Below are 72,089 nucleotides of genomic sequence, written 5' to 3' on the forward strand. Positions count from 1 at the left end.
TAATTGGTAGAATTACAAAATGTGATAAAATAAATTAAATAAAAAATTATTAATTTAATAATATTTTATTATTATATAGAGAATAAATGGCTAATCCAATGTTAAGATTAAATTTAGATAGAATAGCCAAATATAAAAAAGTGTTAATATTAACCAAATTTAAAGGTAAATTTAACCGAAACAATACCAATACTCTTACTTTTGAGCCGCTAATTTCTAAGCCCATGCATGATTATCGTGTTTCCGGGAATAATTTAGAGCGGATTTTTTTTTTTTTTTGTGGGCCGAATTTGGGTTAATGACTAATGAAAGTGATCATGTAGGTGGTGGTCCAGGTTCTTATTGGAATTGGGTAGGTGGCCACTAGATCAATAGTTTAATGTGCCCAATTCTTGGTGGAGAATCTTATAATAAAAAATGTTAGTACGTTTGTTTGAGTTTATTTCTTTAATTATTTTGGTAGTTTATGTATTTATTTTTTTATTTAATGATTAAGAAAATAACTTTTAGTTTATTGGGTATCTTTTATTTATTTTTTAAATATTTAAATATATTTAAAAAATATGAAAAGAAAATAAAGAAAAAAATAAAAACTCAACTTTGTGCTAGGCACTTTCCGCGGTCATTGGCCTAGCACTACTCATGTTATAATTAGAGCAACAGCACTAGTACTCTAAAAGTACACAATTAATTATCAGTACCACATAATTTGTTTTATTTTATTAACAAAATGGTAGTACAGAATCTCCCCCAACCTCGAACCCTTAAGTACTAGAACAGCAATCATAATTCACAGAAGTTCTGTCATGCAGAACTCCAGTTAATCAAAGATATATATTCACCAACTAGCTTGCGTACATTTAGTTTTGAGAAATATATATACATAATATATATATATATATATAATATTTCACAATAATTTACACAATAAATATTGTAAAATAAGAGTATTTTTGTAAAATAATATTAATTTTATAAGTTAGTTTACAAAAATATCCTTCCTTTTAAACATTGTTGCATAAAATATTATAAAATGTGACGTGTGTTTATCATTTTTCTTTAATTTTTGCGATAATTCCAATCGTGAAGTAAGATATATTGGATCTACTTTTAATTACTTGTGCTATATTTACGGTTGCATGGGAGTTTGAAATACCATCATCGATGGCGTTCACGACATGAGTGCATGGCGATCATCAGGAATAATGGCTTTAATTTGCCTCAAAGAACTCAAGCCATTACACATGAGAGAGAGAGAGAGAGAGAGAGAGAGAGAGAGAGAGAGAGAGAGAGAGAGAGCAGCCATTCGATTTAACTAGTTTAATATTGTACGTCGTCATTATTCTACGTTCGCACCTACTGCCAATACATTATGACAGCACACTTTCAACTCATGTATTCCACTCTCTGAAAATAATTATGAAATCCAGATGTTGATCAAGGAATGTTGGCATCCATCTATAAAAGCCCCTCGGTCTTGACTTTCTGAGAACTCAAACGTTCTATAAACCACGCCCTAACGTTTTCGATCTTTCGTTAGACTGAAACACCAGCAATATTAATGGAAGTTGGCAAGGCAATTATGTTCTTCAGTAAGTTGTGCAGAATTACGTTGTTTATGTTGTTAATTGTCACCGCGAGACCTGTTTATGCTCTAAGGCACTTAAAAGGAGATCAGAATGCAGAAGGGCTCACTCTGAATATTAATGCTACTAAAGTTCTGCTCGGAAAAGGTCCGGTGCCACCCTCTGCTCCTAATGCTTGCCCTTATATTCCAGTGAAAGGTGTGTGCGGGAAGGGGAAGTAACTTATAAATTATGCTCTAGCAGCTCCTAATAAAGTAATGCTGCTTATGCTTAATTTCGATCAAGTCTCACGAATGCGCACAGCATTATCTTTAGATAATGTATGTGTAAATTAGCTACCGAATAACGTGAGGTCATGTGTGTTGAGTGTGGAGCCTGGTTCTATCCTCGAGCAGAGACAATCCGAGAGTTCCCTTGTTGTTCGCTCGATCTATCGCTGGAGTGAAACTCAGGAGTGTTATTGTTTTTCTCTATTTTTCTTTACTATTAATCTCGCATTCTCATTTCCCAACAATGTACTGCATGTACGTGCATGCATGTGTGTGATCTTTTTCCTTCGATCTTTTCGTTGGATTCGGATCGAAAACCCAAATCAATTATCGCTTGCTGCTTGTGTTAAAATAAAAGTAGTCTGGACTTATTCGGTTAATATGTTTGATTATAATTGCTAGTGTTACTCGTTTCACAATTTATTTATCTCCCAATCAAAAACTGTCATGCACGTCAATTTTTTCATCGCAAGTAAAATATATATTCGGGCCACGTCTGATCCTCGTATTTCAACCAAATCCGGCTGCAGAGTTAATAGTGATCTTAAAAATAGTTAAGAGTCAAAAGATATTTAAGGTAAATATTTGGAAAGGGATATTATATTTCTAATGAGAAGATGTTCAACCAAAATTACATCGAGTTACTTCAAAGGATGATGATCATGATCATCTCCAGTAATGCGCTGGTGGCCTAACACTGTTTATCGTCCTCGGCCGTGATCAGCTCGAAGAAGTCATTGGCCGGCCACGTCCTCCGGTCCATGAAATCATGCAATATTTGTTTCTCCCAAAACCCTTGATCAATCAAGTAATGTTTTTTCGCCTCCATGGGACCTCGATATTAAGTGCGTATAACATGATACATAAAATCTGAAATAATAAACTATTGTAACAACTAATTAATAACTATTGATCATTGCCAATATTGATATATAGTTTGCGCATTTAATTTGTTTTGTTTTTTTAATGATCGAGGTTGTCATGCATGCTGTCCTACGTACAGAGATTCGATTCCTTAACACTCATCTTCAAAGAATGGGCAAATATTAATGTTGACCTTTGCATGCTACCTCTTTCTACTGTACATGTCAAGCGATCAACTTACATGAGCAGGCACCACAAGTTAACAACAAAAACTTCCACAATTCACACTGCATCTTTTATAATTGGTAAAGGATACATATATATATATATATATATATATATATATTTACACGCTAAATCTATAGTACATGAAATTATATATTTACTTTTTAAAGGCATCAAGAAGCCCAAAATAAAAATATTAAAACCCTATGATGATGTGATAAGCCCAGATAATCTCCAAGCTAAGCGTGCGGCCTGCTAAAGCTTAGCAAAATCAAGGGGCCAGTTTTGTGTACGTACGTCAATCTGCAATTAATTTAGTATAGGTTCGACCCACATATTTTGTGAGTAATCCGGCCCATTGATGAATGTGGCTGGCAAGTGCGTTCAGGAAGAGCATTAAGATTGGAACAATATTTGAATAAAAATAAATGAGGAAAATCTGATAATATATGTTCCGTGATAGATTGTACGTACTCGGGTAGAAATACAAATACAAATTTATTTTATATGCAGGATATATATATATATATATATATATAATTTTAAATTTAAATGAGGTACACAACTCAAAAGGATTAAAATTTTTATGAGTTAACAATGGTTGGAGGAGTAATAAGGAAAAAATAGTAAAGCAAATAAAGAAAAATAATTACACACGACATAAGATTTATATGGTTCTTTTCCTCTCTATATATGAAGTAATCGGTCCATAGCAGCCTCTAGCATAATTCTCTCATTTAAAACATAAATATATACATATATATACATGTATGTGCAATGAAAACCTTAAGGTAGCAATTCGCTCAATCAAAGTGTCGAGCGCGTTTCAAACAAACTTTTTGTCCAATGTTCACTCGAACAATCTGTCAAGCAAAACTCGAGCAAACTCTTTGCTTGAGCATCACTCGAGCGACCTATCACGCGAACGTCAAGTGAACTTTCTGTCTGACGTTTTTTGAGTTCACAAACCCAACAACCTGCCACTTGGATCTTGGTTCAACCACGTGTCAACCACCATCTCCACCACATGCCTTTCACCATTATAGCTCATAGCTCCTATATTCAAGGTAGAAGATCAACTCGCATGTAGTTCCCTCAGTTAATGCATATGCAGGACTACTCACAACTCTCATTGTACTGGGAATACCTAGCCTCATACCAACCCTAGCACAAATAAAACAAAATCAATAGCTGAGACCCCTTTCTCTAATTTAGGTGACTGATCATTCCTCCTGTTGCCATCCTATTCAGTTTTTAGTCGACATGCCCACCTTTTATGCAGTGCTTGCTTCCTTCATAGAAGTCCAATCAGCTTTTTCACAGCTGACTCTCATTTGCTCAATTTTCCATCTCGCATGATTTTACTATAGCTCTGTGGTTCACCACCTTCTATTAGCAAAACATAGTTCAAGATAGGTGAATACTACTAGAAAGGTCTAGTCGTTCGTCGTCCTGGTAGTTCTGCAAGCAGCAACTGTAGGTGTAGATGATCTTAGATTATCAGTCGTACTCTCATCGTCTCTCCTACCTCTGCTCTGCATTATGGTCTCAGGAGATTTCCCTAGGCTTACAGATTTTGATTTTATAAGGAACTACAAAACAAACTCCCTTTTACTTTCTCAACCTTACATTCAAAAGTGCTTTCATCTTCTGATTCATGTGACCAAGACCGCTTTGCTGCAATTCTATATTTTTCTGTACATTACTAAATATGAATGTCAAATACAAAGTGTCTATTCTCTAACTACGAGCCAAGACCATCGCACCCTTATTGACCTTCCACGCACCTCCCAAAAAGACTATTGAATAATTGTTGTGTCTGACTTTCTACAAAGTCCACACATTCATATTTGGGAGTATGATGCACACATCTCTCGCTCCCACTACATTCAGCTGGGCACCACAATGGTATAAGGGTATTTATACCTAAAATTCCATTTCTACTAGAAACAACAGAAAGTAACGGCTTTCCATTTAAAAGAACACAATTTCCTAGTAGACCAAGTATTGCAATGACAATAAATAAATCGCAAGGACAAACATTAAATTACGTCGGAATATATTTACCAAAACCTATCTTTTTCCATGGACAATTATTTGTTGCACTATCAAGAACTAAAACTGCTAATTCAATGAAAGTGCTTATAAGACCAACAAGTACCATTTATGAAACAAGTTCTACAAAAAACATTGTATATAGGAATTTTTTAAGATTAATAGATTCATTATAATATCATGTCGGTGTTCGAATTCTTTCAATGTTATTATTATTCATATATTGTGTAATTTTATTTACTAATGCTATAAATTTTTTGTTATATATTAACATTTGTTTATCTTCTCATTTCTAATTGCAGTAAATATGTAGACCATGTATACACCTATTAAGGACATCACTCCAAGCACGAGAAATTGAAAAATTAAAATGATTGTGGTGGAGAAGTCACCAAAACGTATAGTGCAAAATTCACCAACAAAATACCAAAATTTAATACTGTTAGATGCTAAGGTATTAAAATATTATTCTTCATTACTTATCATTATTTTGTTTATTATTTAAAATTAAACAAATAAATTTTATCCTTGTCTTTTTATAAGGAAATCAAGTGCAGGCAGTGATCTTTGGGAGATATATCGATTTACATGATGATACACTGCATATCTACCAATCTTACTACATCGGTAATGCCTTTGTAAAGCCATTAGATCTAAGACATCAAAGAGAAGCTTATGAGTTCCAATGGACAATAAACTCCAAAACCATTGTTGAAAATATCAAAGATGATGAGCCAGCACTCAGACCTCCAGAATATAGCATCATTCATTTGAATGAACTTGGCGTATACAAAGGCACAAATGCTGAAATAGGTAACTACTATATAAATACGTTGATATCTTTATATGGTTCTCTCTCGCTACAAAGTAACGAAAAATATTTCATAAATTAGATATTTTGGCACTTGCAATTCATTTAAACCCGTCAAGTGAAGTGAATATGAGCCAGAGAAAAGCATTGGTCCAAGAGATATACTTGATTGATCCAAGGTATGAACATATATCATCTCGCATTGATAAAATTTCTAAGTTAATATCTTATAGTACTTTTATTATCATAAATTTAACATCATTTACAATTTTATTAGTCTAAAACTCCGACGTTTAATAATGTGGAATCAACTTGTTTACGATGAGTGTCACGAAATTTATAACCTTATTCTGGCAAAGCCCATCATTCTTGGAATGCAAATCAGAGTTTCTTCTTATAATGATACTTCCTGTTAATATAAACATTCTTGTTAATTATCCATCCCGTATTTGTATATTTATTTGTACATGTCTATAGTATAGGCTTATCCTTGTCATCAAGACCAACAAGTGTTTTTACTATCGAGCCTCTTCTTCCATTTGTTGTTGCGTTGCCTACATGGTAAACAGCTTAGTGAAAAAAATTTGATTCCATTTCTTATTTAAATGCACTATAAATTTTATATTGCCTTTTTTACTATAAATGTATTCTCACTTGTTATGAGGTTTTAATTTGATTACTAATTCAAATTCTTAGGGGAACACAAACGATGCCTTATTGGAAGAAATAATTGGAAACAATTTTGGATGAGCTTCAATAAGTTTTGTTGATCCTATAATAAAGATATCTAAAATTGCAGAAAACCTCATATCTGCACCAATAATGATGGTATAATTTTATTTTTTAAAACCAAATATCTTATTTTAAAAAAAAAATTACTTTTTTACACTCTTTTGAATGATTTTGTTTTTTATATCTTTTTGAGATATGGAGAATATTGGAGGTTGGTTGGTATGAAATAAAGATGGAGGATGAGAATTTGTGAACTATGTTGTGAATTTTGAACTGTGCATACGCTTAAATTTGAAACGTTGATTATTTGTTGGGTTTACTTAATGTAATAATCTTGAATTATTATTGATGCATTTATGCACAAGTTCAGTGAAAGGAAACGAAAATGTTGTTGGTGTTAATACGGTTGGGGGGAGGAGAAAATCATTCCGTATCGTGGTGGGGTAGGCATGACACGGAGAGAAGAAGTGAAGAAATGGAGAGATCTGGAAGGATGAGAAGAAGGCTCTGGAATGTGGTTCGAGGGAGAGAGAGTGGGCTGAGCCGTGCACGGGTGAGAAAATAGGGGTTGAGTTGGGTTTATAAAAAGAGTTTTGGACTTTTCAGTCCGATCGATCCTTGTTCAACGTCTGCATAATCTTTTTATTCACAAGAATCTTTTTACACGTCTGCATAATCTTATTACACGTCTGTATTAATAATTTTTTTTTTAAATAACTGTACGAAATTTACATATTTTAGGACTATACATGATATTATTTTTCTAAAACTTTAGTTAAATGGATTAGAAATAGAAAAGACAGATATGATTATTATACAAAGATAAAAATACAGTGATGTATTTGCGTCTTTCTTCATGCCATCTCGGCACGATAAAACGTTTCTCACCTGCAGTAGCCCATCGGTTAAAAGACCCAGATTCAAAAGAATTTTTCAAATTTTTATTTTTTAAATATTATTGAAAATCAAAATAAATATCTTTATATCTGAAACATATGCCATTTAAATGTTTTATTTAATCATTATCTAAACATAAAATCAACACAAAAATTATTATAAAAATAAATATATTCAAATAAAATTTCAAATTTATTATTTACTTTTAGAAATTTTAATATAGAACTGGTTTAAAAAAATTATTCTATTTTTTCTCTCATTCGCTAAACTTGCCACGTTGCAATCTCTTATTGGTCAATGTGATTTCTGTTGACACCAATGGATGGAGAAATTTACGAGGGTCCTATCTCCAAAAAATGCATACGACAAAAATAGCAGTCCAAAACTAAATGAATAAATAAATAAAAAAATATATAACAAAATAAATCATAATCATCCAAAACCCTCAAAATCTCACCTGAGGTGAAGATTTACAAAACCCCACTGCCAAAGACGAAAATTGAACATTACCCAGATCTTACAATTAGTTATCAGATCAAAATCTAAGAATCGAATAAAAGAGAAGACCAAGAATCTGATAGAAGAGACAAAGAATTTAGGATTTCTATGGAAGACCCAACAAATCTTTAAAAAATCAAAACTCTAGGTATTCAAGAAAATCTAAAACTGGTTCGGAAAAACATTAGACAAAGATAGAAAGCGAATGGCTGTGTCGCGTCCGGCTTTGGGGCTGCGAAGAGGTGAGTTACAAGGGGCTGTCTCTGGACGGGGCTTTGTCGCCCAGAGTTTTGTCACTTAGTAAGGGATATTTTTCCATGTAAATGTTGGTTCACATTAAGTGTGATGGAAAACTTAAGTGACAGTATATTATTTGCAGGCTCTTAAATGAAGATACTTGGACGAACCGGCTTGTAGGATTTCTGAAGGTGTTTAGTCAATGGCCGAACTAGGAATTTTATTTTGGGGGCATATCGATGTATGCAATGACCTATTCATAGTGATGGAACCACCTTTAGTTTAAGTGCGCCACAACCACTCATCCAAAATCTGAAATATATATCGCCAGGGCATGAAGGCGCAACAGATGGATTTCTTGATTGATGCATATATTATTTGAAAATGTATCAAATGTGCACATTAAAATAAATAAGTTTTTTTTTATTAATTTACTTTTTAAATATTCTTAATCATTTAAAAAAATAAAAAGAAATAAAAATTTACTAATAATCACTTCTTTAATTATTGATTATTAGTAATCCTCTTGCACACACATGCGCAACATGTACGGATTTATTGGATGTAATTCAAAGTTTATAATATATATAATCTAAATTAAAGTTCGGCCAATAGGTTTGAACTATAATCTAAATATATAATGAACCAATTATCGCTTGCAAGTTAAAACTATAATCTAAATTAAAGCTATCTTGGAAACGATCTGATCTTAATGTTTCCCTCTCTAAAAATCATGGCATGGTACGTACTTCATATTCATCAACTCCAAACTAATTATAATAAAATTAATAATAAATTGAGATAAAATAGGTTAAGATGAAAGTTGAATAAAATATGATTGTTTAATATTAATTATAATTTTTTAAATTTAAAAAGTCATAAACAGCCCACGATAAAATTACGACATCATCAATAGTAAGGAATTTAGAATAAAGTCATTATACTAAATTTCCTTGACCAAAATAAACTCCACAACAACTCGCAACTATATATATATCATGCCTCCCACTTTCGATCCTTCGGACTTGCACCGCCTTCTTCTTCATCTTCTTCTTCTTCTTCTTCTTCTTTATTGGTGTAACCTTGCCCAATGTCTCGTTTATTGTTAACAATGGTGCTCCTCCTTACGACGCTGGATTCGTATGTCCCTCCAGTAATGGCTGCAAATCAAGTCGTCCATATATCCGGTTCAACAATCATCGGCCGAAAGCTGATCTTCGCAGCTGGTTCTCAGAATGCTGCCCCGCTTCTGCTGGGCTCACTGGAAAAAGGCTATGTCCCTCCGTCGGCCCCTGGCAGACTCATACCCTTCAGCCCCAGAACTATGGGTAACGAACAAGCCATATTACTGGGTGACACTTCTGTCAACTCACTCAAAACTGCTCCCAACGGCGGCCCTCCCACAAGTCCCACCCTCACTCCGACTTCAACAAACAACCAGATGATCAAGAGGGACATGCCTGCTGGTAACAATGTCCCTCCAGTAATAGCTGCAAATCAGGTCTTCGTTATATCCGGTTCAACAAACAGCGGCAGAAAGCTGATCTTCGCAGCTGGTGCTCAGAATGCAGCCCCGCTTCTGCTGGGCTCACTGGAGAAAGGATATGTCCCTCCGTCGGCGCCTGACAAACTCATCCCCTCCGGCCCCGGAACTATCGGTAGTGAACAAGCCATAGCGGGTGACACTTCTGTCAACTCACTCAAAACTGCTCCCAGCGGCGGCCCTCCCACAAGTCCCACCCTCGCTCCGGCTTCAACAAACAACCAGAGGATCAAGAGGGACATGCCTGCTGGTAACGTTGTGGATTCTACTCCTTCCATAGCATACCCTTAACTCGATCGTCGTATCATGGAGCATTGATCACGAAGGTCATATATCATTTATTAGTTTCTTTTAAGTGTGTCTGCGTTAATGTTGGAGTCTGTCTAGTCTTATATATTTCGGCCAAATTAATGGGTTGTAATTCTTTTTCAAGGATTACAATATATGCAAGAGCCATTAATGTCTGTTTTTTTTTTTATTAGCAAACTGTAGCTTCTTGAGAGGTGAGATTGGGAGTTGGGGGATCTCGTCGAGAACCCATTCGTTTTTTTAAATAGGTAAGGGACTTGAGAACGAATAAATCAACCCCATAGTCGGCCTGAGACGAGCGAGCATGCAATTCTGCTACATACAGGCAGAACTTGTGCTTGTATGTGCACGTTGGCATCTGCTGACGAGGATTTATATTACTAAAAAAAAACCAAAGCAAACGAACGGAGGAAGAAAGTAAAACACAGAACCTATTTGATTTCTCTCATATCTCTCCCGCTCTTTCGTCTCTCTCAAATCGGTGTAGGTCCGTCGGCTGCTACCAAAGCTTTTTCTTTTGTTCATCTGTGCTTGACTTTGGGACTGTGTGATTTGGGAAATTTGTTAAAGGATGGGGTGGGGGACGTGTGAAATCTGTGATAAGAAGGTGGGGCATGGGGAAGCGTCAATGAACTGTCTCTCAAATGCTATGAAAATAGAGCAGATGTGATTGTTATCTTTAATTTTTAGCTCAGATGGGGAACACCAATGATTCAATGAACTATTTCCTCATTGTTGAGCATATACCTTTACATCGGGCCTCCCCCAAGTACGCCTGGCTTAAGCATTTTCCGAACACCATCGATCCATACATATGGAATAGATTTAGCAGTACAAGCCTCACCAAATCAAAGGACATGATGGCCTTACATGAATGCCAACCTTTTGCATGATGTATAAAATTGAGTCAACACAGATCGAGGGCCTGCATGCTGCAGGGAATGCTAGCTAGCTATTATAAGCTGGGTCTTCCCAGAGCTAGAGCCTAGATCCAAACAGCTCAGAACAATGTCATCTTCCTCATGTACAGTTCCAACACCAACGATAAGAAGGCTTAACAGTCACTATAAGGAAGACGCATTGAGCTGCCAACCACCGTCTGCAACAAATCCAGCCTTTGGTTCCACCTCAGACCACCACAGACAGTGTCAGCGTCACCGACACAGCAAGATCCATCGAGAGATCTAGCCCCCAACGCCCTTCTCTCTCTACTTCTATTTCGCAGTTCCTCGTTCGGCAATGGTTTGTTCGAAGGACCAAATTTGGTCCTCGTTGGTTCGTTTCTACACAATTTGTTTGTTCTACAGTACGCTGGTGTGATTTTGTCAGGGTAAGGAGATGTGTTGGCCAGAATTGACGGGAGAAGTGGAGGCCAGAGTTGTCGGTTCTGCTTCTTGTCCATTCATCCCCTAGATTTCGGATGAGGGTCATTGCCACAATTTTTGCTTTTGCATCATCGTATCTTCTTGTTCCGGCTCTGTTTCCCTAGTTTCCTCCCATCTTTAGAGGAACCAAAACAAGCAAGAAAGCAACCCATTCGAAAAAAATCTACTTCCTCTCCCAAGGATTGGTTGAACCGGCTTTATATTCGCGCAGGGAAGTATTCTTTGGCTACTGGGTTTTCATCGTCTCCAAGAAGCAGAGAGAAAGAGGAAGGGGGAGTAGTGAATCGGGAGAGACTCGGAGAGCGAGTGTGATTTTATTTTATTATTGGAAAAAAATAAGGAAGTGACCGTTGGTGACCGAAGGGGCGGTAGAGACAAAACGGTCTTTAAAGATTTGAAACCAGCGAGAGAGGCAAAGCTTTTTCTAGGCTTAGGAGTCCTTATTGTGATCACTTCACAGCCTGTAAAATATGGATCCAGTAATTCATCCGTCATTTCAAAAAAAGAGTAAAATTTATTATAAAAAAATTAATTTTTTTTAAAAATTTTATATTTATTTATTTATTTTAACATAATTATATAATATTTACACATTCAGGACTATAATTACTTTTTAATATAATTTTTTTTTTTTTAGACCTTAAATTCAGTAAAATCAAATTATTGATTTATATTTTTGTCTTCCATTTTACTTGCATTTTAAAAAATAAAACTTACAAAATTAGCTTGGATTACCCGAATTGATATTTAAGGGGTGATTGCAAATTTAAGTACTTTAAAAGAGTCTTCTGTATCATAAATTATTGGAATTTGGAGATGTGTAAAAATGGTGGTGTAGAAAAGAGTTTTTATTCCTTGTGGGCGTTGGGCTTAGGCTGACAAATTCTGAATCTAAACATGGAATCTTGAAGTAAAATGAACAATGAAAAGAGTAAAAGCAGAGTCGTGCTAAACTTTTTTTCTGTATTATAAAACTGAGTTGCGTACAATTGTTTTCATCAACCTATTTATACAAGGAATAATGCTAGTCTGCCGCTTCCATATGCCCGCTCCAATTGACCGCTTGACGTGGTTGATGACGTGTAGCGCCTGATGTGGCATGGTGAAGACAAAAAAAGAAATCAGCTCTCGCGTGATCAACTTCTCCTCTGTGCAAGGAACCAAACCCTAGCCCCTCACATCCACCTGCCCCCTTCCCTCACGGCACCGACCACCATTCTCGGCCCCATTTCCAGCGAGTTTTTCATCTACATAGAAACTTCACGCGATGCCCCCCGATTTGACTCCACAAACTTGACGCCCCCCTAATTGGGATTCACCCCCTCGATTCGATTCCACTCCACAGTAGTTCATCCTCACCACCATTCGATGCCTCCACGAGTCACTCCACACCAGGCTTCCTCACGAGTCACTCCCTGACGAGTCATCCCACACCGGGCTCCCAAGGTAAAAATTATAGGTGTTCTTGAAAAAAATAAAAATTCTTCATCTCTGCTAGGTAGTTGTTAATGAATTGGTGTTGAGCTTACCTTGTTAGTGAATTGGTTTTGAGCTTACATGGACTCACCTCATCGACAGAATCTTTGTTGCTTGAGTCGTGCTACTGTGTCGTGTTTTTTGTAGCTTGGATCCAATCATTTTCAGCTCGAAGTTCTTCATTGACCCAGCAACATTTCTCATCATGGTGTCCATGACATAAGGGACATTTTCGAATCTAATCTCTGTTGAGTTTATTAGGTTCCGACATGGTTTGCGCTGGACTGCTATAGAAGCGGCAAACTAGCATTTCTCTTGTTGCTTTTAATGAATTGATTTTAGTCATACAAGAGATGAAGACAGAATATTTGTGAGAATTTTAAGCTTATGTTTGCAGTAATTTAATTTGATGTATTTATGTTTTGAACCCTTTTGTTGACTCATTTAATTAAGTTGTAAAAAATAGTTATGTTTTGAGAAGTTTGCCGCTGGTGTGTCCATGGTCACTTCATTGTCATTGGCTCTCTCGTACCCAACACTAGAAGCTGCAGCACATATGGTCAAGAATGCCTACAAGAATGCAGCAAATTTTTAAATCCCATTTTTTCTCTTACTCTTCAGCAGATTTTTAAATCCCATTTTTTCTCTTACTCTTCAGCAGATTTTTAAATCCCATTTTTTCTTTGTAAAAGTAATTGTTTTGGTTATTAATGCAGGACCCAAGCAAATTTGCTTTGCTGCTGCCCCTGCTGCTGCTGATTCGGGTGCTGCCCCTGCTGCTGCTAATTCGGGTGCTGCCCCTGCTGCTGCTACTAAGGAGGAAGAGAATTTAATAGAGCCAGTTGAAGAGTCCGATGATGACATGGGTTTTAGTTTGTTCAATTAAGTTCATGTAGGTTATGTTTTTACTATGGGACAGTGATCCTTGCGTTTACTTTCTTTGGATTTTCACTGGTGGAGTTCCTTGTTGACTCATTTAATTAAGTTGTAAAAAATAGCTGTGTTTTGAACCCTTTCTGTTGACTCGTTTAATTTAAGTTGTATTTTTGCTCCTCTAGATGCCTGAGTTGATTCTTAATTCCTGGGATCTTGTGCACTGTTGCATCCTCTTTTAATCAAGTATAACATAACTAGCATATACATATCACTTTCTGGTAACGAGTCTTTTTGCTTATTAGTCCCCAGTTTTCATTTTTTATTTTTTGCCACTAGCCTGATAAACTCACCCTCTCTCAAAATTGTCAAGGGAGAGTTTTCATTCCAAACTGATGAAGCAAAAGTATTCTGGCTTAGTGGCTGGTACCCAAATAAATAACGAGTTTTTAATAGCTGGTGGCATCCATCTTTCATACAATCAAATTTCTGAAGTAAAAAAAGGTCAGTCTTTTTTCTCTTTTACTAAAAACAAACACTTAAAACACAAGCTTTGTATTCAAAGTCTCAACAAATACAAAGAGTTTCCACAAAATACAAAGAGCTTCCACATACATGAGAATATTCAAAGTCTCAATGTTTGCATGAATCAATTGCCTCAAACTCTGCTTCATCAGCCTCTATAATCAAATGATTAATTGCAATGACCCTCACAGAAGTGCCCAATATGCATACGTACAATCACAAATGTGTTTCTCGGTTTCCATTGCCTTTAAAAGGTTTCTTCCCATGTAACAACTCATACAGGAAAATACCAAACGTCCACCAATCAGCAGCACTCCCATGACCATATCCTCTTATTATCTCAGGAGCTAAATGTGTTGATACTTGAGCACAAGAAGCACTTCAGAAGCATAAAATCTGGAAAGCAAAACAAAAATTCAGACATCTTTTTAAGATAAGTAACAAAGAAGTCATCATAAATTTGATAATAGATAAACTAAAGTCCATTTGGATGGCCCAAAGGAGCTAACAAAAATGATATTAAAAAGTACAGTTTGTCAATCTGAGCTGATATTACAAGAATGAACCCAAACAAAATTGGTCAGATGCTTATCTTCCAATGTAGGGCCACATCTAAGGTAATTCCAATGATTCAAGGTTTGAAGATTACTCTATCAGTAGGAAAATCAAGACTTTTGAAAACCAATTCTATGATCTAAATGATTATCACATGAAACTGCAGGATTAAGTTTTCATGCAAATAAATTAACTCTTTTTGCTTGACCTTTTATAAAAGGATTATGCTATTCTAAGCACAAAGCCGTCCAACAAGAGGGAAAAAATAATCATGTTGACTATTCGAATCCAAAGAGAATAAGCCCAAGCAGATGAAAAAAATGATTTTGGGGAAAATGTGATTTATGATGGTAACCAGGGGAGGAGGGAACCAGGGAAAGAATTTGTGTTAGTGGCTATCACAGGCAGAAAAATTAGTATAAAATTAGTTTATAATTTTTTATTTAGGGAAGGATTTTGGTATGTTAGTTCTTTCAACCTAGGAAAACTTTCTTGCCAACCTTAAATCATCCAAGAGAATTTACCAAGCTTTTATAGATGTTAACCAGTGAGTGTAAATGGGCAAGTGTAATGATTTTCACAGACTTTTGTTTTTTTTCTAACATTATCGAGGCTTTAAACCAAATGTTAAATTCCATATCCATGTAGCGTGCCATTGTCATATGGATCAAGTAAATTAAGACTTTTTACCAAACCTCCTGGAAGTGAGAATGAGCAATATCCCAGACCTCCAAAATTAGTTATACTGAGGAAAAAATAAAATGGAAAGTAGAAATCATATACTACAAATAATAAGCTTTGAAGAACAAGTAATGGCACCCATCGATGCAATTCAAAGACCTAAAAAGGAAAAGTACATAGAAATCTCACGCAAAATACTACAACTAACAGTCATTCAAGCTAATTCTAGACTAAAAAAGAGAGAACAAACCAAACCCCCTAAGAAGCAAGTCAAAAGCTTTGAGAGAGAGAGAGAAAAAAAAAAAAAAACAGAAGCCCTCAGGTCTACCTGTGAACGCATCGAATGGGAAAAGCTAGTGGAGATTACCAGAGGTTACCAGAAATAAAGAAACAATGAAGAGGAAGCCGATGTTCGGTGATGGAAGGCACTGGAGGAGGGTAGAACCTTTGCCGCTGCGACGGAAGGCACTTGTGAAAGACGGTAGAAGCTCAGTGCTACGAGATGGTTCTCGTGGAGGAGGGAGCCGATGTTCGGCGATGGAAGGACTCGTGACGGTGTTCAGCGACGGGATGGCAACGGGCACGGCGAGGGACGGCGACGGGGGGTGATGGGAGGGTGAAGATGAATTTTCTAAATGCATTTGAAGTTTGGAACGGGATTTTTCATTTCAGCCCCTTTCGATCTTTGGTTATTTTAAAAACAAAAAATATGCCACGTGGTGGTGCCACGTCAAGCGGGCATCTGCAGCGGTAATACGAAGGCGGCACAGTAGCGCGACCCTTATACAAGAGAAGCTGAATGTAACTAAGTAATTAACTATTACATCAGGCCAATAACATTGAGCCACATCATCACTATCTTAGAATGAAAAGTGAATCATGTATTCTAAGATAGGCAAGCACCTTTAATCTCTTGCTTATTGTGCTTGTCCTGTCCGGACAAATTGGCTTCCTCTATAAATTTGGAATAACATTGTTTTTCTTCAGGCGCCCATAGTTGTTGCCAGTTGCCAACTTGCCATTCTTGCCATTTGCAGAACTGTCAGTTGCTCTTCACTTAAAGATTGTTCAACAACATTGATACCCCTTATTCACGAACCAACAAATAGGTGCTATGGTGCAGCGCTTTAGTCTTGTATAGACTGATTACAGATTTTATTAATTAGTGCTTCATTCTCAAGTGATCAAATGCATTGAGAGCAATTTTCAAGATTAGTAAGTCCCTTCAGGAAATTTTTTACGGGCTGGTAAGTGAAATCGACGGTTTTTTACAGGTATTTTTCCTAACACTCTAACCATTGCTAACATTAAACATTCTAAAGATTACAAGTTGCTTATTTTTCCCTATTTTGCAGGATTGGTTTTCATTTATTAGTATCAGTATCAGTGTTGATATGGGTTTATGCCCTTTACATGCAATTATATAATATGTAGGTAACTCTCTTTATAGAAGGTGAAATCCTTGACTTTGTAGTAGCTATGTCCATCATAGTTCTATCACAGAATTAGTTGACCAGTTTGGTCAGATACTCTTCAAATTTGATTTACTACTTGTTTTCAGTTCATCAGGTTGTAGTTCAAGGCCTATTTTCAGTAGCCATTGATAAAACTGCCCTGTTTCTTTCAATGAAGCCTTCAAGTACATCTTTTGTGTCATTTATTTCTTCGAGTATATCTTTCTTGTTCCTGGTAGTGCTTACAATAATAGATCTGTTTTTTTATAATGTCATTAAACTTTATTTTAAATATCAATCTTTCTTCAGCAATTTGTTAAGGCTTTGTTAAGTTGATTCGAGTTGAATTTGTTGGGAATTCTTAAGATTTTTTATCATCACAGATGCATGGTGCAGAAGGTTGGGAGTCCAACTAAGTCTCATCATTTGGTTTCTATGGCTGGTTTGCACCCTTCTATTGAGTATAATAGAAATTGTTGAGTCTTGGAGAAAGAAAATAGAATTTTCAATCTTACACTAGCTGTTTGTCAAGAGACTCAGAGCTTGAGAGGTTTTCAGGTAATCTAAAAATTGCGGCCATATTGAAAATCATTCCTTTGCCTCATGTGGTGTATTTGGCTTGCAAAGGAATGGCCTGAGTCATGAAGACTGGGAATGCTAGTCGCAAGGGCTTAGATGTTTCTCTTTCCGGCCATTGTTATTTCTTTGGGTCTTTGCAATTTTTATTTTTTATTGTTTGGGGTTAATTTTCTTGTATACTGTTCTTCTTGTACACTTTTCTAGCTCCTAAATTGTAAATTGTAACTAGATGTTATACTTCTAGAAAACACTGAGAGACTACCAACAACTTAGTTATGGCACCGACTGACGAGCAAATTCAAAGAACCTTTTTTTATGGCAAAATAGAGGTTGCATTTAAATACTGACCGTCGGAATATGCCTGGACAAGTTGGCAATTGGAGCATTGAGACTACTGCTCCTGTTTGGGTCAAAACGCGTTGTGAACGTCATCAGAGTGGTGATTGGACACAGTGACTCGTGAGTCGGTGTTGGAAGAGAGAGAAATTAACGATGGAGAAGCCGCCATGAGGCCCATTAAGGACGTGGAGTATTGGCATTAGTTTCATTAAAAATCAAATTAAATACATAAAATGATAAATATAAGTGAAAAAGAGTTTAATTGGATTAGTCAAACGGAAATTTTTGACCTATAGTATTTGTCCATTTTTTTTAAATATGAAAAGTTACTGTACATTCATCATCTGAATATTTTATTACATTTTAATTCATCAAATACTTTATTGTATTTATTGCATATTATATGTACTAGAGCAACGAGCTCAATAAAAATAAATATATATATATATTTTCATATAAGTTAATAAAAGGTAAAAATATATAGAAGCAGGGTATGTATATTTATTGGTTCCTTAAATTATATATATATATATATATGTGTGTGTGTGTGTGTTTGTTAAATTATTAATATACATATAGTTAGTTTAATTGCAAAATATGAAAAAATAATATATTATTATTAAAAAATAATATTATATTATTATTTTGATGAATCTAATGGCTAATCCAATATATAATTATGGATAGGAAGATTTTAGATTTATGGAAAATTTATACTTTTCATCAAATTTTAAAGATGGTTTTGATGAAGCCAATGTGGATACTCTTAAAACTGACAAGTGAGCATTAATCAGCGGACTGCGAGTTTTAGCTACTTTTAATTATGGGGAAAATGGTCTCACTCTTTAATTCTTACCCTGTATATAATATATATATATATATATATATATGTATATATGTATGTATGTGGAATATATTTTAACTATAAAAGTATTACATAAAAGAAATTACAAATTGATGTGACTTAATGTGATACATCATATTATAAAGTTACATTGGTTATGCAGTTCAGATGAGATGAGATGTTTTGAATAGTGATAAATAAAATATTATTATAATATAATTTTTTAATATTAATTTTGTATTGAGATTTAAAAAAGTTAAATTATTTATTATATTTGGTATGGAAATTTGAAAAAATTGTAATGATTAGATGAGATGAGATAAAATAAGATTATTTAGTTTTGGTTAACCAATCTGAACAATCTAACGAATTTTATGAAATCACATTAATTTGTAGGATACTTAAGGAGTTGGTATCTTGACGGAAAATGATTTCCACATAAAGAATCGGCATCCTATTTCCTTACTGTCACAAAAATTCGTCTCTCAAATGATTTACAATGTACAAAGTGTTGAAAAAATGATAATGATAAAATTATATTCGTTTGCTTGAGAAAAAGAAAATAAAGAGACCATAGATTTAAGAATCAACTCAATTATGCAAGAAGCTTCTTGCATGGTTAACCATGCAAGAAAAAAAATTATACTATTGTACTAACCAATCAATACAAGAAAAAAAATCCAAGGTTACATTCTATATGAAACGAAACTGCTATTAATGCAAAACCTTCTACTTGGTAGGGTTTTTAAAACACTGGGAACAAAACCTCAATACAAGCCAATTATTTCATCACGTATCACAATACCTGCACAAAAATATTCGTATATAGTTAATCATATACAATGATTTCGACAATAGGTTTAAAAGGGAAATACTTTTTCCACATAAATTTCTTACCCAAATTTCTTACCGAATTGTATTTTATTTTAATATTGTTTTTACTTCATGATTAAGAAACTGTTTTTCAATGAATTTGTAATTTTATTTTATTTTTTAAAAATATTTAAATAGTTTTAAAAAATGTTTAAAAAAAATAAAAAATAAAAAGAAACAAATGTTGATGATCGGTGAGGATTTTCGGTGAGAATCCTTTGTGGCCGTAGCACGTTCCGGTTTAAAATTTTAACTGCCCACAAACATTAATACCTGTCGTTTTATTAGTGTTCTCTAATCATGACGAGCAGAATTCAAATTAATCAAACAACTAGCTAGCTAGCATAGATTTAGTTTTTGCGTAATTAATTCCAATCATGAAGTAAGATATATTGGATCTACTTTTAATTGTTTGTGCTATATTTATGGTTGCATGGGAGTTTGAAATATCATCATCGATGGTGTTCATGTACATGAGTGCATGGCGATCATCAGGAATGGCTTTAATTTGCCTCAAAGAACTCAAAACATTACACATGAGAGAGAGAGAGAGAGAGAGAGAGAGAGAGAGAGAGAGAGAGAGAGCAGCCATTCGATTTAACTAGTTTAATATTGTACGTCGTCATTATTCTACGTTCGCACCTACTGCCAATACATTATGACAGCACACTTTCAACTCATTTATTCCACTCTCTGAAAATAATTATGAAATCCAGATGTTGATCAAGGAATGTTGGCATCCATCTATAAAAGCCCCTCGGTCTTGACTTTCTGAGAACTCAAACGTTCTATAAACCACGCCCTAACGTTTTCGATCTTTCGTTAGACTGAAACACCAGCAATATTAGTGGAAGTTGGCAAGGCAATTATGTTCTTCATGAGTAAGTTGTGCAGAATTACGTTGTTTATGTTGTTAATTGTCACCGCCAAACCTGTTTATGCTCCAAGGCACTTAAAAGTAGATCAGAATGCAGGAGGGCTCACTCTGAATATTAATGCTACTAGAGTTCTGCTCGCAAAAGGCCAGATAGGAAGATGTGATAAGCCCAGATAATCTCCAAGCTAAGCGTGCGGCCTGCCTAAAGCTTAACAAAATCAACGGGCCAGTTTTGTGTACGTACGTCAATCTGCAATTAATTTAGTATAGGTTCGACCCACATATTTCGTGAGTAATCCGGCCCATTGATAAATGTGGCTGGCAAGTTAGTTCATGTTTAGGAAGAGCATTAAGATTGGACCAATATTTGAATAAATTTAAATATTTAAATGAGATACATAGCTAAGAAGGATTAAAATTTTTATGAGTTAACAATTGTTGGGGTACGATAAGGAGAAAATAGTAAAGCAAATAGAGAAAAATAATCACATACGACACAAAATTTACATGGTTAGATAACGTGCTTATATCCACGGAACTGTATAGAATTTTATTTAGAATGAAGTTTACAATACACAGGGAGAATACAATATTTCTCTCTCTTCACAACTCTCCCTCGCTCTCTAGCACTAGGGGTAGCAATATGTGATACGACCCATTAACTCAATATGAATACAACACGATAAAAGCGAGTTAAGATTTAGTTTTAACGGGTTCAGATCGAAACGGGTTAACCCGTTAAGACATAATTACTTAGCTTGTCAACTCGTTATGACTTATTAAGAAAATAAAATTTACTTTTATACCCTTGACCTAAAATTCAAAAAAATCTCTTAAGTTACTATTTCCTCCATGCCACCCCCTTCAGTTTTTTTCTTTTTCCTCACTTCTCTTCTCAATTCTCACTTTTCCTTCAACCCGTTGCCCACGACGCCACCACGACCAAGATGCCATGACACCACGGTCTCACGGACTCAAGGTCTCATGTTGCCCAGTACAGAGTCACGGTCTTATATCGCCCATGCTCGTCGCAGTGTCGCCCAGTACATGAAAGTCACGACTCACGATCTCACGTCGCCCAGTACAGAGTCATGGTCTCACATCGCCCATGCCCGTTGCGGTGTCGCTCAGTACAAAGTCACGGTCTCAACTCTCATGGACTCACGAGTCCTGATTTGGTCAAGTCATAAGTTGTAAACTTGTAACCCAGATTTGTTTATTTGTTTAGTAGCACTTTGATTTATTTGTTTGTGCATGATTTTCTTTCTTCCTTGATCTTGGAAATGCAAAGATTTATTTCTTCTTGTTCAAATATATTGTCGTTTGTATCTGGTTTACTCCACGATGCCATCTTCCTACTGGATGTGTTTGAACTTGCAAATAAAAATGGACAATAATGCATATTTGGGAATCTTAGTGCTGCAAAGATGAACGCTCCAAGGACTTTTCTGTTTTTCATTGTTGCTGGTGAAGAGATTGACGGTGAATCACTCGTGCCCTCATGACTTTAGGCGTATTGGTTTTGGGTTAATCGAAGATGATATTTGGGAATGAACTAATATGGTAGATATTAGGTTTGTAATTGGTTTTGGCTTAACTAAGAGAATGGTAGAAATGAGACAGTTCATGGCTATAGAGTGTGTAGTTGGTTTATGCATTCCTTTATAGTGCATGAAAGTTACGGGTAGAGTAAGCTGAACCTAGTTCAGTAATGTTGATGGAATTCACACGAGTGGTTGACATACCTTGTTTCTTGCCAAGTTCATCCCCCCTGAAAAGCTAGATCATCCTTATCCCTTCTGATCCATCCTTTCCTTTTGCTATTTATATATCCAAGAGGAATATGTGCAAATGACTCTTTTTTAGAGTTGTTTTTTTCATTTTCTTTTTGAGTAAATACTACAATATTTATTCTTGTTGTTTGTTGTAGATGAGTGAGGCAGCATGACAAAATGACGATTTTGTTGATTTGGACCTGTTGGACTCAGAATGTTTTCAAAATGAGGACACTAAAGCAAAAGAAGGAAATGATCAAATGTGTGGAGTATTTTTTAAATAGTTCATGATTCTGAGAAAACTGATGGCAAGCCACAAGCTAGGTGCAAGTTGTGTGGAATTACTTACATGACTGTGAGCAAATATGAAACCAGAAATATGAAGCATCACATTGACACATGCCCTAGGAGAAGTTCACGAGATATTGGTCAATTGATGTTAGCACAACATAGTGGATTTATTTCAGTAGACAATTCTAAATTTGATACTAATTAATATAGAGAAATGTTGGTAGTCACTAGGGGTGTAAAAAAAAACGATGAACCGGTAAATCGGACCCAACTGGTGGGTTTGGTCCAGTATCGAGTTTGGTTCGTTCTGGTACAAGTTTTATCTTTCTTAAAACTGGTCAAACTTGGTTTGGTTTCGATTTTTCTTTTTCTAAAACCGACTGAACCGGTTCATATATATATATATATTAATTTTTTATATTGTATATAATTTTTATATATAATATATAATTATATATAAAATAGTTTTGTATTATATGATAAATTACTAATTAATATAATATTAGATTTTAAAATCTTATATCAGTATAGTTTATTGTATTAATAGTTATACTAATATTATACAGTGCATATTAATAGTTACACTAATACTATATCACTATATATTATAATATACTACAATATATTACTATATTATATATTATAATATATTACTATATTTTATAATACAATTATAATATACTACAATATATCATCACTACATTATTGTATACTACAATAATGTACTACAATTATAATACAATATACTACAATATATTAAAATAAAAAAATCGAACCAAATCAGACAGAAAATCGGTAAAACTGGGGTACTAGTTTAGAAGAGTAACTGGTGCGTAATCAGTTTTGAAAAATGTAAAACCGGTGCATGCCAGTTCAATCATAAATTTTGTCTAAAACCAGACTGGACTGGATTGGTTACACCTCTAGTAGCTGCTATTGTGAAGCATGAACTGCATTTTCGAATTATTGAATATTTGGGGATGAGATCTTTATTACAATATTTGCGTCCAGATGTTCCAATTATTTTAGGAATACTGTCAAGGCTGATTTGGTTAAAATGTATCATCAAGTAAAAAAAGAATTAAATGCATATTAAATAATTCTCCTGGTAGAATTAATCTAACATCTGACTTGTGGACTTCTATAATCATTTATGGTTATATATGCATTACAACACAATTTTTTGGATAAGAAATAGGTTTTATAGAAAATGGTTTTGAACTTTTCTTTTATGCCACCACCATATAATGATATCTCTTTGTTTGAAAAGATTTATAATTTGTTATATGAGTGGGGAATTTAACACAAGATTTTTACATAGACTTTAGACAATACTTCTTCTAATGATGTTTCAGTAAAATTGTTAAGAACTTAATTGAACATTAAGAAATCTCTTATTTGTGATAGTAAGTTCTTTCATCTTCATTGTTGTGCTCATATTCTGAATTTGGTAGTACGAGATGGGTTAAAAGAAATTGATCATGTTATCCAAAAAGTTTATGAAAGTATCAAGTTTGTTAAAGGATCACAAACAAGGAAAACAAAATTTTTGAATTCAACAAATCAAATATCTTTGGATAGCAAGAAAAGGTTGAAACTATATGTCTCCACTAAATAGAATTCTATTTATCTTATGCTTAAAAGTGATATTTTCTATCGATGTACCTTTAGCCATTTAGAGTTGACTGATTCTATTTTAAACATTGTCCATAAAAATTTGAGTGAGAAAATGTGGAAAAGATTAAAGGTTTATTGAGTGTTTTTTATGAACCCACTTGTGACTTTTCTAGGACAAAATCCCCGACAGCCAATTTGTACTTTCCAACAATGTTTTTTTATTTATTTTACATTAAAGCAGCACTTTGAGGATGAAGATGACTACATGAAGAAAAATTTCTTCTAAAATGCTTGCTAAGTTTGAGAAATATTGGTCTGAGTTCAATGTGTTGTTAGCTATAGCAGTTATATTGGATCCTTGATACAAGCTTCATTTTGTTGATTTTTCTTATATAAAACTTTATGGAAATTGTTCCATAGAGCATATGAATGTTTGGACCAAAATGAAATCTCTTCATGGAATATAGTTTTTCTAATGCTCTCACATGTTCTACTATGACTTCTGAACGCACTATTAGTTTAATGGATAGTGAGTCCTCAGTTAATAAACAAATATTTCTGGTAATATCAAATAATATTTTTTGTTTAATTATTTATATGATATTGTTGTTTCATATCACATATCATTAAGAAACAGTTTTATTTATTTTTTGTGTACAGGAATTTGATTCATTTAGACATGATGATCGTACTGCCAATTTGTAAAAAAGTCAATTGGATCTTTACTTGGATGAACCTAGGGAAGATAGAAATGGAAAGATTGACATTCTTTCCTTTTCGAAAGGAAGTGAATTTCATTATCCTGATCTTGTTTGTATAGGTCATGACATTTTGAGTGTTTCAGTTTCTACAGTTGTATCTAAATCTACGTTTTGTGTTGGTGGGCGTATCATTGATCAAACATTAGTATGCACAAGAGATTAGTTATATTAGGGGTGAAAACCGACCTCCTCGACGCGGTTTTTGGGAAAAACCGACGCCAACGGATGAGAGGAGAAACGAAGGAGCAACAAATTGTAATCGGTCGATGGGGAGGAGAGAAATAGGTCGTATCGACTCCGGCAGTTCTTTGATAGTTCACAGTCAGTTCTCGGTTCCTCCCATCGGCGATGTTCCTCTAATAGAGTAGATAGAGAGTTGCAGAGGAGAGAGAGATAGGGCGAGGGAAATAGAGAACGAATTCAGGGCATAAGAAGGCTGAAGAAGACGATATAAATTCAGGGACTCCGTTTGGTTTCAAATCCAACAGCGTTGTTCTACTTTTTTTTTTTCCATACGTAATGAATAAAACGACGCCATTTGATTTGACACCTAAGGACGTCGTTTTAGTTGTATTTTAAACACAACTTCAGTTATAAAATGACGCTGTTCTACTTCAACTTAAGTGGAATGGCATTGTTTCACATAGCTATAATATAAAAAAAAAAAAAAAATAGGGTATATGTCATTGGCTGGTTCAGCGTGTTAAGCTGGCCTTAAACTGCAACCGAACTGACGTCCGTCGGTTTTGTTAAAACATTGTCGTCTGCCGACCAGTTCCCTGTCGATTTTGGTTGGTTACAACCTCTAGCGGCTGGTCTGTGTCAATCACAGCCGGTGTTGTGGTTTTTTGTACACCCCTAAGTTATATGGCAATGGGCAAGGTAATATTATTTTTATTTTAGTGAATAAATTATTGTAATTTTTCAATACAATAATATTATTTGATATAAAACTTTACTGATTTCTTTTTTTTAATAGAAATACAAGAGGTTAAATTGGACGAGTTAACTGAAGATGTAGTGGAGTTGGAGATCAACAAGGGCAAAGAGGATGCTCCACTTCTTTCTTCAAGTTCTAAATTTGTTTAGATCTATTTTTTATTATATTTGGGATTGTAACATTAATATGTTTACAATGTGTGATTTGTTTATTCCATTTGGGATGTAATTTTAATATTATTACAATGTGTGTAGAATGTGGATCATATTTGTGTGTATCATATTTGGTAATTGGTACTGTACTACTATTGGGATTTTAGTGTTGGAATTTTTATTATTTGGATTGTAATTTTAAACTTATAGTTAGTTTATCAATTAGGTCAAATGAGTCTGCTCAATCCATTAACGTAAATAGGTTGAAACGAGTAGGATCGGGTCATGTTGTGTCAATTTAATTTGTATACTAATAGGTCATAACGTATCATGTCATGTCAACCCGTTATTTTAATAGGTCGTGTTAGGGTTTAAAATTTTGATACGAAATCCTTAACGGGTCGTATACATACCGTTAGGGTATGTTAGGGTATGTACATTAAGTATAATGTACATACCTTGACACAATATGAATACAACCCGTTGACAAGATTTGTCATCCCTATCTAGCACCTCTCTTTTTCCTCTTTATGAAGTAAACTTCTGTAACAGCCTCTAGCACAATTCTCTCATTTAAAACATATAAATATATATATGTATGGTGCAGTGAAAACCCTAAGGTAGCAATTCGCTCAATCAAAGTGTCAAGCGAATCGTGAGCAAACTTTTTGTTTGATGTTCACTTGAACAACATGCATGCCAAGCAAAACCCAAGCAAACTCTCTGTTTAAGTTTCACTCGAGCAATTTGTCTAGTGAACGTTGAGCGAACTTTCTGTCCGGCATTTTCTCAGTCCACAAACCCAACAACCTGCCACTTGGATACTGGTTCAACCACGTGTCAACCACCATCTCCACCACACGCCCTTCACCACTATAGCTCACAGCTTCTATCTTCAAGTTAGAAGACCAACTCACGTGTAGTTCCCTCAGTTAATGCATATGTAGGGTAACTCAACTCCCATTTCATTGGGAATACCTGGCCTCGTACCAACCCTAGTATAAATAATAAATAAATAAATAAAACCAATAGATGAGGCAGCTTTCTCTAATTTAGACTACTGATCCTTCCTTCTGCTGCCATCCTATTCAGTTTTCAGTCGATGTACCCACCTTTTATACAGTGCTTGCTTCCTCCCCGGAAATCCAATCAGCTTCTTTGCAGCTGACTCTCATTTGCTCAATTTTCCATCTCACAAGATTTTACTGTAGTTGTGTGGTTCACCACCTTTTGTCAGCAAGATATAGTTCAAGGTAGGTGAATATTACTGCAGAGGTCTGGTCATCCGTTGTCCTGGTAGCTCTCAAGCAGCAACTGTAAGTGTAGACAATCCTGGATCATCAGTCATCCACTCCTTGTTTCTCCCACCTCTACTCTGCATTGTGGTCTCGAGAGATTTCCCTAGGCTTACAGATTTTGGTTTTATGAGGAACTGCAAAATAAACTCCCTTTTACTTTCTCAACCTTACATTTAGAAGTGCTTTTGTCTTTTGATTCACGTGGTCAAGCCTGCCTTGCTACAACTCTATATTTTTCTGTACATTACTAGATCCGAATGTCAAATACAAAGTGTCTGTTCTCTGAGCACGAGCCAAGACCATTGTACCCTTAGTGACCTTTCACACACCTCCCAAAAAGATTATTAAATGACTATTGTGTTTCACTTTCTAAAAATTCCACACATTCCTATTTGGGAGTATGATCCACACATCTCTCGCTCCCACTACATTCGGTGCTTCTCCATTAGCCATGTGTACCTTACCAAAATCACCAACAACATAGTTTTGTATGGTCTCTCGATGTGAGGTGGTATGTAATAAAATCCCTGAATCTAACACTCAATCGTCAACGAAACCGTGCACCGCAAGAAATAGAGCATCCTATATTTATTCAGTCACCATGTTCATAGCATCATCCTCAGTCTTTTTTGGATTCTGTCAATCGCTTTTGACGTGGCCTGTCTTGCAACAATTCTAGCAAGTGATTTGCTGCCCAAATCTTGACATTCTTTTGCTTCTATTTTTTAACTCTAACCTGTCATGTCCCCTACTCTGAGAATTAATGTTAAGGGCAAACTTGAACTAGAGGTTTGACCAGAATCTCTCTTGCGAACCTCTTCAGTAAAAATTAAATCCCAAACATCATGATATTTAATTTCATTTTACCAACATAATTACTCACAACCATTTTCTTGGCTTTCCAACTATTTGACAAAGATGACAACATGATCAATGCCTGAATCTCATCATCAAACTTAATTTCGACATGATAATTGATTTGTGATAGTGTTAAACTCATTCATATGTTGGGCAATAGATATACCTTCTACCATCTTGAGGCTAAACAATTTCTTCATTAGATGCATCTGGTTACTCACCGATGGCTTTTCATACATACCAGACAAAGTTGTCATGAGATCCATTGTAATCTTCTCCTTTATAACATTATGTGCAACCAATCTTGACATTATGAATCATATAACTCTCAGAACCTGTCGATTTAACAGATTCCAACCAACATCTTCCATGATGTATGGCTTTTTCCCAACAGAGGAAAATGGAGCCTCTTCTTTTAAAGGTAATCATCGATCTGCATTCTCCAGTATCCAAAGTTTGTGCAGTCCAACTTCTCGATTCCAACCTTCACATCTTCTCCAGCTATAGTCTTTACTCAAACCTAGGCCTAAAGCTCTGATACTAGTTGTTAGGGAACAATAAGAAGAAATAGTAAAGCAAAATAGAGAAAAATAATCACACACAATACAAGATTTACATAGTTCGGCAATGTGTCTATATCTATGGAGTTGTAGGGAATTTTACTCAGAGGAAAATTTACAATACACTGTGAGAATACAAGATTTTCTCCTCTCACAATCTCTTCATCTTTCTCTAGCGCCTCTCCCTTTCCTCTCAATGAATAAACCATCCATCTCTCTCTAAAATGACCTCTAACACAATTCAGTGCTTTAAAACATATATATATATATATATATGTATATATATGTATTGCGTTCTGAAAACTCTAAGGAGGTAATTTTGAGTTATTCGTTCAAGCAAAATGTCGAGTGTGTTCTCGAGCGAACACTATGTCCGATGTTTGCTTGAGTGACCTATTGAACGAACTCTTTGCCTACTCGAGCAATTTGTCACATGCATTCAAGCCAACTTTCTATTTGGAATTTTCTCAGCTCATAAATTTGCCAACGACAATATCACATTAACTGGTTGAAAAATATTGTCTATATCATTATATATTATTGTTTGATTATTATGGAAAAATAGACAACCTGCACAAAAATCTTAGATGAGTTTCAGGTCGACATACAGTAATATTGGGGAAGTTGCATGCTTGAGTGCGTACAAGTAATACAAAATAAATAAATATATATATATAAATATACATGTGTGTGTATTTGTGAAGACTTGGTCATCTCCCAATAAAACCCGCAAATATGATTTTATTTCCTCTTTTGTAGCAAGACATTATTTAATATATTATTTATATATTAAAGTGAATGAATAATATAATTCAAATACTATACCCTAAAAGAGTCTTTTAATTAATATATATATATAATGTTATACAACTAGCTAATATATATATATATATATATATATGAACATGACCTAATTAACAAGTAATCTATTAATCATTAAATCTTGAAAATAAATTTAATGATCAGCCATGCACAAAGTGATTAAAAGCTTCAAGAATCTTTCTCTCCGGCCTTGTTCAATGTTTTATGAAAAGTCTACTCAACCGCCGGTCTGCCCATCGCACAACACACACCTGAACCTAGTTTGCTTCCACATCACGGTTAGTTGTAGGGCTGAACAAAAAACCTGAATACATGACCCGACCCGTTTTTCGAAGTTGGCCGATCCGAAAAACTGAACCGTTTGCTGTTAAATCGAAAACAGGTATTACCCGTTACCCGATTTAAGCATCTTCTCTGTTTCTTTCTCTTTTATATTTCTGGGTTTTTCTTCTAGGTAGTCGATCTGCTCTCCTTTTCTCTGCTTTCATCGTATTTGGCAGCATCTGCATTCCAGCCGAGTGTCACGCGCAAACCCAAAACCCATGAAAAATTCCATCGGAGCCTTAAAGGAGAGCTCTTGGATGATAAATGAAGCGACGATGCTGCTTCACTGAACCAATCCAAGAGAACATTCGAGGAAGAAAATAAAAAAGTTAGGTTTCCTATTCTAGCTCCTTCACTGAACCAATCCCAACGCAGCTAAAGGTCTCCTTAAATAATTTTTTTTTTCTTTTTACCTCAAGAAACCGAAACTGAAAGCAAATGTTGAAAGAGTCAAGAAAATATCTCTAGCTTCTTTTTTTCTTCATTTTATGAAAATTCTTACCAACCAAACAGAGGAGTTGAGGTTTTTCTAGGGTTAAACAAATTGAGAGAGAGAGAGAGAGAGAGAGAGAGAGAGAGAGAGAGAGAGATGGAATGAATTACTTGACTTTCATACGAGCAAGGCGATCGGCAACGAAAGTGTCCTCCATCTTTGGCTCTTTCGTCCCGAAGGTGTAGCTTGAAAATGGATGCGTGTCCACCACCGATGACGATGCTTCCAAGAAGAAGAGGAAGAAGGATTCGGGTAATCGGTTAACGGGTAGTTGCCCAATCGGTATGGAGCATATTCGGGTCGGGTCAGAATTTGGTGTTTCCGGGGCGGGTCGGGTTAGTGAACTCCCCTAGTTAGTTGCCCACCCTCACTCTCCCTCTCTGCTAACAAATCCTCTTTCTCCCTCACGACAGGTGCTTCCTTCTCCCTCACTCTCCCTCTTTGCTCACAATCGCTTCTCCCTCACCTAGACGACGCCTAACCCATCACTCTCTCTCTCTACAAAGAAACCCGAAGCCTTCCACCCTCACTCTCCCTTCTCTACACAGCCCCCCACCTTCGGTCTGCCTATCGCTGCGAAGCCCCTCACTCTTCCTCTCTGCAACTCTTCTCCCTTACCCAAACGAATCTAGGGCAAGTGGCAAACTTGAATCAAAGGTAATGTTTTTTTGTGTGTGGAAAATATATAATTTGCTTAGTTCTTTAGTGGCTCAGTCCAGAGATTGTGACTCATTGAACTTGTAACTTGCAATTTCACCGAGGAATACCATTCCAGTAATTGTTTCCATTCTCTTAAAGTTTTATTTTTTTTTCTTGGGGCAATCTTAAAGTTTTATTCCAGTAATTGATCAAACGGATCTTCATTTGTTTTGAGATTTTTCCATTATCTTTGTTTGTTCTATGGTCAATTTGATGATCGAAAGTGAAGTTCGGAATTGTAGAAATCTGTGTGCAGAGGTATAGTTATTAATCAGTTTAGTTGTGCTTCTTCATCTTGCAGATCTGATTTTTTTCAAATGTTTTTACTCTTTGAATCGTGATCCGTAGTGGATTATAATTCTTTTTGGAAAGAAATTTTCTGATCAATGATTCACTTTAATTTTGATGACTGGAAATGATACAATCTACTCTCCTTAACCAAACGGATCGTGCTGAGTTTTGAATGCATTTTGTTATGATATTCTTCTATATATAGTCTTTTATGGATGTTATACTTGGACAAAGTATTTGCAGTGCATGTTAAGAGTTGATATGATTTTTCATACGATTTAAGAGTCCTTTAGTGATGGTTTGGAAGTATTATCATCATCATTAATATATAGATTTAATTCTACATCTTTTTCCAGTTTTCTACCTCGAGCACATTGGGTTGCTTAGAAATATTTTACGGGACAAAGGAGGCCAATGTATTTGTGTTGGAATTTTCCATTATCTAGAATTCTAGCCAAGCGGATTACAATTTCTTCTAGCATAGCTTAGTTGATTTTTCTTTTACTTCTTTTTTATTGTTATTGAAAAAAAAGGGTGGGTCGTGTTAGGCTAAGATTTTTTACTTTATTTGTATTGCTAATTTTGTGGTTTTATTTTAACAACCTATAAGGTTTTATTTGAAGGTGAAAAGGACCTATCGCTTCATAGTTTTCCAGATTGAGGAGAAGCAGAAGCAAGTTATTGTGGAGAAGGTTGGTGAGCCAAAATAAGGTTATAATGATTTCACTGCAAGCAAAGAGGGGGAGAATGGATGTGGGGGGGTGTTTAGACGACACGACACCTTTAGTTCATTTGAAGTTTTAAATTGATCCTTGTCAATTAATTAACATTGGAGTGCTAAAGTTTGCATGAAACATTTTGAGTAATCTAATCTAATCTAGTTCCTTCTAAGCAAATGATGGTGCATATTTAGAAGTGGAAAGATAGAGAATAATTTCCTGTAGCATGAAAAACTAATATGCATGAATGCAGTTAATAAATGGAATGCAATATCAGACAACCTTAATGCTACAAGTGGAATGCCAAATGTGTTCCTTTTTGGGGAAATGCCATAACTGCAATGCGAAAAAAGTTAGATTATATTTAAACAACCTTTGCTTTAAGAAGATGAATTTATATTTAAACAAACTGTCAAAATGTTTGACAAGCATTTATTAGCAATATCTATACTTTCTGGAATTTTATATTCACTTTCAGCTTCATTTGCCCTTTGGCAACCCCAAGTCGAACCTTTACCCTATTGAAACCGTAAAACATCCACATACTTACTCTAATCATTGGCCATGCAAGCCTTAAAGCCCCATTATCAAGTGTTGTCTATCCATCACTTCTGTTTTCAGAAATAGCTTACATAGCTAAACAATCCCACCTCCTGCAGTTAATAAGTGGACCATGCAACATAAATTAACAACCCGAATTCAAACACAGATATTACAACACACACACAAATACATATATTTTCAACTCTACATGCGATCTACTATATAAGAAAAAAATAAATTCCTCAACTGAAAAAAAACATCAACTAAACCATATTTACAATCATTTTCATACCGATTGTGTACAAAACATACAATCATTTCATTTACAATCATTTTCATATCAATTGTGGACAAAATATACAATCATTTCATTTACAATTATTTCCTTGCCGGCTCTAGTAAGTCACAACAAAATAAATTCCATACCCATTCAACCCTTTTAGAATGGTTTCCATACTCCCTCTAGGCCTCTAGTAAGTCAACAAAAAAAAAATTCCATACCCATTCAACTATTTACAAATACACATTTACCCATTTGTTACACTAATTCATCTAAACCAATTGTTGCTCAAAAAACTCGACCACTAATTTGCACTAAGTCCCATGGGGCATGCACGGCATTTCCTGGAGATATGCAAAATTAAAAAATTAAAACATAGCCATAAAGATTGGAATATTTTAGGAAGATTTAAAAATGTGAATAATAAACTCAAACCTCATTATTGCCTAGTGGCGTTAGTTGTGTTAGAGTACAACATTGGGTTGAGATAACAATCTCGTCAAGACTACCACCAACTTGTGATTCGGGGAGGTCACTATATTGTTCTATTGTCAAAGATTTTCCTGCAATTCTAAATTGACAAAAAAATTTATGTTAGAAAGTAACATGCATGCAATCCAATATTTACACAAGCACTTGAACAAAAAATAATACATGTTTCTTCTTTCTCTTCGTTGCAGCCTTCTCCATTGGCGGTACATTTCTTCTTGATTGCGGCCTCCCTTGCCCCCTAACTATATGAGAGCTTAATACTTTTTTACCCTTGTCAGCGATTGTGTTCACCAAACTCAAGTTGTAATCCTACAAACTTGTTCTCAAAGTCATCCAAATGTTGCAAGAATGCATTCACATGTTCATCACTTGGGGATACACGCGTCGCCAATCTTAGACATCTTTTAACCACAAGGTCATACTGTTGTGCATCCACATTGATCCTCAAGTCATCACAGCTACTCTTCACCAATGTGTATCTCTTATTTAAGTCTTTTCTCCATCTATCCAATACATATTTCTCTGGAAACTCATGGATGTACTTCATTTGATAGACTCCAAATGCATGCCTACAGAAAATTCCCCTCATCTCGAATAGGGCACATATGCACTTAACTTCGAACTCCTCTTCATTATAATAAACTGAAAACTTTACAATTTTTACATGTTCATTAGAGATGGAAATTTCTTCGAAAACATATAATGTGGAAATGCAACTTTGTGTGCTGACGAGTGCAGTGCATGGTTACACAGAATCATCCCCCAATCTTGTGTGTTGTCATGTCAGAATGCACAAACCTGTTAAATAATACGTTCATGCTCTTAAACCGTTGGGTAGTACTCATACATCCCAGAATACATCATTCAAGTAAACTAGTTCCCAAAATCACCTTTCATTGTACAACCCCTGCAACTATACATTATCAGTAAGGTCATACTTATGAAGTAATTGCCACTACTTCTCCTCAAATTCTTTACAACTCTGTGTATCATAGAGTGCACTCTGAATAACAGTCTTCAACCTTGCATCGTATGCTGCATGTGATCCTAATTTCTCAAGCAGTTTTTGCATAATATGCCAAAGACAATATTTATGGCGACTGTTCTGGAATACAAAGGCAATCGCATTTTTTATTGCCTGGTCTTGGTCTGTTATGATTACTTTGGTCACTCGTCCATTCATACACTCTAGCCATGCTTCAAACAACCAAAGGTACTTGTATCATCGCTTAAAATCAAACCTGCCCTTAATAATAATGACTGTCTATGATGGTTGACACCAACGAAAGGAGCAAACGACATCCCGTACCTATTTGTTAGGTACGTTGTATCAAACGTGATAATATCTTCAAAATACTCATATGCCACTCGACTTCGTGCGTTAACCTAGAATACATTCCTAACTCTGTACTTGTCATCCACATCCATCACGGACATAAAGCCATCATTCATCGTCTTCATTCTCTTAAAGTAGTCATTCAATACTTCACCACCTCCTTTACCTAGTGTCAAATGTCTAGCTTTCTCAATAAAATTTCGATAATATTTTTCTTGAAATTCTAACTTCTCAAACCCCCTCGCGTCACTCACGAGTGCTTCGAAATTCTTATTCATTTGAATATCCGCTCTGTCATTCAAGTCGAGCATCCTCTGACTATATTCATCTAAATATTTGTGAGACCTTAAAAATCTAGGCTTTTGTGGGCTCACAGTGCTATGATTATGTACAAGATCAATGGTGGTCAAGACCCATACCCCATTCACCAAGTGAGCATTTATTTTCACCTTAAAATTCATTTTAATTGTTGGTCGTGGCTTTGATAAATTTTCGTGGCTAGGATAGTACCTACTACCACGTGCACATCCAATCTTCACATACTTTGCACTCTCATCTACCTCTCTCTTCATCTTTTTTGTAATAACATTGAAGCCCTCTTACTTAGCATATCGTTTGTAATAGGCTAAAACCTCTTTATTAATTGTAAACACCATCTCAGATTTTGGAGGCTCAACTCTTTCATCATCTTCTGATACTTCATTTGTCCCATTCGCATCCTGCTTTATGTTGACGTCGGATGAAGTTTCTTAAAATAATATTTATGTTCAGGTTAGCATTTTTGTTATATGTAACAGGTCAAAATAATATGACAAATGTTGATCTTTCGGCTGTGACGTACCTCCAACTTGCTTTTCACTTTCATGACTAACTGGCATAGTTGATGAATGACTAGGGCAGTGTGGGTAGGGCATAGTTGGTCCACATGGTGGCATCATCGGATGCTACCAATACCCACTGGGTTAGAACGAATTAGATGCACGCAAGTACAAGAAAAGATTCCCAAACATAAAAACATACTACATTCATCATATCTTTAACTGGTCTCAAATCCTCTAGATTACTTGATAAAGGGTTAAGCATAGTTGGTCAAAATGGTGGAATTGTCGGATGCTGCAATTACCAACTGTGTTAGAAAGACTCCATTATAGAGACTCTATCGCACATAACTAAAAAAGTTTATTATTAGAAAAAAATTTCTACTTGGCTACCCCAAGAGTACAGATATGGATTTAAATATGTATTTGATGGCAGCATATATGGCGGGTAGCATGGAATTAGCGGATCATGGTATCCCTATAACAAAGTGTAAAAAATGCATTAACTTAATACTGCAATATAAAACATTAAAGACATTTTCAACTAACAATATGTATCATACCTAATTCGGTGAAATCGATGTCGAAGGCATGAGTGGCCTTTTATCTTCTCCTTCGCCCATTCGCTATTTAACTCAAATTTGATTACAAGTGACTAACACCCACCCCTTCAACTGCACACACAAACATAAAGTGTGGGAAGAGGTTAAAATCATAGAGGCCATGACAAAACAACACTGAAATGATAGATGGATCAATCAGAATCATGACTATCATTCATTTTCTCATGAAAAGCAACCACAGAGAAAATTGAGAAAATATACCATTAACCTATTTACATATCTTGTACAAACAACAAACACATGTCCCGACCCCACCCCACCCCATGACTAAGTGGCATAGTTGATGAATGACTTGGGCAGTGTGGGTAGGGCATAGTTGGTCCGCATGGTGGCATCGCTAGATGCTACAAATACCCACTGGGTTAGAATGAATCGGATGCATGCACGTACAAGAAAACATTTCTTGGTGTCTTAAATTGGAATTCTTGGTCTCTAATAACTATTTATCTTCATTTGGAATTCTTGCAATATGAAGGGAACACTTTCAAGATACAACAAGTGTCTAGATTCTCCCGAGGCTGCATTAGTAGAATACAAAGTAGAGGTATTCTGTCATATGGGATCAGACCCATTTTTTTTCTTTTTTAAGTTTTTCTCATGTGGAATTCATTGGAGATAGCAAATTTTTTTTAACTGGAAAACTCTATGGACAACCATCTCATATCCCCGCAGCAGCCTCGTGTCCTATGTGGCATAATAAAGAAAACAACGTCATTTTATTTCTACTAAATCCTTCTCTGTTTTCTTGAGTTTTCCTTTCTCTCTATCCCTCTCCTTTGATTTCCCTATGTTCTCTCTTCTCCACGACCAAAGCTCCATCGATTTTCCTATCTGTTCCCTCTTCTCCACAACCCCACGAAATCGATTTCCCTCTCCTTCGAGATTTCCCTTTCCCTTGATTTACATCTGTGTTCTCTCTTCTCCACAACCCCGAGAAGCTCCGTCCCCGCCGTCTTCACCCCCGAGGCCACGAACCAGTCAGCATCCTCGAACCAGAGCCAACAAACCCACAAATCCCCTTCCCACAAATTCCCAAAACCCTCTCCTAAGTCTTAAACCCCATCTCAATGGAGTCAAAAGTGTTTTCAATGGGTGAGGTGGAACTTGAGGGAGCGCATAGAGTTAGAGAAGTAAGAGACAAAAAGGAGGACGAGGATGAGTTGGATGCTTCCAAAGCAGGGTTGTTGCAGTAATTAAGAGGTATTTTATGCACAAACTATGCTAGGGATTTGGTGGACTTGTATTTGATTTATTCAAAAATGCATTGGTTACTACTCTTTATTGGTCTATTTTTAGTCTGTTCTGATTATAATGTTCTCATAATACTTCTAGTTCTCTTACGATATGAAAGCCATGTTGCATCTACCAACTTTATTACTAATATTATCCAGTTCTTAATCCTGAAGTTTGGATTCTTTATTTTAATGGGATGGGGGGTGTCACAGAGAGAAGCAGTGGAAGCACTTATTCAGGAACTTTCAAAGTTCGGGCTAAATGTTGTTCCAACAAATTGCAGTGAATGTCCCATTTGCTTAGAAGAGTTCCACATAGGGAATGAGGTAATTTTGTGTTCCTATTTGCTTTTTATTTATCCTTTCAAATAAATCAATTACACTATTGTATTTTTCATGGTGAGGCAAAATAGTTAGTCTGTTTTCTCAAGATTATTTCACAATCCATTCATGATGTATCATGGACACCCTTCCTTCACAGTTGTCGAAACTGTACTTGATTTTCAAACTCAATGGTGGAGATGATAAATTGTGAAAGAAACCTTTTGAAAAGAGCATTAGTCATAGGAAAACCTATCTATTCATATTAATGAATTCGTATTCAAACGATATGGACATGGTTGGTTTGAGTTCCTTTTTTGTCATTTGGTTGTATGTGGAACCATACGAAGGTTACTTGAGATAGGTTTTTTTAGTCATTTAGGTTTATTTTTGCGCAATCAGATTGTTTAATGCTAATTCCTGAGCTATGTAAACTATCGTATTTTTTTGGGCATGTTCTGGATCTTTACAATGAAGGTGTCCTAACATTCTTTAATACCTTCTTTTCCTATAAAATAATAATAATAATAATAATAATAATAATAATAATAATAATTCAATACCTTTTCAGTTCCAAAAAAGCAAAAATTGTTTGACAAAGACAATTTTCACCCTCTTAACTATCAGACGTTTTACACTTAAAACTACCAACATAGACACATTGCACCCTCTAATTATGAAAAATTAACAAATAGCATCCTTGTCCAGTTATGATCGTTTAGATGGATGAAACTAGGTGATGTGATACAATCTTAATGGTCAAATCTTAACTGATTATGCAAATTACAACTTTTTGGTTGTTTGAGGGTGTTAAATGTCTAGCGGTGCAAAATGTGTACTTTCACAAATATCTATGTCTAATGGTAGTATGATTATAACAAGTGTAGTTGAACACCAGTTTCTACTAAAATTGTTGCAGGTTTAGGGCCTGTCGTGTGCTCACAATTTCCATGTAGAATGTATTGACGAGTGGCTTCGACTAAATGTGAAATGTCCTCTATGCCGTTGCTCAGTCGAAGGAACGTGATAGGGTCCTCGGTCGAGATCCTAGACACCAAGCTGTCGCGCCCCTTCTTGCTACTCAATGATCGATATGGGCTGCCACTTGCTTGACCGTGATGGTTATGGGTGGTGTTGGCTGAGTTCGTATGATTGATCAGTGGCTGATGATGGGCGTGATTCTAGTGATTGGGCGTGCATGCATGCATGTGCAGTAGCTGAATGGGCTAAAACGATTGTGAGTGGGATCAGGCGGTTAAGTGGCTGGCTGACCAAGTCAGGCACACGTGGCTCCTGCTGGTCGGCTGACCAAGTCAGGCACACAGGTGTCTCCTGATGGTGGCTAACCAAGTCAAGCACAGGTGTCGCTTGCTTGGGGGGCTGACCAAGTCAGGCACACAGGTGTCTCCTGATGGTGGCTAACCAAATCAAGCACAAGTGTCGCTTGCTTGGGGGGCTGACCAAGTCACACACAGGTGTCTTCTGATGGTGAAGCACACGTGGCTAAGGGTGGTTTCAGTGGGTTGGCCGAGTGGGTGATGGCTGAGCGGTTTAAGGGATGGTTGGTTACTCCCTACAAAGTAAGGGAGTGGTTATGGCTAGACAGGTGGTAAGGGCTGGGCGTGTGGCTTGGCTAGTGGGTGGTAACTGTCAGCTTGTCCCTGACCTTACTCCAAATTCGACCAAGGTGGCCTGGTGCAGACCAGATGCCCTTCAATGGCAACTCGTGGTTGCCTTAAGTGATGCCCCACTCGAACAGTTCAAAATGATCAGCAAGCAAGTGTAAATGTGATGCAATTAACACAATCCAAAATGCTAAAATACCTCAACAATGCATTAATCAAAGGAAAAAAATGAAATCAATAGGTTACCCTGATTCACGAATTGCACAGGGTGAGCCTTCTCCTTTGGGATTCACGGATTGCACCCAATGGAGCCTAAATTACAAAGCACAAATGTGTCTATGGGGGCTTACAAGCCAAATTCGTCCAAATGTTTAAAGATAAACTAAGTGATGTTCTCTTGCCTAACTTATACTAGAAAGCAATTAAAATGATTATAAAGGAAAAATGGTTCTGGGTCCACGCCTCCTGGTTAAGGCCTCATGCTGTCAGTGGCCCATGGGTGGCTAGGATGACTCACAGCATAGGCTGCATGCTTGCACGCGTGGGTCTTCGGGTTGGCCTACCGGGCTAGCCTTGGCTAGTCCATGGTCCTTGCATGTGTGGCCCAGGTTGTGTGGGCTGGGCGCCATTGGTGAATCGCTGGGTTGGACCGTGGTTGGCTTAAGTATGGCAGGCTGCTGCATGGCCTAGGCCAGTGGGGCCTGGGCGTTGGTCTGCATGGCCCAAGCTGTGGTGCCTGGGCGTTGGTTAGCAAGACCCTGGCCAAAGCCAGGGTGTTGATCAGCATGGCCTTGGTCAAGACCAAGGCGTTGAGCAGCAAGGCCCTGGCCAAGGCCAGGGCGTTGATCAGCATGGCCCTGGTCAAGACCAGGGCGTTGAGCGGCATGCCAGCATGCGTGGGCCTGCTGGGCAGCCGCACCGTCAATTCCAAGGTGGGTGTGCAAGCGTTTACTACGCGGGTGCCTAGGCCATGCATGGGCTTTGTGCCTACGCACGTCCAATGCATGCACGCAGTGTGTGCGCGTAGCCCATGCGTGCCCGCTGCGCACGCGCACTAGGCGTGCGTGCAGTCTAGCCGTGCGCTGAGCGTGGTGTGACAACCTCGCTTGCGTGCGCGCCCTGACTGATCGCTGCCTGATGGAGGGTGATCGTGGCCTAGCATTCACCAAGGGCTTGGTCTGTGGGCAATCAAGCGATGCCAACAATGCTGCTGGCGTGTTGTCCTGGCATGGGCGGGTGCTGGTCAAGGCATGGCCCGTGGCCTCCTGCCTTGGGGTTTTGACAGAACGGTTATTGGTCAGTCCACCACACCACGCACTAAAACCGTTTCTTTTCTTCTCCTTTTTTGTCCTGAAAAAGTAGTAGATTTGTGCCCTCAAACATGGGAATCCTATTTTATTATTTTTCTCCAATTTAACGGACTGATTATTCTTGGTATTTTCAGCCTCCTACCCTTAAGATCAAGAAACCGGACCAGACGGACGGTGGTGGTCAAGCTGGTCAAAAGTTAAGTCGCTGTGGCTCGTAAAGGGAGAGCGTGGGGATGTTCTGATGGTGGCACTCATTTGGGTGTTTAAGCAATTCCGATGACACTAGGTAGGGTGCATGTGTCTTCCCCTGTGTTATTCTTATAAAGTACAAGCAAGATATGATGCCATTCTAATAGTCTTTTCTTCCCCCTTTTATTCTGTAACCCATGTTGGGGTTTCGGATAATTGACTTATTTTTACTTGTGTTGCATATAGGTAGATGCTGATCATCAAGCTTTTTTCTTACTAGAGAAAAAATGCTTTGATGGTCCTATTTACACCTTTCGAATTGAGACTACTAGAAAATGTGTATCATACAAGCGTGGAAACCTGCCTCGATAAAAATATTTGGCAAAAGTGTTCAATTTAAAGTTTTTTTTTTTTTTTTTTATCATTTTGAATAGGTGGTAAAAATATGCTGAAAAGATAGTAAGATAGCAATATTGAATATGTTTATTTATTTTTTATTTATTGAGTAAATTCCTAAATGGTAAGAGTCTCCATCTTGTACAATGGATATGATCTTGTACAATAAGAGCAGTAATTGAAGTGTTTTGATATCCCTCGAATGAGAGGGTGCCAAAAGACCAACACCATTTTTTGGGACAAAAGCAAGAAAACTGCCAAAAAGAAACCAAAGAGCGTCTGCCAGATCCAATTTCTCAATTTTAGATTCAAGTGCCAAATACCTAAATTCATAAAAAAATTCTCTGGATTAAATTCAAGCCACAAAAATACTCTAAATTCACAAAAAATCCCTGATTATATTCAATCCACAAAAATTTACAAAAAAAAAAAAAAAAAAAATCCTGGATTACATTCAAGCTACAAAAATGCATTAAATCCAAAAAAAATATACTCTAAGTTCACAAAAAAATCCCTGGATTACCAGTTTTCTACTGGAAGTCAAAGTTGTCATATATATGGTTAGCTATGCTGTTAAGTATGCTGTTAAGTATCCCATCAACCATCTAGGGCCACACCCAAGCTGGTGACTCATGGCTTTAATGTAATGAAATTCTTGGATGAGACTTTCAACAGAGTATCGCAGATCTGGTTTGACAGCATTCTTTCAACACAACTGCAAAGGATATTAGGTTCAACAATAATAAGTGCATGCATGAAAAAGCAAAGAGATTTGACATTGTGTGCATGAAAAATTAAGAGAATTCATAGAAGGTGCAATATATTTTTCTTCCCATGAGATGCAGAGGAGATTTTTGAATTTTGAGTCTTGAAATTTTTGAGTCTTGGCATGTGAATCTTTCATATAATATGAGATCCTAGCTAAGTATTCTATGATTGCCCCAGTTTTATATCAAAACATAATGCAATTAACCTTCTCTGTTTTATATCAAAACTTACATTCAAAAATCATATAAATAATTACCAAGGTTATCCCAAGATAAATTATTAAATGATGAACTCTATTCATCATATACAAACAAGCTTACCACATTTCTCTCTTCATTATATATACCAAAAGGCTCAAGCAATAATATAAGAAACAACACCATCCAATTACTAAATTTTAAAACAAAAAAAAAAAAAAAAGCATAAATAGCAGGCACAAAAGCAATGAATCCACCCGTGTGCGCAAAATACGTTAAAATCAACACTATCAAATACTAAGAAAATCCTTTATAAGAGACGTGTGACGTACCCACAGCCAAAGCAAACAAGCATACTCACATCCAAGTAATTTCAAGACAGTCGTTTGGTCTTAATATACAGATCCATTTACAGTCTAACCCTCGCATTAGATTCAAAAAGTAATTTTACTTGAAGTTGCAGAGACCCCACAATGGGTCTCAGTTCTAGGTGGGGGGACAAGATGAAGCAAAAAGGTCCCAGCGAGTCAAAGACTTACGGGGACTTCTAAGCATCATGGATATCAGAAATAGAAACATACCACAGAGAAATGGAGCACTATCAGAAAAATCTCATCAGCTTTCGAGATAGCAAAATTCTAAGGAGACCCCACAGATGGATGATATTAGGAAAATTTAAGCTAAAAAAAGAAGAAGAAAAAAAAGAAACAATAAAAAATAAAAGAAACAGATTCAATATTACATGTACTTCTTTTCTCCTAGTAAGTCAATATTGTAAGCATTCAACATGTTATTGACAATTTCATCAGCATTTTCCTCTAAGGAAGCACTGAGCGAAACCCATATCCGATATGTGCGGGTTACAGCCACTCAAGAAAAGAAATCGAGCTTCAAATCCTGCACCAAGCCCTCCTTCCCGCACAAAGAAACAACTTTTGAACCCATGGAACAATCACACAAAAGTTAGCAATCTTGCAAAAGGCAAAATGAACAAAGTAAGCATTACAATCAAACCCATGTCGGTTGAAGCCATCTCTTATCCAGAAATGCCGCCCAGCTAAAACCCAGAAAAGAAGATGGCGACAACGACGGATCGAAGACAGCAACCACAAGGTTTCTCTGGTTTTGGTGCGCTCCTGCTCTATTTCTTCAAAATGAAAATATTCCCTCCCTCATCGCGTTATGAGTTTTTTTTTTTTTCTTTATAAATATCATCGGCAACTGCAGCCTGGCGGAGTTATGGGACGGTTGTCCCTAGCACCATTGTTTTTTAATTGTTCTTGTAGCTCTTTTGGTGATAACTCATTTACCCCCTCTCCCAAAATGAGGCTCTTATTTATTGTAGAATACACCAAAGAGACCAAGATTTGCAACATCTATTTTATATGTCCAGAACTTGCATTATTTCGGAAATTTAATCATTAAAAGCCCATACTTCATGAGGTTTATTTTCTTTCTATTTATTATTGGAAAATGATATAATTCCAACTATATTACAATTGGTTTACAATTATGTATTAAATAATTATTTTTTTATTGTACTTTAAACTGTTGATATGACAATCATTTTGACTTAAAGTAAAAAATATAATTTTTAAATATGAAGTTGTAGATAAATTATAAAATAATTGGTCATCTATCATTGTCCTTTATTATTTGTCTTTTATAGTGTATTGTACTTTTTTTTCTCCATCCCCTGTAATTGATCAACCAAGCAACAGGTGATTGATTCCAAGCAGTTTCTTGAGGTGACATACCGAAAGCAAATTCCTTTTTTGTTCCAGACAGGATGGCTTTTAAGATAACATTTTTATATGTCGACTTCTCAAGCTTTCTCCAATTAAAATCATTAGCTAGTCTCGTTTATTTCTCTGTAAAAAATAAATGAATCTGCACTCTCAACATGGAAGCCTAGCTAAATTCTTCACCAGCATTATCTCTACTTTTTGTATTGAACAAAAAATTCAAGCCAAAATGGAGGAAACTTTTCATCATCAAGCCTCCATGATTTTACCCTCTTCCTATACTTTGGCTACTATATGAGTGGCAATAATGAGACCACACCCAATACCTGAACGAACAAAAACTCTCCACAAAACAGAACAAAAAGCCCCCACAAACCCTTCTAAACAGAACACAATACCCCACAAAACTCCACAAAAACATAGACACAAAAAAAAACACAAACTCAAAAATTTATTAAACACAAAAACACACAAAATGAGAGACATGGAAAGACAAAACTAAAAGAGAACACTCTTGTGTAGGTGCAATGGATGGTGGGCGAAGCATGTCGCCGACATGGGGGGATAATGCGGGTTGTGACTTGTCTAGGAAAAAGTCATTTCAAATGTAAAGAAAAAACCACGTGGGCCGGTGTGCGAAGTTGTATGACGGTAGCGGTTGTGTACATGAACTCTCATGTTTTATTATTGATCCTTATTAAAAAGTGCATGGCAACTTGTTTGACAACTAATAAAAAGGAAAATTTCTGCTCAATCTTGGCCTACCATTCACTTGTTTGGACATGTAGGCATGATGTGGATCGCGCCACAGCCACTCATCGGCCAAAATCTGAATTATAGCCAGGGCATGAAGGCATAACAGATGGATTTCTTGATCGATGCATATATTATTAAAAAATATTAGAGTGATTATTAAATATGCTTATTAAATTTGTATAATTTAAATAAATAAGGTTTTTTTTTTTTTTTATTTAATCATTTTTTAAATATTCTTAATCATTAAAAAAATTAAAAATACATATATAAATTTACTAATAATCACTTCTTTAATTATTAAAAAATAAAAATATATGAGTTAATACATTTAGCTGTCATATTTGATAATTATACTATCATTTTTCTATATTATATATTAGTGATTATTGCTACATCATATCTCTTTTTCCTTTATTTTTTTAAAAGTATATTTTATCTTTTTGTAAGTAGCCGTGCGGTGGTCAATAATGTAACGACATCGAGCTAATATTATTATTTAAGAGTTACATTATATACAGTCATTTTTATATATTTTTTATATACTCTATTGATGTGATTAACTAAAATAGATATTTTATATTTAAAAAAATGATGAAACCAATCATATTAATAGAATGCATAAAAAAATAAGTAAAAGGAACTACAAATAGAATTTTTAATTATTTAATTAAACTTGATCCTATGAATAAAAATAAATGTGGAGATCAAAATATCATTGAAAACTTATGCTGTATATATATATATATATATATATATGAGAACTGGATCATGGCGTACAAAGTGACGGAATGAAACGCTTTTAGTTTCCGGGCCACACGAAATCTCCGACCACGTCATAGGTGTAGATGATTAATTCTCGTATATACCCTGGATCAACGGCATAGCCTTTACCAGCAAAGAGCCATGCAGTGACGTCAGCACGCAACTGATCCACAATAACATGTCACGTATGAGATCAATATTCAAGCTCAATTAATCCTTTAAACCAAAAATAAGATAGCTCTTTTTGTCTTTTAAAAGAAGTGGCATGTGATATTAATACAACGATTTTTTTTAATTATTAATTGACTATATATCCTTGCATCAGGAAACCTAGCTATGCTTGCATGCTACCTACAACCAAAACCGGATTACAAAAAATCTCATAACGAAAATATTGCTAGTTAGTTTAAAGTTATCGTATTTTATTTTTTAAAAATATTTCTAAAATTTATTATTAATGAATTTGTACATTTTGAAAAAAAAAAAAAAGTTTTAAAAACAAAAGAAAGAATGAATGAATAACTAACTGTTACATCAGACGGTAAGAACTCGGCAGCCGACTAGGAAGTACCATCTCAAAAACCAAGCTAGCTTTCAAACAAACCTAAATACCAAGACTGAGAAAAGGAAGGAAGAAACCTACATTCGTCCAAAAGAGTCGAGTGTACGGTAGCGGACCAGCGGTAGTGCTACCCAAGGTATATCACTCGACTCTTTTGTCCCAGCGGTAGCGGTAGTGCTACCCAATCATATTTTCGGATCGGCATAGGACGTATCATAAAAGGTGCAGCTTAAATAAAGCACTATGCAGAGGGAGGCGACCGAGAGAATTATCGAATGATAAAAATTTAAAAAGGAAATGCTAACCGCCAGCCTCCTGTTATACTACGCATGTCAACAACTTGTTGAATAAGGGTCCACGGCGCCCTGTCCAACTGTGCGTAGTTGTCTATATATCATTCCTCCCCCTCCTTCGTTCTGCACCACCTTTTTTCTTCATCATCTTCTTCTTCTTCTTCTTCTTCGTTCTTCGAGTAACCTTGCGCAATGTTTCTTGTATTGTTAACAATGGTGCTCCTCCTTATGACGCTGGACGCGTATGTCCCTCCAGTAATGGCTGCAAATCAGGTCGTCCATATATCCGGTTCAACAATCAGCGGCCGAAAGCTGATCTTCGCAGCTGGTGCTCAGAATGCTGCCCCGCTTCTGCTGGGCTCACTGGAGAAAGGATATGTCCCTCCGTCGGCACCCTCATCCGTCACTCCGTCGGCGCCCTCATCCGTCATCCCCCTCAAAACTGCTCCCAACGGCGGCCCTCCCACAAGTCCCACCCTCGCTCCGGCTTCAACAAACAACCAGAGGATCAAGAGGGACATGCCTGCTCGTAACGTTGTGGATTCTACTCCTTCCATAGCATACCCTTAACTCGATCGTCGTATCATGGAGCATTGATCACGAAGGTCGGATATCATCATTAGTTTCTTTTAAGTACGTGTGTTGGAGTCTGTCTAGTCTTATATATTTCGGCCAAATTAATGGGTTGTAATTTGTTTCAAGGATTACAATATATACAATAGCCATTAATGTCTGTTTTTTTCTAAGCAAACTCTAGCTTCTTGGGAGGTGAGATTGGGAGTTGGAGGATCTCCACGAGAACCCATTCGTCTTTTTTTTTTTTTATTTTTTTTTTATTTTTATTTTTTTTAAATAGGTAAGGGACTTGAGAACGAATAAATCAACCCAATCGTTGGCATCTGCTGACGCGGATTTATATTATTAAAAAAAGAGAAATGATTTGTGCAGTCGGGAAATGCAGTCGGCGTGCAGTCGGCTGTAAAAAAAAAATTAATACAGGACCTACATGAAAAAAAAAAATTATTTTTATAGCTTTTTATAATTCATGCAGGTCTCCCTGAATATAAAATAATTTTTTTATAATTTTTTTTTATTCATTCCGTACAGCCGACTGCACGCCGACTGCGTTTCCCGACTGCGTGTAGCAAAGCCCTTAAAAAAAAACCAAAGAGAACGAACGGAGGAAGAAAGTAAAACACGCAACCTATTTGATTTCTCTCATATCTCTCCCTCTCTTTCATCTCTCTCAAATCGGTGTAGGTCCGTCGGCTGCTAACAAAGCTTTTTCTTTTGTTCATCTGTGCTTGAGTTTGGGACTGTGTGATTTGGGAAATTTATCAAAGGAAGGGGTGGGGGACTTGTGAAATCTGTGATAAGAAGGAAGGGGCATGGGGAATATCGAAGCGTCAATGAATTATCTCTCAAATGCTATGAAAATAGAGCAAATGTGATTGTTAGCTTTAATTTTTAGCTCAGATGGGGACACCAATGAACTATTTCTCATCGTTGAGCTTATCCTTTTGCTCGTGGTTGTCTTTGCTGTCTTTGGTGAATCTTGGGACAACAATGAACTATTTTTAGCTTTCTCCGGCTGTCTTTGCGAACCCAAGATCTTGTCAAAGATTCACCAATGACTGATACCAATGAACTATCAGTGCCAAAGACAGCTGGAGAAAGCTACCTTTTGCTCGTGGCATAGAGATGTAGAAATACACGTGTGGATGCATAGATATGTAGAAATAGTAGAAATATATTGAGAGAACTTGTGTATATGTGTACAACCTCAAGAGGAGAGATAGGTAGAGGAAGTTGCAGAGCCCATAGCAGTTAAAAGGGAGCTGAAAATGGGTGGAGGCAGTAGTGGTTACAAATGGCGACCTTTTGAAGCTCTATTTTCTCTGTGCTTACTTTTGCAACGATCAGCATTTTCGTCGTTGACAAAGATGAGATCGAATTCCAAGCCGAAGCTGGGTTGCATTAGCAAATAGGTATGTATCTTTAGAGGGAAGCGATTTTCAGAGGGACGCGAGATTCAGAGGGCTTAGGGTTCTGTAATCGGTGTAGGGAAATGGAGGTTCTTTGCTTGGATGGAAGGAAGCTGGAGGCGCAGAGGCCTTGCTAGGTTTTTTTTCCATTAAAACTCAGTTTCATAAGGTTGTGCTGGTGAGGAACGCTATTGAGTGATTGATCCATGAAACGCTTGGTTTTAATAATACACGCTGGACGCCGTACACGGGGCCTCCCCAAGTTCGCCTGGCTTTAGCATTTTTCGAGCACCATCGATCCATTCATATGGAATTCTTTTATTATATATAAGTAAAATTATTAATATTAATTTCTTTATATTTAAAATTTAAATTAATATAATTTTTAATAAAATTTATTTTTTAATTAATCATATTATATTAATACATATATTAATATATAATTATACTTATAATTAAATTTTTTTCACGCTATAAAATAGATCTAGCAATACTTGCACTTGCATGTTCGTATCTCGTGCCTCTTTAAAAAGCAGTTTGATATAATAAATTATTGGAAATGTGTGAAAATGTTGGTGTAAAAAGGAGTTTTTTTTTTTTTTTTTTTTTTCTTTGTAGGCCTTGGGGTTAGGCAAGCACCTTTAATTGCTTGCTCACTGTACTTGTCCTGTTCAGAACAAATTGGCTTCCTCTATAAATTTGGCATATATTGTTTTTCTTCGGCCATAGTTATTGCCAGTTGCCAACTTGCCATTTGCAGAGCTGTCAGTGGCTCTTCACTTAAAATTGTTCAACAATATTGATACCCCTCATTCACGAACCAACAAATAGGTGCTATGGTGCAGCGAAGTCTTGTATAGATTGATTACAGATTTTTATTAATTAGTGCTTCATTCTCAAGTGATCAAATGCATTGAGAGCAATTTTCAAGATTTTTACGGGCTGGTAAGTGAAATCGACAGTTTTGGTACAGTTATCTTTCCTAACATTCTAACCATTGCTAACATTAAACATTCTAAACATTACAAGTCCCTTATTTTTCCCTATTTCGCAGGAAATGGTTTTCATTTATTAGGAGAAGTATCATTGTTGATGTGAGTTTCTGCCCTTTACGTGCAATTATATAATATGAAGGTAACTCTCTTTATAGAAGGTGAAATCCTTGACTTTGTAGTAGCTATGTCCATCATAGTTGTATCACAGAGAATTAGTTGACCTGTTTGGTCAGATACTCTTCAAATTTGATTGAGCCTACGTGTTTTCAGTTTATCATGTTGTCGTTCAAGCCCTATTTTCAGTAGCCATTGATAAAATTGCCCTGTTTCTTTCAATGAATTGAAGACTTCAAGTATATCTTTTGTGTCATATATTTCTTCAAGTATATCTTTCTTGTTCCTGGTAGTGCTTACAATAATAGATCTATATTTTTAGAATGTTATTATACTTTATTTTAAATATCAAGCTTTCTTCAGCAATTTGTTAAGGCTTTGTTAAGTTGGTCATTCGAGTTGAATTTGTTGGGAATTCTTAAGATTTTTTATCATCACAGATGCGCGGTGCAGAAGGTTGGTAGTCCAAGTCAGTCCCATCATTTGGTTTCTATGACTGGTTTGCACCCTTCTATTGAGTACTATAATAGAAAATGTTGAGTCTTGGAGAAAGAAAATAGAATTTTCAATCTTACACTAGCGGTTTGTCAAGAGACTAAAGTTTTAAATTTATAATTTTATGTCTTGCGATTGAAAAACATATCCTTGTCATTCTGTGGATAATATGGGTATTCATGCTGTTTTGGCAGGACGTTACTAGGTTCTTTCCCAACTTTACTCAATTCCAATATACTACTTTTGTTTGCGTACTTTTGGCTTCTTTCCCAACTTGACTTAATTTTGACAATTTTTTTAAATGATTTGCTACCTTTGTCTGCCTCTACGAAGGGATTTTATATTCTGGTAGTACTTTTTGATTCTTCCACCAGAGCATACTACAAATTCGTGTCATAGATAACCTGTTACTTGGAAAGGTTAAACACTTCGTTAAGGAAGTTCTCATCTTTACTGTGACAACCACTCTTTTATGTGCAAACTAATTCGTGTTTGTGATGGAGAATGGGTATGCACATTGCAGTGCACCGTTTGTGATGAACTGATGACTACTGCATAATATGTACAAACTGAGGCACGTATGCCCAGTTGAGAGTACTATTATATTTTATTAATATAAAAAAATATGAAATTATGAAACACATAACAAAACAGGTTCATGTAGTTCCCGCAAAGAAAACTAAATTGGTGGTGTGGGACTTCAGACCATTTTTATGCTTATTGCAAGTGTCGGTTAGAAGTTAATAGGAACTGATGGACTTTCCTTGAACTCAGAAGCTGTTTCACTAGATGCTTTTGCTCTTCTGGGAACGCTAAAGCATATCAATAATCTGTAGAAGCAGATAATAGCACAAATTGATTAGGAAATGTGTTCATTACACATAACACAAAGGTATTGGTATTAAAGCTTGTAATAACTCAGAACATAGCAAATTACTTCATTTCAGTACATTGCAGGTAGATCATTTCCATGCCTATTATGCAGTAGTCATCAGTGAATCTTCAATTATGTTATTACTACAAGAAATGGGAAGAGTTCAAAATAAGCATAATTGATTGAATAACAAAACAGAACCTTCAAACAAGGTATCAATGCAAGCTAAAGAGTCTTGACAGATCATAGTTAATCAACAACATAGGGAGCTGGTATCTTGATGGAAAATGATTTCCACAGAAAGAATCGGCATCCTATTTCCTTACTGCCACAAAAATTCATCTCTCAAATGATTTATCATGTACAAAGTTTAGGAAAAATGATAATGATAAAATTCTATTCGTTTGCTTAAGAAAAAGAAAAGAAAGAGACCAAAGATTTAAGAATCAACTCAATTATGCAAGAAGCATGGTTGGAATTTTTAAAAGTGACTGCACAAATTATACTACTGTACTAACCGATCACGACAAGAAAAAAAATCCAAGGTTACATTCTGTATGAAATGAAACTGCTATTAATCCAAACCTGCTACTTGGTAGGGTTTTTAAAGCATTGGGAACAAAACCCCAGTACAAGCCAATTATTTCATCACGTGTCACAATACCTGCACAAAAGTATTGGTATATAGCGAATCATATACAATGATTTTGACAATAGGTTTAAAATATTAACTTCCATAAACAAATGACCACATGGCCACATCGGGACTTCCCCTTACCGAGCAGTGTGGGATCCCATACAATACCTACCTTATCCTCTTACCATATGGGATATCACAATGAACTTTTTTTTTTTTTTTTTAACAGGGAAATGAGCCTCAATATAAACTAATTGGGGCCTGCTGAATGGATTATTTTCTACCACTCAACTCCATCTAGTATTATATCCTCAATTCTCTATTGAACAACCACGTGTTTCAGCCTTATAATTTCAAGTTAAATAATTTTTTGCCTCCCTTTCTCCCACTTTTTATTTTTCCACTTTGATAAATCACTCTTTCACACTGGTGCATTTGAAAGCCTCTGATGCACCACTCTCTCCCTTTGATCTCAAATGGTGCCACCCTCACCTTCTCATGAATTTAATTTTTTTTTTTTTTTTTTTATAAGTAATCAAGTGTATTAATGAAAGAATAGGCAAAAGCCATATGAAGTACAAAAGTATGCCCTAGCTACGTAGGGAGTATAGATACAAGGCTGTCATGGAGTGGCCCATTAAAAATAACAGTTGTGGCCCAAGTACAAAGAGTTCTAAAAAACAAAGCTATTAGTTCCTCCCTCGATCTCTCTTTGTCCTCGAAGCTCCGATCATTGCGCTCCTGCCACACGCACCACATGATGCATATAGGAATCATCTTCCACACAGCCTTGATCCTTTGATTGCCTCGTAAATCTGTCCAGCTAGCCAAAACCGCCACTACTGTCTCGGGCATAACCCATCCCAAATCCAATCTACTAAAAACCTCGTTCCATAACCAACTGGCCACACCACAATGCAGTAGAAGATCCACCAATTCACCCCCCTTCCTACACATACAACACCAATCTGCGATAATCACCCTCTGTTTTCTCAAATTGTCCGTTGTGAGGATCTTGCCCTAAAAAGCGGTCCATACAAAAAAAGCTGGTTTGAGGGGCGCCTTGTGTCTCCAAATCCTTTTCCAAGGGAACTGAACAGGGAGCTCATGTGAAAGGGATTTATAGTACGAGCGAACCGAGAATACTCCTTTACCTGTAGGAATCCACCACAATATGTCGGTATGCTGGTTATTCGGTTTGATAGAGTACAACATACTGAAAAAGGCTGCATAGCTGTCCATTTCCCAATCATTTGCCACCCGACTAAACGTGATGTTCCACTGGATGTGTCCTCCTGTTATCACCATGACATCTGCCACTGAAGCATTCTTAGCAACTGCGACCCTGAAAAGTTCTGGAAATAGTTCCTTTAGTGCATCAGGACCACTCCAAGAATCTTGCTAGAATTTGATTCTAGTCCCGTCTCCAAGACAGAATCTCGAGTGCCGGAAGAAAACCCCCCAACCTCTGCCAGAAGAAAACCCCAAGATCACCTTCTCATGAATTTAATTGAAAGCAATATGTCTAGTTGGGGTCACCATTTAACTCGTACTTCTTTTATTAGTGGAAACAGGCACCTCTATTTATGCTAGTTTTCCATTATCTCTTGTTTTTTAAATAGAAAATTGGTGTAAAAATTTACAGGGTACCGTCCCCTTTAAAAACAATTAAAGACTGATGTACAAAACGGGAGCTACCGTCAAGAATGTGCTCCATGATCATATCCAGACCAACTCAATCATCAAAATTAGCTCTAAATTGACAGCTACCTTAATGTCTATGTTTCAATAATAATTTTTTTTTTTTTATATGCATATAGGTTGCAACTATTAAAAATGCCCAAACTCAAATATAATCTAATTCTCGGGAGAATATCTAACATCTAACAGGAACATCAAGGAAAGGCACATATGCACCTCAGAGTGCTGCAGGATGCCAACCTATCACTTTAGCCTTGAAAAATTCATATATAAAGGGTATGCTTACCAAAGGGAGGGATGATGAATGGGTGGGGAAAAAAAATTAAAAAACAAATTTTCTGTAACAGAATTCCCACGAGAAGCCTAGAAGGGTGGTGGATCTTCTAGATTGTTTGAGAGGTTTTCAGGTAATCCCAAAATGGCGGCCATATGGAAAATCATTCCTTTGCCTCATGTGGTGTATTTGGCTTGAAAGGAATGGCCGGAGTCATGAAGACTGGGAATGCTAGTCACAAGGGCTTAGATGTTTCTCTTTCCGTCCATTGTTATTTCTTTGGGTCTTTGCAATTTTTATTTTTTATTTTTTGTTGTTTGGGGTTAATTTTCTTGATTTTCTTGTATACTTTTCTAGCTCCTAAATTGTAATTACGTGTTCTCTCTTGTATACTCCCTATAAGACACTGAAAGAGATTACCAACAACTTAGTTAGGACACCAACTAACAAGCAAATTCAAAGAATCTTTTTTTTTTGGCAAAATAGAAGTTGCATTTAGATAGTGACAAGTTTGTAGTCAAGATACCAACTGGGCTCCAAATACTAAAAAACACCATTTGATACAGTAGATATATATATATATATCAGAACCTCCACCATGGACACAAAATAAGATAATGTTTGCACGTCTATGTCACTTTGTTGCCAAAAGAGAAGCAAAAAGAAATAGAATTATACCATCTTAGACTCATTTGGTTTGGCAAAAAGCCACTGGGGTGACAGAGGTATGCTACTTTCTGATGCCACCTGATCTGCAATAATGAAAATTAACAACTCTTTACATCAGAGCAAAAACAGGAGGCAAAATAACAGCATGTAACACGCATAGGACTCAAATAGTCCATCCTTTTGGCAAGAAATAAATCCAATTCAACAACAATACCTTTCAACTCATCAAGAAACCCCATAAGTGCCTTGTCCTCTTCATTCCCTTCAAAAGCTTCTCCTGGCATAGCATGAACAAGATGAAAACACTTATTACGTTAAGCTTCCATTTGCAAAGTGCAGCTGTAAAAAAACAATTGCCGATCACAAAAGCAGCCAAATCCACCCCAGAGCACCCATAAATAAATAGATAAAGAAAGAGCTTATAATTAATGTCCTGAAACGTGTATAAAAGCTCAGAGCTCAATCGAAAACAGATAGAATGCTCCAAGCACTGAACCAAAACGCTCAGAGCTCTAAAATATGAAAGATTTCAGCCAAATAAATAACTAACTTCTCAATAGCCATCCTCATGGGCCAACAAATCTTGGGAAAAAAATCAATGTCATTCCTGAACTACCGTAAAAAACCATATCAACCATGCGCTTATATAAACCCCTAAAATTATGTACTGGAACGGAAAAAAAATGAAACCAAGGAGGAGAGTATTCCTTTCAAGGAGGTGAGTATTAAGTCTATTTCGATAAATGAAAACAAAAGTACCCTTCATAAAAGAAAGCTTTGAAGAAACGTTAATATCTCTTATCAACCACTCAAAAAGAAAAATACCAGAAAATTTGAGAAAACAGGCACATCATTAAATCATTTCCCATTACAATAAATTCTGGATCCTCTTCAACTTTCTCACAAACCATACAGAGTTCAAAGTTTAAACTTTTTTGGAAACCCAAGTTACAGCTGAATCTTAATCTTACCTTTTATACGGGTCCAAAGCCACCTTCGCCAAGCTTGTGAGTTGGGTGAAAATATTTGGTGGTTTGAAGGAGGGAAGCATAAGAGAAACCGAGAGAAAGCTGCTGCTGCTTGAAGGAAGGCTACTGTTTGGCGCGCTCCACGGCTGCCAAAACCCTAGGCGAAGATTCCATCGGCAAAAATTCCGAAGCCTCTGAGCAGAGTTTTCGTCGAGCTAGCTGTCGTCGATTGTGAAGAGGTACTTTCCATCGAACCCAAGAAATACATTCGAAAGCCTTCCAAAACCAAAAAAATAAAAACAGAGAGAGACAGAAATGGCGTGCTGAGAAAGAAACCCTAGGCAAAGATGTCGTCGGTGAAGATTCCGAAGGTGGTTTCCGTCGAACGTGAAGAACCCTAGGTGAAGAATCAGAAGCCCCTGAGCAGAGTTTCCGTCAAGCTGGCTGCCGTCAACCGTGGAGAGGTGGTTTCCGTCGAGCCCTAGGAATACATTTGGAAGCCTCACATTCTCTGTCTCTATGGGCTTTGGTTTTTGTTCGAGAAAGAAGCATCAGACAGCGAGGGACGACAAAGCCCTCCTATTCGGTGTGCTTCGCGGTTCCTGACTGTGGCAAGGGCCTTGAAGTGGAGACACAGAGAAGAGAGAGGGTTCGAGTTGAGACTTGAGAGAGGGAACTCGGAAGGAAAAGGGAACAGAGAATGGCAGAAGCGGGATAAAATCACTGCTCATTCCTGTTCATCCATCGATAGGCTTGACATTAAAAGAGATCTATATTTTTCGCCGGTGGACATTGAATCTAGTTTTTACATATTTTGCATCAAATACTAGTCTTATATATGAATTTTAAGAGATAACCATAAATATATTTTGAAACTGATAAATAATTTCTACTAGATGTTTATGAATAGATACAAGTGTTATAGATATTAAAAAAATTATATAAAATTAAATTTATAAATTAATATATATATTTTTATGTGATATATTAAATTTACTTTCTGTTAAAAATAATTTTACAATATAAAATAGCATATTAAGTTATAGTCACATTATTTTATAAATTTATTTTTAAATAATATTTTATAATTAAAATAATTTTTTTAAATAAACAAAATATAATAACTTCCCATTTTGAAGAATTTAGATTTTTAAATATCTCTAGAATTAACTGTACTTACGAATGCAGCAAAGACTTGTAGAAGTAAAAGATCAGGACTATTGCTTGATCAAGATCTTTGATGATAATATTATAAAGGTCCATTTCTTTATAATAAGATGGGTTCAGATGCCAAGGCAAAATGCATTACTACTTACCCCAGCTCGTTGATTCTGAAGCTAGTTGATTGATTCTAATGCCCCACGTACACTGTTTAACAAATTAATATGTGGACTCTCAAATTCAAAAAAGTGGCAAGAAATAAGGTTGACGTTGTAATTAATTATAATTTATACGGTTTCAGTCCACTGTGTATACGTAATAATGACACTCTCTTTCGTAGGAGAGGTAGGACCGATGCAAAGGCCGATTCTGTATGTTGACTCTCACATGGAGATAGTTTATTTAGACCATCTCTAACTAGATTCACTCCCGTCGATCGACGCCCACGATGAAGTTAAGTTGGCGAGCAATTGGGGTTGACCCACACTCCATTGCAGGAGGGATAAAGCAGTCATAAGCATTACAGCTATCCCTTTGGTACCCTGCGAGGGAGGTAGTTTCTAAGGGCCAAGGGGCCATCTGCTCTTTGCCATGATGGGAGTAGGGTATTATTCAGGCAGCCTCAAGGTTGGACCCGCTCTCATTCATTAGGGGAGGTTGGGTTAGCCCGAAACTAGTCCCACATGTTGGCCCTCACATGAAGATAGTCTATTTGGATAGTTTGCAACTGTACCCACTCCCACCCTTTGATGTCACGAGGAAGATAAGCTATCATTGTAAATTTCACTCGTGAAGACATGCTGGAGATTCGTGCCAAGGTGATCTACACATTGATGGAGACATCATTTTCATATACCCAACTCCTGAAACATTCACATTCCTTTATCAACAGAGCATACACAACAATCATTAAAACAAGTTACAAATATACACATCACAAGACTTTTATTGGTAAAACATTCGTAGATATTCGGCATTCCACAGATGATGCAGCTCGTTCCCTTGAAAAGTCTCGAAGACAATAGACCCTGGGGTGGTTGCTGGCAATAACCACATAAGGGCCTTCCCACTATGACCCCAACTTTCCTTCATCTCTTATGGTGGTCCTCATATGCTTTAGCACAGGATTCCCGGCTTTGAATGACCTATGGCATATATTCTGATTGAAGTAGCGCTTCACCCTCTTCTTGTATGCTGCCATTGTCCATTCCGCTTCTTCCAAAATTTCTCCTACCAGCTCAAGCTGATCTTCGAGCCACTAGTCGTTGGACCGTTGTTCGTAATGTTGCACCGTGTAGGTGGGGATTTTCACTTCGACTGGTAGCATGGCTTCATGGTCGTACTTGAAGGTAAATGGGGTCTCCCTTGTTGGTGTCCTTATTGTCACCCGGTACGCCCATAGGACTGCGAGGAGTTCCTCTGCCCATGACCCTTTCTGATTACTGAGTTTCTTCTTCAATATTCTCAACAGTGTTTTATTCTCTACTTGGCCATTGGACTGGGGGTGTCTCGAGGAAGATTACTGAAATCTAATTCCCAGGTCTCGACATCAATCTCAGTACTGGTTGGAGTCAAACTTCATCTCATTGTCTGAAATGATGTTGCGGGGAACGCCAAACCTGCAAACGACGTTCTTCCAGTGCTTGAGCCTAAACCCACTTGATGAAGCAATCCATCATGACCACCAGGAACTTTATCTCATCCTTGCCCAGGGAAAGGGGGCCTACCAAGTCGACTCCCTATTAGGCGAAAGGCCAGTGTGAGGAGATTAATGTAAGCTCTTCCAGTTGGCGGTGGAGCAACCCAAAGTGCTCCTGGCACTTTCGACATCTCTGTAGACATTATTCGACGTCTTTAAGGGTGCGCACCTAATAATATCCTACCAGCATCGCTTTGCTTGCCAATATCCTGCCTCCAGAATGGTCGAAGTGGATTCCCTCATATGTTTCTACTAGCACATGTTAGGTTTGCTCATTTGAAATGCAGCTCAAGAAAGGGTGTTGTATCCTCTTCGATATAGGACATCGTCGACTATGGTGTACCTTGCCTCTTGGTACTTGACCTTTCTCAACTTTTGCCTGCCGTCAAGCACTTTGTTGGTGTTCAAATACTTGAGAATGTCTGCAGCCCACTTTGGTGCTCTTGGCCCAATTTCCAACATTTCAACCCCTTAGGTTGGCACTTCGGTGGTCCTGAGGATGGCCGATTCTGGAATCAGGGAGCCTTTTGTCCAAATGCCCTTTTTGTTAGCCTGTCCACCTTGTGATCTCAGCCCTTAGAATTTGTCATATCTGGAAATGTTTGAAGCGAGCACGCTCAGCTTCTACCAGGTTTTTAAAACCGTGAACTCCCCCCGTACTTGGTTAATCACGACTTGAGAGTTGGCCCAAACATCCACCCCCTCAGCCCCCAGAGACTTGGCTATTGTCAGGTCAAAGAATAGTGCCTCGTATTCTGCCTCGTTGTTTGTAGTCTTGAAAGCCAACTTAAGGGCGTAGTCATGCTATTCGCCTTTATCCATAGTGATATGCACTCACACTCCCCCTCCAGCTCGACAAGATAAGCCATCGACAGAAATTTTAAGTAAGGGGGTGCTAAAGGGAATTCACGATAAGTAAGGGGTAAATTTAGAGGCAAGTCACAGATTGAAGGGTCTCAACCTCGTAAAGATGGGTCTCAACCTCTTAAAGCTGTAAGGGGTTGTTGATATTAAAAAGAACTAATTTAGCAAATTTGAGATGTAAATAAGTAGTCAAAAACTACATTTTTTTATTTTTATTTTTTGCAGAAGTCCCAACTTAAAGGGAGTTTTGAATGAATTGAGGTATTAAAAGTTTTTTCTAGTAGATAGTAGCTATAATAAGGCAATTGGGGCAAATTACAAGGCATCACAAATGGATAAATTCATTATCTAAGAAACAAACTAATGGCTATAAGTAAACAAGAGAAACTAAAAAGTTATTAAGGTAATTTTAAAAGGAGGAAAAATCTCGACTTTAGATGGTAGTGTAGTGGTCTTAAGATTCAGCTCTTTCAAATGTAGAAGTCATTCATCCATCTCAAAGAATAAAATATTATTTGAATAATCATTAAAGCTCTTACGCCCAACAGTCCTTTGGATCATCATAGTCCTTTTAGAACAGATATGGAAGTTTGCTATCGCAATATTAGGCATCCCTCTTTTTGCCTGTTCTTGTAATATAGATTGGATTCCAAGCATGATTAGAAGGTGATTTTTTTTTCAAAAATTTATATAAGTACAAACTGTGGGAACAAATTTTGGATCATTAAAGCAATCCAAATAATCTTCCCACAAAAAGAAAAGACTATCTATTAAATACAAAACTCAAAATCTTGGGAGCTACATATGGACCTTGATATGTTACACTAAGCAGATTACATATTCTTTTAAATACCATGGATGAAGAATCATGCCAAACATTGTGTAAATGTTGATTATGAGTAGGCCATATGAGAAATTGATCAATCATTAATAGCTAGTTGATCAATCATATGTATGTCTGTAAATACATATGTGATGTCTAGTTCTCTGGAAACAAAGCAAAAGACAACAAGAAAACTATTGCAAAATATGCTATGTTTTTTGTGAATAAATTAGACCAACGTATGTAAAGTCTTTAATTTGATTTTGGAAGGAGTTGTTAGCCTATGCAAATTATGTTGTTCAATTAACAACATAATGTCATTGAGTAAAAGATGCCAATATGGGAAGAATTGAATCTGGGTCTTTTCAGGCATAATCATCAAGACACAAAAAAACTTGATGAGCACATTAGTTGGCCAGTTAACCCCTTCTTCTGTTTCAATGCTCTTCAAATTTTTTTTATCACATTGAAACAAAGGTTTGATGTGTTAAACTTGTTGCTATCTGTCACATGATTTTAGCTTAACAGTTTCAGCAAGGACAAAGTAATATCAAGCCTTAGTCTAATAATCAAATTAAAGCAGAAAAATACTAAGTTAAAAAGATTGAGAAGAAGTTAATATTTAAAAAAGAGGATATATAAGCACATAGATAAGAATTAATCCTCTTTTTTAAACTTTTGCTTTTTTTTTTTTTTTATAGGTAAAATGAATTGAAACTCAGCAAAAAGGGATTGAAGATATATGGCATTTAGCTTGCAAAATTTTCAAAGTAAGGCCTGATATATAAGATCTCATGTATGGTCTACTGTGAAATCAATTGAATTCTCTATGAAATTATATTGTTGAATCGTGTGGGTACATATTGGACAGCCACTGAGCTGGAACTCGTGGGTCTATATATATGCTTATATATATAAGAGGAAGAGTGCGTACATCAAATATAGTAGGAGAGAACTTACTATAGGAGGTTGCATACTGCTAGGGGTTGGTTCGGTGACATGACAGGGCAGCCTAATCACGGGGCTAGAGAGAGAGAGAGAGAGAGAGAGAGAGAGAGAGGCGAGAGTGAGATTTATATAGAGAGAGTTAGAGAGATCATTTGGAGGAGAGAGATACAAGAGTGAATTTTTAAAGTCGAAGACGCGATGGCGCAACAACAGGCTCACAGTGACTAGAGTGGTGGTAACATTTTCACAGAGAAGAGATCAGAGAGAGAGAGAATCGGGACAATCAAGGACAAAAAATTAGGCAACATTTTGAAGAGTAGAAAAGGAAATATAAGTGAGTTCTATTGGCGATATTTTGCGTCGCAATATATATAACTTCAGCGGTAATTATAATGTTATCTCATGACGATTAATATATTCGACGGAAATTACATATGGGAAAAAACTAGTTTATTTTTGCCGCAATGCTAAAAATATTTTTTGTGTTGAAAGGGTGAAAAAGATGGAAAAATAAGCAACTAAACCGCATATATAATTTTCATGATGGTAATATATCGCCGAAAAAAATATTTTTCACAGCGATGACATGTAGCACCGAAAAGAACACCCTGCAACAGTAATTTTTGACTCTTTGCAAGTAAATAAGTTTCACGGCAAAAAAAACTGGCCACAAAAAACCATATCTCTTGTAGATGGCCGGAGTATTTATATAGGTGGTAAGTTTTGCAGTAACATACCCTTACCCAATTAGTGCCAAATATAAAATCATATATGAAATGAGATAGAATTTTGTATTTGAGATGAAAAATTCAAATGGCCAAACAGTACCTTAGAATCAAGAATAATAATTACTCTTAGGAATAAGAGTCAATTACGCCATAAAGATGGAGACTTATCTTGTCTCCGATCATTTTCCCATGATCATGATTTCGTACTTCATTAGTAGCGTTTTCCACATTATTTTAGAAAATATACCAAACATTTTTGTTGGAAAAAAAAAGGGGGGATATGTCTGGTTGATCAGTGACGACAGCTCAAATCCAAATATGTGATTTCCACATGCATCTTGGTGCAATAACTAAGGTATAAATTTCAAGGTAGTTAATTTATTCTTGCCGCTGTTGTATTTTTTTTTTTTTAATTTCTTTTTTTTTTGTCCTAAGTTTACCAAAGAGGCAAGATTTTTTTTTTATTTATTTATATAAAAACTTACATGGTTTCATTCATGATTGATGATCAATAGCTCGTGGGATGCAATTAGTTGCTTGTACTTAATTAATTTGACGATTAATGGGTTGTCATTTGGATCGATTAGCTCATAATTTTGGCTCAACTGAAGGGAATTAAGTTGATCAAATATTAATGTGAATTAAGTTGAATATAAACGTGATTTTGGGCTATTGAAATGGTGTGCTGATCAGTTGATTTGTGCTTGTTGAGTCATGTTAATTATAAAGGTCCATTTACTTCGTGAAATATATATATATATATATATATATATAAGACCTTAAATATCACTACAAGAGAATTGGTTTCTTGAGACAAAAAATTTTATCTAAAAAAATCAAAATTTTGTCTCTAGCAATTTTTGAAAACGAAAATTTTTCATCTCAGAAAAACCGTCTCAGAAGCTTTTCAGAGACAAAAATTGAATTTCATCTTCAAAAAGTACTTTTCAGGACAAAATTAGGCAGAACCAGTCGAAACCGTTCGAACGGTAATTTTTTTTTTTTAGACAAAAAAATATCATCTCAGAATGAAGTTCGAATGAAAAAATTGTTGTTTGAATAACAAGAAATATTAATTTGATCCAACAATCATCTCTAATCGAATCCGTTCGAACAACACATTTTGAAGTGACTTTTATTTGAAGAAAAATTTTAATTATTCGAACAGACAATATATTTATGGAAATCTTCTGTTCAAACGAAATTTTGAAAAATATCGTTATTCGAATGAGTAATTAATTGTTCGAACAAATGCACTAATTGTATTTCCCGATACATTCGAATGGATTTTTTTTTGTTCGAATGGATATGTTTTTGTTCGAATGTATGCATAAATGGTAATTTACCATTCGAACGTATTATTTAAAGTTCGAACGGTATTGATTAAACAAAATGAAATTTAATTAAAAAGAACATATTAATACAAATTGTAATCTATATATATCAATTATTCAAATGTTTACAAACATCATAAATAAAAGTAATTAAAAAAAGTAAATGAACTATGATTGTGGTGGTACTGGTGGCATAGTGTCTTGAGACAACATTAACTGGAATTGTTCAAACATTTTTTGGTTATTTAATTGTAGCCTCTCTTTTAATCTTGCCTCTAAATCTGTTGCTTGATCTAATCGGGTCAGCAATTCTTTTTCCTTCGACCTCAATCATTCTATCTCAAGTGTAGTTTCCTCTAATCTCTTAGTCTAGTCGTCATTTGATCTGATTTTAGAAGAGAGGATGATGATGTTGAGGATGGCTTTACGCAACGTCCTAAGCCCCTCAAATATCTAGAACATAATCCAAGAACTTGAGAAAAGATTTGAGTATAGGTAATAAAAATATATTTAGACAATGAAATTAAATAAACTTAAACTTACGTAATTTCTCTCCGCTTCAGGATTGCTCCAAATACCATCATGATTTTTATGTACTTTAGCATACAATTGAGTCAAATCATAATCAGCAAGATTTTCTTCTAGCTGCAAAATAAAAATTAATATAAGAATTTAAACCAGAATAGTGTATGTATTAATATTTAATGGAGAATAAAATAACTAACTAGTTTTTTTGACAAGCGATGAAAAGATCGAGAACCCACATGATGGTGTATTGTTAAATTTGATCTATTTGCTTTGTTTACCATACTCCATTGCTAAAAAAAAGTATTATAATTTTATATTTAATACATCTATCATTATTAAAAAAAAAAAAGATAGCAGTAAAATTACCTGATAAGCAGAATTTTCAAATAGATCACAAACTTTCTCTCATTCATTTGGTGACATTGCTTGAAATGGATTTTGATGCGCCTCTGGTGTAGTACTGAACTTCTGATAGTGTGCATAGCATCGACCTTTGTACCTCCGGAATACATTCAACATCAGTTCCTCAATCGTTAGTTGATCCTCACGCTGGCCAAAATTTAGTTCAAACTCGTCCTTCAAAAAATTAGAATGAATTAGTATAATTTCAAAAGTTATTTAAATAAAAATGTTCTCCAGAATAACTTATTACCAGGTAACGATTTTTGATGTGATCTTTCACATCTTGAAAAACTTTAGCCTAGGAGGATGTAGCCATCAGTGCATACGTGCAAGTAAGTGTACCAACATAAGAAGCAAGCCAAGCTGCCGAATCCCAAGAGCCACCAGTGTGATCATCAGGTATATCAACTTTAATTTTACCCACTTTCCTTACTTTCTCTATGCAGACACCCCTCGTAATGCCTCTAACTCGTTGACACATACAAAATGCATAAAATTCAAAATAATTGTGCATATTTATTTTTAGTAATACCGTATGTTCAAACCACGAAGCAAATTCTTCTTCGTGCGTCTTTTCTACGTCAGTCACACCATTCGTACGAAGTAGTTGTATATGTTTGCTGCGTATGTTAATGTGAGCTATTAATTTGTATCAATATATACTATATTATTATAAATACACTTAAAAATACTATTAAATTAGATGATCATCACTAATCTCAGATAATGTTCAATCTCTTCACAGTTATTCAAGACACACCACCGAGCTCTTTTAAACTCTCGCCCACATAGGTCATAGCGCTCTTGGGCACCTATGGGACGTACTTTCTGGAAAAACACAGTAATTGCTAATGCAACTCTCATTTGTCTACCTTCATAATTTCGATCCGGTCTTGTAAATCTAGTATCAACCCCACGAAAATACATTAAACAAAATGTATGTCACTCATTATGAATATATGATTCTGCGATTGATCCTTCCGGGTGAGCCTTATTCCCTACAGATCGCTTAAGTTTTCTAAAAAACCGTTCAATAAGATACATCCATCTATACTGAACGAGGCCATCAACTAAAGTCTCACAAGGTAGATGCACAACCAAATGAACCATTACATCAAAGAATGAAGGCGGGTGCAAACTCTCTAACTTGCACAATATCAATGCAATGTCAGATTCCATTTTTAATAAGGCATCAACCTTCAACGTTTTACTGCAAATACTTCTGAAAAATCATCCTAATTCTGTTAGAGCTACACGAACATCTCGAGTAAGCTTTTCGCGCACACCAACTGGCAACAATCGCTGCAGAAATATATGACAGTCGTGACTTTTGAGATCATTTATCTTCCAATCATGAGTTCGGACACATCTTGACATGTTTGAAGCATAACCATCGGGTAATTTGATTGTCATAAACCAGTCACAGAATTTCTTTCTCTCATCACTCGAAAGTGTATACCATCCAAGGAGCATATAAGCTGACTACCCAGTATCTTGCAAATGCAACTCCAATCTTATTCACAACTCTTTTAAATCTTTACGAAAGTTGACTGTAACTTTTGTCTTCCCTTGTATTGATATCACAGTACCCAAAATATTCTCACATGTATTTTTTTCAATGTGCATAACGTCTAGATTGTGATACAGTGTCAAGGTAGACCAATATGACAACTCAAAAAAATATTTTTTTTTGTCCAATTCAATTCCACTGCTTGTCTTTTCCTCTTTCGACATCTTGCATTCTTTCCAAATCTATTGTCTGGAACATCTTCCAATTGAGTGAGAATATCAAGACCAAAATACTCTGGTGGTAATGACCTACGCTCAACCATTCCATCAAACAATACTCTATTTGAATGCTATCTATGATCATGAGGTAGATATCGACGGTATTCCATGAAACATAATTTCCAACCATTCACCAAGACTGTGTATCTTTGTTACAAACAGGACAATCTATTTTTCCTTTCGTGCTCCACCCAAACAAGTTACCGTATGCTGAGAAAACATTTATTGTTCAAAGTACTGTAGCATGCATCTTGAATTCTGCCGACAATGCCGTATCATATGTATTGACACCCTACTCCCACAACTCTTTCAACTCTGCTATCATTGTTTACAAATATACGTCTATTTCATTTCCTTATGACCTTGGCCCTGGGATTAATAGAGTTATTATAAAATAGGGATCCTTCATACACTTTCATGGTGGCAAATTATAAAGCATTACTATGACAAGCCAGGTGCTATGAGAAGTGCTCATGTTGCCAAATGGATTAAAGTCATCAGTTGCTAAACCAAGACTTACATTACGAGGTTCTCTGGCAAAACATGGATATTCATCATCAAATTTCTTCCATTGTAAGGAATCTATAGGATGCGTGAGGAATTAATCATTTTGAACTCTCCCTACGTGATGCCAAGTCATATCTGTCACAGTCATCCGGGAAGTAAACAATTTCTAAAGTCGAGGAATAAGCGAAAAATGTCTTAGCACTTTATGGGGCATATTAAGCTTATCTGATGTCCATCTTGACTCATGACACACCGGACATGAATCAAATTTTGCATATTGCTTCTAGAAGAGAATACAATCATTCTTACATGCGTGGATGATTTATAATCAAATCCTAAACCTCGCTTCAATTTCTTCGCTTCATAAAAATTTCGAGGTACTACGTTATCTTGTGGGAAAGCCTCTTTAAATAATTCAAGTAGCATATCGATGGCCTTTCAGAAATACAACAAATGGACTTAATATGGAGTAGCCTGACAGTGAATGACAACTTGCTATGACGGGTGCACCCTGGGTACAATTCTCATTGTGCATCCTCCCACAGTAATCCAAAGTCTTCATTTCCCTCAAATGATTGTGCAGATGTTCATTCTCCATCCCTGGCACCAAATATGTCTGCGCCAAGATCCCCTACCATTTCAATCATATCTTCTCCATTATCATAACTATCATCAGAAACATCATCATTTATATCGTCTGTGCCGATCTCGTTACGTTCATCCATCTGATTGAGATTACTGCCAAATCGAACTCCCTTGGAAAATGGTTTGCCATGTAAAATCCAATGTGAATATTTTGGATCAATTCCATTTACGAATAAATGATCCTCCACAGCTATCATATTATATGAACTAAGGTTTTTGCACTTCTTGCATGGACATCTTATAAATCCTCGACTGCCAACACTCCCACAAGCAAATTCTAAGAAAGACTTCACCCCTTGTGCATATTGCTTATAATCTCGACCAAGTCTATCTCCCGACAACATCCAACTCTTATCCATCTATAAAAAACCCAATTCATGGGATGAACACTATCAATAAACTATTACAATAAACGTGTCACTTTACCATCTATTTTTAAGGTAGTTGGTCCTATCCCATTCGAAAGGCTATCATTTATATTGCATATATACTCAGTCCAAAAATTGTATGTTAGTAAAAATTTCGGCACATTTCCCTACAATTCTCCAAGTATGCTAGTCACGGTAAGTCATCGACCCTATTCATGGGCCGATAAACTTACGAACTATATACTCAAAGAATGTAAGAAAATGTTAAACCAAAATTTTAATTGACTAACACAGGAGTTTTAATTGAATATATATGCCATATAGATGATATAATCCCAAACTGTCCACTTTGGACAATTCAAGAGTTGTACCCAAACATTCTTTACGAGAATATTTGGCCACAACTCTCGAACGGGTTTAATGTTTAACTGAATGTAAAATAATTAAAAAATCCAACCGCTCAGTAATAAACATAACAAGTATACATCATAAATACATTACAAGATTACTATTACAAGTATACATGATGGGCCCTTAAATATATAGAAGTACTTAAATAATTATTTACTTAAATATTTGTAATGTATACAATGAAGTATTAATCTATTTAATTACAGTACTTAAATAGAATTATAATTATACATTAGAATTCTTTAATTAAATATTTTTATAAGTATATTCCATCATGTTAATCATCTTAATTAGAGTACTTAAATATTTTCAATTATTTAATTATAATTTTTTAATTATATATTTTATAATTATAATTTAAGTCTTAATTATAATTAAAATATTTTCAAATATTTAATTATAATTTTTTATAACTTATATTTTATAATTATAATTTAAGTATTAATCTATTTAATTAGAGTACTTAAATAGAATTAATTATACACTATAATTCTTTAATTAAGTACAATAAGAATATTTAGAGTATTAATCATCTTAATTAGAGTACTTAAATATTTTTAAATATTTAATTATAATTTTTAATAACTTATATTTTATAATTATAATTTAATTATTAATCTATTAATCTATTAATTATTTTCACTAATACATTAAACTTCTTTTATTAAATTTTTTATAATTATATTTTAAGTATTCGAATATTACAATAAAGTACTTAAATATTTACAATTATATATTATAATTACATTTTATAATTACATTATAACTATCATCTAATTGATATTATTCGAACAAACAGTCAATATGTTTGAATTGAATTCTGGCCTCATTTGATTTCTTTCGAACTGAGTACATTAAATTCGAACAGTATTCAGAGTGTTCAAATGGGACAAAACTAGAAACTAGTCACAAAAAAGAGCAAAAAACTAAACCACAAAACACAATTTTCACATATATGATGGCATATTTCAATACAATACATTGAAAACTATATGATTATCCCTAAATATGATTATTAAATAACTTAGAAAACTATAAAAACTTACCTCTAATTTTTGCAATCTAATAAAAATATCAATCCACAATACCTATATATGCATAAAACACATTAAACAGCTATTCTATCCCAACAAATAAATGTAACAAATATCAAGATATTTGTAAACGAGAATCGGGATGAAAAATAACAAAAAAAACATATTACCTCTTGTCCTTCTTTTTTCTCTTTCAAGAATCTCTTCTCTCTCACTTCTTTGAAACTCCCTCTCTCCACAACACTCTTTAAAAGCTCCTGTCACGCTCTCTCTCCTTTTCTCAAATTTCAATCTGAGTGAAAATAAAGTGAAAGAATCGGGTTAATAATATGTCAATTTACGTTCAAATAGATTTTTTACAAGTTCGAACGCGAAAATAAAAAAACCGCGAATTTTTTCCATAATATTTTCCCGCTCGAATTAATAATATTACAGTTCGAACGAAAAAAATGAATATTCTTCAACATATACCGATAATTTGGCGCAAATTTTCTCTCCAAACAAAAAAAAAAATTCATTTGAACAATCTTTATCTCTATTCGAAAACAATTTTATATGCATTCGAACAGATAATAATAAAAATATATAAATATACACATAATACACCAAATATTATTATTAGTATATAATAAAATACAATACACTATATAATACTAAGTGTCACTAATAACATAATACTAAATTTCTTATCAATTTATAATATTATGTATTACTAACAGTATAATATTTTATTTGGTATCACTAATAGTGTTATACTTATAATTAGTATCACTATAAGTATAATACTAAGTATTACTAATAGTATAATACTATCTATTATAGTATAGATAACACAAATATTTGAAAACTAATAGTACTATAATGCTTTGTAATATATTCTAAGTACTTGGTTTATTAATTACTAATACACAAACTAAATATATTAGATATATGTATTTTATACTTATATTTAATGCAATGTTTTACTATAGACTTAGTATATTACTATATAGTGCAATGCTTTACGAGACTATTTTATACCCATCTAATGCATAATATATATACTATTATATATATACTAGTTACTTACAATATATATAAGTAACTAATTAAATACTCTATACTATATAATATAGATAAGTAATATATATTATATATACTAGTCCAGAAATTTTTTATTAGCATTAATACTAGTATTATATACTAGTATTAGTAATATAAAATGTATTGTTTTACCTCTTCTACTTATATATATATTTTTTTATGAATTATTACATAATTCATTCGAACATATACCCTTTAAATTCGAATTGATACCCTTTCCGTTCGAACGAATTCATGTTATATAAGCCGCGATACAGTTTCTTCTCCGGCCATTCGTGCATCGATCCTATCATTCGAACCGTCCGATCAAATCCTCCGCCGTTCACAGCCCCAACGCCGCCGCCAACTCCGACCAAGTCCTCAAATCTCTTACAACAAGAGGTATGGGTTAAATGAGTTTTATTTTTACCAATTAAATCATTGGTTTTGGAGGGTTCGGATTTTGAACCAATCCGACCCCATTTTGTTGTTTTGGGGCCAAATGACACAAAAGCAATCGGTAGAAATGATGGGGCTTTACTCCTCAATCATTTCTGTAAAGCCCCATCATTTCTACCGATTAAAATCTTGGATTATTGTTAAAAATAGGATTTGTAGATTCGGGACTGAGTCGACTCAGCCATGTCTGTTTGGCTCAGTCCCGTTCGAATGGAAAAGAAGTTCATTCGAATGGAATTTAGGCTCATTCGAATAGATGTTTTATGAGGTCATTCGAATGACGTTAAACTCCATTCGAATGGACTTTTACTTCAATCGAATGAAATTTTAGGCCATTCGAATTGAATTTTAATCATTCGAACTAAAAGATGATATTTGGTAGCTCTTATTCGAACAGATTGGAATCCATTCAAATAAAGGCTTGCCAAACACTGCAGCACAACATTTATGTCCTCTAATTCACTTTAATTAGATTACATAATTATTTTATAGATCAACAGTATACTAATGGCAATTAGCAGCGGAAGAAAACGTTCCCAACCCCAAACAGGCTAAAATAGCGAAGCAGCTCCTTCTCAGTCAGCCATGAGGCCTATACTAGTTGAGTGGGAGATCATTCTGGATGACTTCCATGATCTCACTTGGGAGGGACGGAGCATACATGACATCATTATCGATTGTGGATGGACCCTGATCTGTCGGCAGAGGGGCGCAACATATCCTGAGATGGTCGGTGAGTTTTACCGTCCCATGGGAGAGCAGTCAGGTGATACTCTGTGCTACAACTTAGTAGTCCGGGGAGTGAGTATTGTGACGCCCCCAAATTCCGTTTGGGATCGGACGAACATTTGAAGCATCGAGACATGCAACACAAGGTTACCTGCCCCCGTTCATGACATATAAGATGCAATGTTCCTAACATGCATATAATATTATGCAATATTCGCAACGGATAATTCTTTTCTTTAGCAATACTATGCATCAAATTGAAAATATCCCAAATGCTTAAAACATACTTCATACATAAAGACCCATTGAGTAGATCACAACACTAGTCCAAAATGGTTATGATCCAAAAAATACTAAAGATGCAACTCCATTGTACAAGTAGTAATTTACGTTAACTACTATATTAACATTGACGTCGCACCGTCGCTTAGTCAACTGTGTCTAGTTGATCAATCCTGATTCTCCTTCAGGTCCTGTAACAAGATCTACCATTCGGGGGGGATGGTAGTTGGGACTACCAAAGTGAGATTTGATAACAAATCTCAGTAAGTTAACAAAAAACTTCCACACAAGCTAATGATGCATGCATGACAGTAAAAGCATAAATGCATAATCAAATTCATAAGTAATTAAAGCATAACTTGGCGTACAACATAGCATAATTGACATAACTTAAATTGAAACATGAACTGAACTTGACTTGACATGAACTTGATCTGAAACTTGACTTAACATGAAAAATATATACTCCACAGTTGTTGTGGCCCCATGTATTCTACGTGTAAATACATACTCCACAGTTGTTGTGGCCCCATGTATTCTACGTGTAAATACATACTCCACAGTTTTTGTGGCTCCATGTATTCTACACAAACTTGACTTAACATGAAAAATACATACTCCATAGTTGTTGTGGCCCCATGTATTCTACGTGTAAATACATACTCCACAGTTATTGTGGCCCCATGTATTTTACACAAACTTGACTTAACATGAAAAATACATACTCCACAGCTGTTGTGGCCCCATGTATTCTATGTGTAAATACATACTCCACAGTTGTTGTGGCCCCATGTATTCTACGGAAATTTATTCTTTAACTGCTTAAATACATACTCCACAGTTGTTGTGGCCCCATGTATTCTACGTGACAAGATTGCTGTGTCTCACGTAGTGTATGCGTCACAATTGCTGTGACCCCATACATAAGTAATCAAGATGAAACGTGACTAGAATACGAAATGACTGAAGCCCTGACGTAACATAACGTGACTTGAATATAACTTGAAATACATGACCAACTTGAGATAGAAATATTTCGTAATATTGCATAACATATAATAGACAACATATTTAATATGACATATTTGCAACAGTGAATATTACATGACTTGACATACATGTAATAGATGGCATACTTAGCATGACGTACTTGTAAGGTACAGTAATACATGACAGAATATATTATGTAACAGATAAAAATTGACGACAGAATAAATTCTGTATAATAGACAATTACGTGATAACTTGGCATGGCATGACATATATGATA

The 72,089-nt window shown here is 35.7% G+C and overlaps 4 long non-coding RNA genes across 12 annotated transcripts; 2 read left to right on the forward strand and 2 right to left on the reverse strand.

The window, feature by feature from the left end:
• The first annotated feature begins 12,433 nt into the window (after positions 1–12,433).
• LOC122305782 lies at positions 12,434–13,944 on the forward strand. The gene is made up of 2 exons (XR_006241234.1): positions 12,434–12,857; positions 13,604–13,944. It is a non-coding gene; the product is annotated as an uncharacterized LOC122305782 (long non-coding RNA).
• A 311-nt stretch (positions 13,945–14,255) lies between these two features.
• On the reverse strand, positions 14,256–16,250 carry LOC122305783. The gene is made up of 2 exons (XR_006241235.1): positions 15,899–16,250; positions 14,256–14,681 (listed from the first exon to the last, which is right to left on the reverse strand). It is a non-coding gene; the product is annotated as an uncharacterized LOC122305783 (long non-coding RNA).
• Positions 16,251–30,743: 14,493 nt separating this feature from the next.
• Positions 30,744–32,264, forward strand: LOC122305312. The gene is made up of 2 exons (XR_006241121.1): positions 30,744–31,035; positions 31,992–32,264. It is a non-coding gene; the product is annotated as an uncharacterized LOC122305312 (long non-coding RNA).
• An 18,221-nt stretch (positions 32,265–50,485) lies between these two features.
• LOC122305313 lies at positions 50,486–55,860 on the reverse strand. 9 transcript variants are annotated; one of them, XR_006241128.1, is made up of 6 exons: positions 55,051–55,855; positions 54,294–54,356; positions 54,089–54,162; positions 51,384–51,462; positions 50,862–50,941; positions 50,486–50,754 (listed from the first exon to the last, which is right to left on the reverse strand). It is a non-coding gene; the product is annotated as an uncharacterized LOC122305313 (long non-coding RNA). The 9 variants fall into 9 exon arrangements; XR_006241129.1 differs by having other exon boundaries at positions 50,875–50,941; positions 51,384–54,162; positions 55,051–55,859; XR_006241125.1 differs by having other exon boundaries at positions 51,384–54,162; positions 55,051–55,859.
• Between the last annotated feature and the right edge of the window lie 16,229 nt (positions 55,861–72,089).

The sequence above is a fragment of the Carya illinoinensis genome, chromosome 3 (assembly GCF_018687715.1).
Source record: "Carya illinoinensis cultivar Pawnee chromosome 3, C.illinoinensisPawnee_v1, whole genome shotgun sequence".
Classification (NCBI taxonomy): domain Eukaryota; kingdom Viridiplantae; phylum Streptophyta; class Magnoliopsida; order Fagales; family Juglandaceae; genus Carya; species Carya illinoinensis.